Genomic DNA, 72,089 nt, shown 5'->3' on the forward strand with positions numbered 1-72,089 from the left:
CCAGAGTCATGAAAAACATGGCGTATCCACTCCAAAGTAAAGCAATCTTGACAAATTCCTAAAAGACACCGGAAAACACAAATGACCTATTTAATGGAACTTTCGTAAGTATTGTGCTTAAAGTCTAGCCATCCTGGGAAATATGTATGATGATATGTGTGCATGATGCTTTGTGGATATGAACATATTCTTTCAAAAACACGTACGCTAAATGACCGCGCTTCATTTTCCAGTTTTGTAGTGGCGTAATCCCTTAGGAATATTCCACTGAAAGTTTACACGGACTGTTCATACTTGTCGGCCTAAATGAAAGCTAGTATGAAATGAATCAATGTACATATTCATGTGCCATGATCCAATACACAAAATGAGAGACGAAGAGACAATGTGGTAATCTGATATCTGATTGCGCACACTGCAGTGTTCAATATGACACCGGCCATACCCACCCCCATCCCCACCCCCCAAAAAAAATTAGAGCTCTGATGTGTACGGAGGCCAGGTTGTAAAACTTTTCAGGAATATATTTTTTGAAAACCCACAAAATCACAATATGTTCACTCCAAGACTGAAAATGCCTTGCATGATCAGATTGTAGGTGATCATATTGCTTTGCTGACCGTTGCGCCTCCAAACCAGACTAAAAACAGAGACCGTCAAGACTGGATGTTGAAACATTTTAAACGAGAAATCGAGGAATTTGCAAGAATGAACATATAAAATTCGTCAGGCTAACAATAAGTATAGGAAGAAATAAAAGTCGCTTTCATCTGTCCAGATCCTCCTTTAAAGAGAACAAGATATTGAACTTAAAGAAGCAGCAGTGGAATAACAACTGAGACCGGAACTGGTTAATTCAACAAATGAAATTGTGTATAAATGTATCCAGACCTCGAGAATATTGGAGGTCTATAGCTAGGAGTTTCAAACAGCAACATAAATTACAAACGTGGAAAAGTGTCCAAGCTGTAATCTGTGTGTGTGTGTGTGTGTGTGTGTGTGTGTGTGTGTGTGTGTGTGATTTGGATTTTTAACGTAGCTTTAAAAAAATTGTCATATCACTACGATGTCTGCAGTGTGGTGGTTTATAGTGATGTCTAGCACTGAGGCATCATGCCACAGACATGTAGCATTATGTCCCACCTAGTTACATTATCTTGACACCAGGCCAACCAGTCATAACACTAACCTCTTAAAGTTGAGGGCTTAGCGAAGCAGCTGTTAGCACCATTTTTATAAGTCTCTGGTATGACTCGGCCAGGGTTCGAACTCGCGACCTCCCGCTCTAACCACTAGGCCACCGGAGCGGCGTGTAATAGCTGTAATAAAAGAGACGATGAAAAGATTCTGAATGGTATATATGTTGCCATAAAGCAGTGCCTGTTTACAAAAAGTAGAAGAGTTCGGGGAAAGCATGTCGGTCCTAACTATTGCATCAGTTTGCCAACAGAAAAGCAAAGGTTACTATTATTATGCAAGGTAATTCCTGTTATTGGCTGTTAATAATGTATTAGTAACCAGTTGTATGAGATGCACATAAAAATGATGATAGGAAAAAAAAGGCCTTGAAATTTTCCAATTGTAAATCTACATGTATGAATTTTGTTGGATTTGTCCTGAACTTTTTTTTTCTTCGTCAAATGTAGTCAAGGTGTATCAAACAGACTGAATTGAAATTATAACTGTGAATGTTACGGTATGATCATAATCATATAAAGAGGAGTGATTATTATTAATATTATAATTATTAGTAAACCAAGGTTGCCTCTGACATGGAGCTCACTTTAATATATTTTAAATATTGGCCATGGCTGTCTGTTTACAAAACATACAATAAACACCGCATTAAAAAAGTGATTTATAAGACAGAGACCATTCGGTCTCATGACATCAGCAGCGTCGACTGATGTAGGCCTATACTGCCTAAATATAAACATAAAATGGAGTCTTTTCAATGTTTGTTATCATGACTAAATTGATGCCCTTACATGGACAACGATAACTAAATAATAATAAAAAATTTCCAGGACAAACGAAACTCGGTCTAAGGATATAATAGCATTAACTGGAAAATAAAGAAACTGTATCTTCTAAGCGCTGATAATGACCGAGCTGATGCCTGTATATTGCAAATCTATGACTGCTCGCGATGGGACACCTTTATTACACCCACCTATCAAACGTCAAAAAGAGAGCCACGAATGAGTATTGGATTTAAAACAGTAATTATTTGCATGGAAGTGACAATATGCTTTTAAAAGGTTAAAAAGAGCACTGTAATATTGTTTCCAATCAGTTCAACCTGCTTCTCAAATAGAACTTGATCTTGAACACTTCTTGAACCATTGCCGTTACATCATTCGATCATAAAGTACAGTCTACTGTAGAGTTTACAGCATGAAAAGTTTATATGGCATCTAAAAGAAAAAGTGAATTACCATTTTATGTGAGAACTTGAACTGAATTATATCTTGTCTCTAGCAAATAATAATTTTACTACAAAAGCCATTACATCAGAAAACGTCATTTAGAAACTTTAGATAGGGGATCAGCATTTTGTTTTTGCATGAAGACATTACGTTGACTGGCATAATTATTCACCTTGTATTCAAAAATTCCATTGCTGAAAGAAAATTAAACGAAATCATTATAGTGTATGTCATGGTACAAATAAACAGTTATAGATTCATATACGAAAATTCTAAAATAATTGCATACACAAGACTGACAAAACTCATAAAATGGATTCCGGATAAATTAATACGAAATGTTTACTTACACAAAGCCGATAAAACCATTAAAATGGATTTTAACCACCTGTCTACAGAATCATAACTTTCAACAACCCAAACTGAGCATTCAGGTGTATACGCACACATCATGGAGGATTTGTAATGTGATAAAACTTTTGTACTTAGTGAATTTAATAGTATCCTAACAATTTTCTTAAATATTTTCATGATAAACGTGTATTGTGCACCTGATTGATCACTCACTGAGAACGACTGTTTTTCTTTTATAACTTTACTTATTTCTGACTTCGTTGTCATGCTGCCTGAAATACATTTAGAAATAAAATTATTATTTATTTTAGGAATCTGCTTTGTTACAGGACATTTGTTATGCTCATTCTGTCTGTGGTGATCTTAATTGTATCTAAATTTCTTGCGGATGTTTTATTTCCACTATTTTGATTTTGCTTGAAAAACTTGTGAACTTTCATCTTTTGAGATGAGATTTTGAAAAGACGCGATTATCTGATTTGCACAGGTGGGATGTTTGTTGGGATGTTTGTTTTTCCTTTTTGTAGCCACTATATGCTTTTCTTGCATCAACATAATCCATGTCGTGAGTTGTTCTGCAGAAATGCAAAAAAAAAAATAAATAGACAATTTGAGTAATTTAAGGGATGAAATTAAATTTAAAAATATGAAATTATTCCAACAATTATTTTATAGACCTTCTCATTGTTTATAATAAGTTGCATTTTTTTTTAAACACTATCCCATTCATATCTTTTTTTTTTATCCTAACTGTTGTTGTACGAAGGAAATAGAAAGTCAGGGAGATTGTAAATCACACATTTTAGTGCTACATAACATCGTCAGAGGTTCACGTTTTCTATATATAAAAAAACAGCCACCCCTTTACAACAAATATTACTCCCACACAAATACCAAAAAAGTTTTGGTTCACTCCACACAAAATAAAATTAAAAAGAAATGTCCAGTGCATTATATTACGAGTTTTTAAAGCACATGCAAAGAAAGCAATGTGGAAAAGGAAAAAGAAAAATAAGGAGATTTACTAGTCAACTGACAGTGTTAAAGAAATTACTTATCGGTCTCGTTGTAACACGAATTAATTTCAAAAGTATAAAACTACCTGGACACAAATAATACTGACTGGTTCTTTTCTCGGTTAACTAAACATATTTTACATATGTTTGTGCAAGTTCTGTATTTAACCATCCCGCAGTTGCCAAGATGGTGGTAAGGTGTAAAAATTTTTTTACTTCATGATAAATAGATAGATGCTATTTTGCGAAATGGCTACCAATATTTTATGACATTATTTCCAGACCTAATTCCTAGACAATCCCACATATACACTATTTACGACAGGTCAATATTGTAAAGTTTTCGAAGCAGCAAACAAGAAATTAGAAGAACAGTCTGGTCGTCGGTGCAAAACCTATTTTCGAGGTTAATCGAGACGTTGGTATCACTTAGTCTTCAAGACAACATAGCTGTCTACAGTTAAACAATGTATCTTTGTTGCAGATGTATACATTATAATTAAATTGTTAGTATGTGCATTTGTCATCTTTGCTTGTGTGCATCATTTCACTTTAGCTGTATTTGTTGTGTACATGGCAATGTAGCCCCCATTTTAATACGTAATTCATCTTCCGCGTTTTCTAGCGGTACGACAGGTTATGGGGAAACAATTCTGCAGCATATGGGATTATGCATATTAAGGTTTTTGTGATTGACCAGCATGATATAAAAGTTCACCTGAGTGTATGTTGATTTGATGATTTAAATTATGCCAACTACAAATAAATCTTATCTGATCCTATATTATGACTTCACAGCGCAGCAATTATGAGCAGTAAATGAGAACTATGAAGGGCAGTGAGGAATTAAGATCAATAATTAGAAAACCACATTTTCACATGCTTTACCATATTGTCAGATAATAATGCTTTGCAGCTTAAATCAGTTTATTAAAGAACATATTTTGTTAGTTGTGATAAATTTTGACAATTATATCTGTTCTTGACATTAAGTTTGTGTAACCCTATCATCCAGGGTCAGATATGAATGACAATTTATATGACCATATTATATAGTGAGCAAAATAAAAAAGCCCAAACATTGTTGGTCACTAGAAATATTCGATCATAATCCTGTTATATATATAATCATTTGTTGGAAGTAAGTAAGTATATTTTAAATATATTTCACATGAATAGTTTTAGTCCATGAGATTTTGTCAATAAAAGATTTTAAAATTAATCTTTGCGCAGAAAGTGATTCATGTGTACATGTTTGGGATATAGCTTACTGGCAATATGCATTTTTATGCAGATTTCTAGTTGGAATCCGGTGATAGCAGTGATTACATGACTAAAGGAAGAAATGATATTGGTATTAGCAGTACTAATTATGATGATTTAAAAAATAATCTTAATAGGTTCTTTAGACTATTTTTATTAATTAGGAAAAAAAAATAAAAAAATTTTAATAAGTAAACTTGACACTTATGGTTGCTCACTTAGGTGATATATTAAACTGACTCATGGGAGGTTGGAGAGAGAAGAGTTTGAAAATGTTAGATAAGCATATCTGATTAATGAAAACAAATTAAGAAAATATTACTGTTTATCTTGCACGCCTCTCACACATACATATACTACATACCCAGACACATTTTTAAAAAACAAATTTTATCAATTTATTTTTTTAAAGTGCAATTTGATTAGGTTACTGTTCCTGTAAGAATACAAGATGCACTTAACTTACTGACAACATTGGCTCATATCTTTGCTTATAATTTACCGACAACTAAAATAGATCTTAATCATTTTGCTAACATAGCACACCATAACAGCTACTATGGTGTTTTTGGTTATGTTCTAAATTACACTGAGACATTATTGTTTCAGCCTCTCCTCCCACCTTTCTCTCTCTTATAACAACAAAACTTTTGTTTTAGTATTTTTATTTTTATTGTAATTGAATTCTTTAGATGATGAGCAGAATGAGACAACAAATTTTATGTTTATTTTTTATGTTAGTACAGTTAGGTTGTTGAGTTTCATGTGTTCCTTAGACCTTGTTCAGGTATGATTCCTTTATTTTTCATACACAGTCAGTAACACAAAATGATAATTATTTTTTTTACGTATAATTTTTTGTTCTCTGAAGTTAATAATTATTTTTTCTTGTACAAAAAAGTTTACATAAAATCAGGTAGACTGATTTATATCTTAGAGGAATAAATTCTTCTGATATAAAAAGCCACTTCATTTAATAAAGAGATTGAATTTTTTCTTCAGAAAATAGGACTACAAATAAAAGCTAATCTTGAAAAGCTGACAAATCTTCATCCTAGTGGTGAGGACTTCCGGTGGTATGTACGTGTGAGTATTTCACTGCTATATATATAGTATTACAATGTGTTTTTGTTTTTCACACACACACACACTGAGATCAACAGTGTTTAGGGATGAAGGGTTCCGGACACTTTGCTGGTTAAGAATGAATATAGGTGAAGTGTTGACATTACAATTTGCTTTAAACTGAATTGCGAAACTAAAAATCATGGATCACTGATGATCTATGAGTACTGGTAGTCCATCTATATATCTGATTTTAGTGTAGTTTAAACCTAATTTATTTGAGAAACTTTGTCAAATACAATTAGAAACATATGATTTGGGGGATTCAGTAGAATGCATGATCTACATTATTTTATAAATAATCATAGAAGGCTCGAGTTAATATGGATTACATCCCTTTGTAGGATAAATTGGATCAATCAAAAAGCTATGCCGGTAATTGCTCACGTGTGTCCAACATTATACTGGAAAATCAAATATTAATGGACCAGTTATTTGATATCTTTTTTTTTAGGAACAAACAATATGCTTTGAATTAGTACAGTACACTATAGAGTATAGACCGTAAGTGTGCTATGCGGCCCGGTGAAGTTTTTACCGGTACGGTAAATTGTTTTCTTTTATTTTATGTTTGAGAAATAAGAAAAAACACGCAGAATGCAAAATAAATAATGACAAAACTTACAAATATAAACACAGTCATATTAGTTTATGACAATTTATTGACATAGTAATTTAACATGAATTTGTACTTCTATGTGACCTGTTTTCGATTATGCCGATTATAGAGCAATGTCAATAGCATACCGGATACTGCAATCCATATATAAGTCGATGCAATTTCAATGACACAATCCATATGTAAGTTGATTCGGCGTATAAGACGAAGACCGAACTTTCAAGTCAAAAAGTATCGACTTATACGCCGGAAAATACTTTGTATTCGAACTCGCCGATAAAGATAATAGTGGGGTATATCATTGAATAGATTAGTAATAAAATGTTAATTATATCCAAGTCCAAACAGAACAAACACTTAAAAAATAGTATATGTATATATATATATATATATACGAATCGATTTAATGGAGTCCGTGACTTTCAAACTTACGATAGAAAATGACAAGTTTGTATAAGTTACGTTCGTAACTACAGGTAATAAAATGAACTACAATATGGATGTGCTTTCAGTTATAATAAAACAAGCATGAACTGTTTATTCAGCTGTGTCAATTGATAACAAAATATAGCAGTTCAGAAGTAAAATCACAAGCATGTTAGCATCGGTAATGCAATTTCATGATTGCCGGTAATATGGAATATCATACAACGATACCATCAATATTCATGCAACCGGAAGTTACTAGTATAAAATACAAAGCCAAGTTATTGACCTGGCCTCGTCTTATACTCCGAATCGACTTATATATGGACGAAGGATGGAAAATTTACAAAATTGGTCAATTCGACTTATACTCCGCATCGACTTGTAGGCCGGAAAATACGGTACAAAATGTAAACCAAAACAATAAAATCATAAGCAGTTTATTTCAATCTCAAGAATGATTATTTAGAGTTCTCTGCAAGTACAATAGCATCTCCATTCACACAAAAGAAACTTACATGGATAAACAACTGGCATTACTAGGAACCTTATAGATGACTGTAAAATGACATCATTAAATGAAACAAAGAAGGAATTTTAAAAAAATACACCAAGCAGCATAAGTGCAGAAAATTTATTTCAAGTCAGTATGTTATGTAAACAGTTTTAACTGCTTTAAGAGTTGGCCCTAAGAAAAGATGAATTAATCTTGATACATATATGGTACCTAAGTAGCTTGAAACTCTAGATGTGAACTGTTATCAAGATGAATTTACACAAACTTTATATACTGATACTGAAAGATCACCTGTCAAATGTCCTTTTGTTGGGATTAGCATTATTCTCATCACAAGTTGATTTTCCCCCGAAGAAAAACATGTTTTATGAGTTGAAATACTTTTCTGCAGTCTTTTGAAGAGTCTCTGCTGATAATGTAGTGCCCCTATACAAATTAGATACTTAACTAGCAGTTACTACTGTATTATTATTATTATTATTATTGTAAGTATAAGTATATTGTGTGTTTAATTTTTGTCAATGATTGTAGATTGTAAGGGTTATTTTATAAATGACATTTTGCCAGCTGACTTTTATCCATGGTTGTAGACTAAACCTTTAGATAATATTTGCAAACTTGTTTGCTTTGATCTGAGTTTAGGATGTAGGCTTCCTCTTGGAAATACCTGGTCTAGCTGATGTTTGTCATGTCCTTTACTAAAATTTGTGTAAAAGACCTGACCGAATTTGCAAGTTAGGCTGCCCTGGAATTGAACTTTTGACCCTCATCCTCATCCTCAGATTGTGTCAGTGGTTTTTATATAAAGGTTGTGATTAATAGGACTAAATCATTAGTTGAGAACTATTGTGAATTCATTCAAGGATATTCAAGTAGCAAGATTTTAGTAGCACATTCAAGGCTATTGGCACATCAACACATTCAAGATTAGAATCCATATGGAACACCACTTTAAATGATTTGAAACACTATATACTATTGGACTTGTGATAGAACTTTTAGGATCCTTTGGAATTTGATTCACAACTTTGTATTCTAGGGAAATATATTATTTGTTATATTTTACTAAACTTGCTGGTTTTGCTGTATTCTGTTATTAAGTTTAAGACCATAAATTTGTAACTTTATGGAATACTGTTGATTTGACAATATTGTCCTCTTGAAAGCTTTAATTACTTTCATGATATATATTCATGTCATCACCAATTTAATATAAACACCATTACAAGATAGAATTTAGTTTATTTGCTGAAAAATCACATGTCCTTTCATACAACCTTTCCATTGTAGTCAAACTATGTTCTAAAGATGACATGTTATATAGACATATTATATAAATGTATTGACTGTATTTAACATAATGTCCATGCTTTTTAATAAGTGCACATGCTTCTTAGTCAAATCTTTCATTAAAAAATATCATTAATAACCAAGTCTTGATTCTGAAATGCCTTATGGGAGAGAATTGAATGTGAAAATCTGTCTTGAACATTAAAATATTCTTGGAACTTAACAACTGTATGTCCTCTGTCTTGTTACCATGTAATTTTGTGGCTATAAATACATCTTGAAAATGGATATTCGCGTTTTATTTGGCTCAGGCTTATTGGGCAAGAGAACGCATCTACAAAGTGAAAGTTCCCCAAAGAGGTAAAGGTATAATGATCAACTATTAGGAAGAGTTATATAATGACAAGCATTCATTTTATGAAATGTATTTGAATAAGAATCTGTAAGCACAGGGTATGTTTATTAAAATGAAGAATCTAGCCTTGAAATCTCCATGGTGATTTAGTATATTTATGTTCAGACAATAGAAACAAGGAATTGCACTGATTTTTGAAGTTTCCTCATTGAAATTTTGGCAGGAAACATGTTTATCACCTTGTAAAATTTTGCTTATGTTTGTAACTTTTATATTAGCGTAAAAGTTGATTACACGGCATGAAAATAAAAACTAAATGTTTTTACATCAAGCCCTGTCACTAATTAGTAAAAGTTAGGGATGATACTGTTAAAAATACTAATCCGAAGGAATTAAGTGGGAAAAATGTGTGTTTATGTGCATGCATGCTGTTGTTGTTATGGGGTTTAACGCCATTTTTCAGCACAAGATAGGCTATATATGGCAGCCAGTATTAATGGTGGAGGAAGAACCCGGGAAAACCCTGGAAAGAACCACTGACCCATGAGAAGTTACCGGCAAGCCCTCTCACATAACCACATTGACAGAGCCCGAGACTCAAATACACGTAGACAGAGGTGAGATGGCAGTGATCCGTGACAGAGAGCGCTTTAGACCACTCAGCCACTCAGGACCCCTTGTGCATGCATGCATGTGTGTATGTGTGTGCACATGCATATGTCTGCACATGTATATATGTGTGTAAAAATGATGCCAGTTGAAATCATAGTGAGATTACTATGCATTCACAGTGTTGTTGTAGGGTTTAACACCATTTTTTAGCACACGATAGGCTAGAAATGGTGGCCAGTATTAATAGTGGAGGAAGAACCTGGGAAAACCCCAGAAAGAACCACCGACCCATGAGAAGCTACTGGCAAGCTTTCTCACATACACAAATTGGCCAAATCCAAGACTCGAACCCACACAAACAGAGATGAGATGGCAGTGATCTGTAATGGAGAGCACTTTAGACTGCTCGGCCACTCAGGGCCCCCGAGCACATCTGTAAAGTTTATATTAGTATATCATACTTTTACTAGTCATGATCTTCCAACATCATATTTTTCAAAAACCATGTATCAGATATTTCAGTAAAGTTTCGAAATTTTATCTAGGCAGTCTGATAAATTGTACGTACTATTATATCTCCAAAACTCACTGTATTGAGATTACCAGTATAAATTTACTTCTCTTTCAGTTACGCTGTGCCAACTGTGGTGAAGAAACCAAGGAATTCCAATATTTGACCCTAACTGTGAGTAAAGAAATGTGCAATCATGATTGTCTATTTAAGGGGTTTGAAATACTGTGTGCGTTCTAACGATTTGTAAAGATAATGCTAATACTGTTAAACAGTGTCTTGAATGCACTTCCAAAAGTTGCGAGCTTGATTATTTACTGATCAGTCAGGTCAGCGTTAAGCATTACTGAATTCATACAGTCTTTTTGGTGTATTATTCTTGTTTAATGCTGCATTTGACATAACCCAAATATTTTAAAATTTTATATAGGAAGATAGTTCCAACATTTTTATATTTTTTCAGAATTGATGAGGTCAGACATAGTGGAGCAAAGTCAGGGGCCTGGGCTAATTTGGCTATGGTGGGATAAACAGAATCAAGATTAATGATACTATACTGTAATTATATCTAGATAAGTACAAGAATTTCTTAAATGATCAGAAAATTTTGCCAGAAAAAAAAGAAGACATTTTGATTGCCTAGTGTACCACAAAATGGCTGCAGTATTACATTTTCTTTTCCAGATGATGCTTTTGACTCATCTCGAGCCTTCACTCTTTTAGTGTTTTCTTTTATAATTTCCATCTTTTTCTTAAGTTAATTCTTTTAAAGCTATTTTGAAACTTCATAAGACCAAAATCACACTAAACCAAAATCCTCTTGAAACCCCCAAATTATCTGGTCCTAATTTTGTCTTGTAATTTTAATAAAATAATATTAAGTTAACCAAAAACCCTCTACTCTGAAAACCAAAACAAATTCATAATTATTAATACAGCATTGATAAAGTTGTATTGACAGTAATTACATTTTTCAGTTCAGAATTTAACCAAAGACTTACAAAGGATGACATTAAATGCATAAATCTAGACCCATAAGAGTCAAAACATTAACAAAGTGATATGTATGAATTCAACAAATTTCAATGAGTTTAATTTTTTTAAAGTTCCAACACTCCATAGTTTTATAAACTTTTGTATTACAGGCAAAGCAAATATACACAAGAACTTCCCAAAAATAGCATCAAGCCATATAACTTGTTTTCTTTTGCAAAGAGAAAACATATTTTGGTCCAATCATGCCTTTTTAATAGGAAATTAAAGTTTCATAAAACACAATAATTTTACATAGTAATATTGCTTTGTCTGTCTGTTTGTAAACATTTTGTTCCAGGGCATAATAATTATGAAACTGTTCTCTATGAAACTTAGTACACTTATTGGAGTAGTGGTGCTTCTTGATATCTCTATGAAACTTAGTACACTTATTGGAGTAGTGGTCCAGGTGTGCTTCTTCATATCTCTATGAAACTTAGTACACTTATTGGACTAGTGGTCCAGGTGCGCTTCTTGATATCTCTATGAAACTTAGTATACTTATTGGAGTAGTGGTCCAGGTGTGCTTCTTGATATCTCTATGAAACTTAGTACACTTATTGGAGTAGTGGTCCAGGTGGGCTTCTTCATATCTCTATGAAACTTAGTACACTTATTTAAGTAGTAGTCCAGGTGGGCTTCTTGATATCTCTATGAAACTTAGTACACTTATTGGAGTAGTGGTCCAGGTGTGCTTCTTGATATCTCTATGAAACTTAGTACACTTATTGGACTAGTGGTCCAGGTGCGCTTCTTGATATCTCTATGAAACTTAGTACACTTATTGGACTAATGGTCCAGGTGCGCTTCTTGATATCTCTATGAAACTCAGTACACTTATTGGACTAGTGGTCCAGGTGTGTTTCTTGCTGTTCACACTTCTTTTGTTCGATACTTTTTGTTTTCATCCATTTTTCTGTCCATCCATCTGTTTATCCATCCATTATCCATGCATTCTTTTCTGGAGCTTAACTCTGAAATCATTTAAGACAACTGTATGATATTTGGTGCACTTATTGAAACAGTATCAATATTGATAGTGCTGCATCATATGGTACTTTGTGTTAAAGTCTTTGCATGAGCAAGGGACTGGTTGAATATCTCATCTCTAAATGACATCTGTTGTTTACATTGTCCACATTTTTCAAATGACCAAATTGGTTTGTCCTATTGGTGTCTGAATTAGTGAAGTTTATATATTCAGGGTCTATATTGTTTGTTCTAATGATTACCCCTTCCAGCACATGATGTGATGTCACATCTTGGTCTGTGCATTTGAAGTTGGACTTGATTTGAAAGTGAGTATGTACAGTAAGAATAAATATGGTAGATTAGTACCAAAGCCTTTACTAACACCCCACCCACCCACCCACACAACCTCCATGGCTTGTATATAGACATTTTGACAGTTAAGAAGACATTTGTTTTTCTCATCGTCCGTCCTTACAATCAAGGTTACATTTGTTGTAATTAAGCTTTAATCTTATGCGTGCCACTTTGATATTTCGCAATTTGTAGATTCATTAGTGGTCCATATAATTAAGAACAGAAAAACACGTATTGCTAATCAAATCATAATATAGCTTTTGCTGAAAGCATCACATAGTTGTTTTATTTCAGAAGTTTTCTGTAGAGTGTGCTCAAAAAAGAATAAAGTTAATTGAATGTACAAACACAATGATAATTAAATGTTCTCTTGCAAAGTGCAAGCAGCAAGCTCTATCACCTCCTCCTTTTGTGTCACCTGTTTTAGCAGATAACATGCCTAATAGAATTTATATTGGGGTTGGCACAGTGACAAGGAAATTCCAGTCAAGGGGTTACATTATTTATCTTCTTTTAAGACTAACTAAGCAGATTACAAATGAGGTTTTATTGTCTTGTTGCAAACTCCTGTGTGAATTATTTGTCAGAGCCATTTATGTTTCAAACAGGATATCGACCACTCCGGTGGCCTAGTGGTTAGAGTGTCTGCCTTGGATGTGGGAGGTTGTGGATTTGATCCCCGGCCGAGTCATAGCAAAGACTTAACAAAAATGGCACTAACAGCTGCCTCACTTGGCACTCAGCATTGAAAGGTTAATGTTAGGACTGGTCAGCCTGGTGATTAAACTGCCACACTGCAGACATCGTAGCAATATGACTGAAAAATTGTTAAAGCTACGTTAAAAATCCAAATCACAAAAACACATTCAAACAGGATACCAATTTTTATAAAAAATATATTTGATTACTTCACATCATTGTGTGAGCCACATTAGTTCACTCAGCGAAGCACGCTATTTGTAATCGAGGTTTGATACTTGCCCAGGCCCGTTGAGGTTGGTTGTCTCTGGTAAAGGCGTTTCACTTCCATTTCTGTGGTATGATAATGTTAAAAATGTGTTAAAAGTGCCATTGAAGCAAATCAACTAACCCGAGACAACTGATGTCAGACAATCAGGCTAAGACAGAAAAAATAATCGTCCCAGATAAAAAGATTTTTTTCACATGGATTTGGAATTGGTTTATCCTCTGTGCAATAGAGGTAATGATAACGGGGATTATATTATGATTTAACGTGAATGGTAACAGAGATTATTTAAGATTTAATATGAATGGTAATTATAGGTTCCTGCATTTGTATGGGAAAATATGAACAAGTTTTTTGGATGGATATACTGCATGACCTTCGCAGTGCAGTATATCCATCTGACAAAATGAGTTCATATTTTTCCATACAAATATAGTAACCTTTTTATTATATGCACATTTTCTTATACTACCTAAGGCTTAATTATATTAACTAAATACACAGCCGCATATTCATCATTACACAACAACAACATTATTAATGCTCACATAACTCCGCCCAGATAAATTTGAACTTAGTTGTGTGCTAGACATCACTTTCAAAAGAAAATAGCATTTTGGTCTACTTAAAATTGAAATTTAGAGTCATATTATGAATGAATGCGCATTGCAACAACTTTTCTGTTTGGCTGGAATGAATAGATTTTGGTATTTTTGTTGATTCTACAAAGTGTTTTGATTATGGACTGAATTTATCTGTATCAATTGTACACGAAGTACATCTGATTTCAGCAGTGAGGAAGCAGAGTGTTGACATCTGCAAGTGTTTTTCTGTTCTGTCATTGAATGTTTGGAATCATAATGTGGGAAAAAATATGAAGTCTTTCAATTGTAATTATCAAAAAGGTGCTATGGAATTTAATGTTTATTTCATTTTGAGTGCAGTTGTTATGTTGTTGTTATAGGGTTTAACGCCATTTTTCAGCACAAGATAGGCTATACATGGCGGCCAGTATTAATGGTGGAGGAAGAACCGGGAAAACCCCGGAAAGAACCACCGACCCACAAGAAGCTACCGGCAAGCTTTCTCACATATCCACATTTGCCGAGCCCGAGACTCGAACCCATGCAGACAGAGGTGAGATGGCAGTGATCCGTGATGGACAGCGCTTTAGACCACTCGGCCACTCGGGGCCCCCTTGAGTGTAGTAATGAGGATGTAATTGTACTTGGAATGCAGTCAAAATTACAGTACAGTTTTGAAATGTGTATTCAAGCTTTAGAACCCATGACATGGCTCATGTAATTTGGATTCGCAGAACTAAGAAAGTATATTTTAAGGAAATTCAGTATGTAAAACTGTAAGAATATATTTTGCCATTCTTATTACCAGCCAAAGAATACTGTTTATGCCTTGTCACTTGCATGTTATTTGTAGGGGCCCAGCAATTCTATGACCTGTCTGGCATCTATTGCTAGCCGAAATCCAAAACATTGTATCAGAAAAGTTAACGTGGAATATTGCAAAGGAGCTGGTATGAGGCAATCCACGAAACTTCTGTTTTAGTTTATTCAGATACAAATTTAATCAACCAAAATGTAAAGCATCTACTACTTGAGTGTACATGATTTGTTTGCAAAGTAGTTCCTAATACACTATTGGGCACATATGTTATGCGCGTGAGTGCAATATGGTGTGCAATATCATAAAATATTGCACAATTCTGACAATGTAAAGTAAACAGAGACAAAAATGAGCATATAATAACAGGGATTATTTCAGATTTAATGTGAATGGTAACAGGGCTTGTGTTAAGATCTAATGTGAATAATAACAGGGGCTTAATTTAAGATCTAATGTGAATAGTAACAGGGGCTTAATTGAAGATCTAATGTGAATGGTAACATGGCTTATATTAAGATCTAATTTGAATGGTAACGGATTTTTAAGAGCTAGTGTGAATGGTAACATGGCTTATATTAAGATCTAATGTGAATGGTAAGTGGGGCTTAATTGAAGATCTAATGTGAATGGTAATTGGGGCTTAATTGAGATCTAATGTGAATGGTAACATGGCTTATATTAAGATTTAATGTGAATGATAACTGGGGCTTAATTGAAGATCTAATGTGAATGGTAACTGGGGCTTAATTGAAGATCTAATCTGAATGGTAACATGGCTTATATTAAGATCTAATTTGAATGATAACAGGGCTTATATTAGGATCTAATGTGAATGATAACTGGGGCTTATTTTAAGATCTAATGTGAATGATAACTGGGGCTTAATTGAGATCTAATGTGAATGGTAACATGGCTTATATTAAGATTTAATGTGAATGATAACTGGGACTTAATTGAAGATCTAATGTGAATGGTAACTGGGGCTTAATTGAAGATCTAATCTGAATGGTAACATAGCTTATATTAAGATCTAATTTGAATGATAACAGGGCTTATATTAAGATCTAATGTGAATGATAACTGGGGCTTATTTTAAGATCTAATGTGAATGGTAGCAGGGATTATTTAAGATCTAATGTGAATGATAACTGGGGCTTAATTGAAGATCTAATATGAATGGTAACATGGCTTATATTAAGATCTAATTTGAATGATAACAGGGCTTATATTAAGATCTAATGTGAATGATAACTGGGGCTTGTTTTAAGATCTAATGGGAATGGTAGCAGGGATTATTTAAGATCTAATGTGAATGGTAGCAGGGATTATTTAAGATCTGATGTGAATGGTAACAGGGATTATTTAAGATCTAATGCGAAAGATAACTGGGGCTTATTTTAAGATCTAATGTGAATAGTAACAGGGCTTAATTTAAGATCTAATGTGAATGGTGACTGGGGCTTAATTGAAGATCTAATGTGAATGGTAACATGGCTTATATTAAGATCTAATTTGAATGATAACAGGGCTTATATTAAGATCTAATGTGAATGATAACTGGGGCTTGTTTTAAGATCTAATGGGAATGGTAGCAGGGATTATTTAAGATCTAATGTGAATGGTAGCAGCGATTATTTAAGATCTGATGTGAATGGTAACAGGGATTATTTAAGATCTAATGCGAATGATAACTGGGGCTTATTTTAAGATCTAATGTGAATAGTAACAGGGCTTAATTTAAGATCTAATGTGAATGGTGACTGGGGCTTAATTGAAGATCTAATGTGAATGGTAACATGGCTTATATTAAGATCTAATGTGAATGGTAACATGGCTTATATTAAGATCTAATGTGAATGATAACTGGGGATTAATTGAAAATCTAATGTGAATGGTAACATGGCTTATATTAAGATGTAATGTGAATGGTAACATGGTTTGTTTTAAGATCTAATGTGAATGGTTACAGGGTTTATATTAAGATCTAATGTGAACAATAACTCGGGTTTAATTTAAGATCTAATGTGAATGGTAACTGGGGCTTATATTAAGATTGAATGTGAATAGTAACTGGGGCTTATATCAGTGTTTCCCTTTACTCACATTTGTACATCAGGGACGCACGCTGGAGAAAATTGTAGCACATTTTTGTTACCATGCATTTTTTTGACGCAAAGGATTTTCATAATATGATCATGATTTATTTAATACCCAATGCATTAGACGATGGATGGCATCGTATATACTTCGCGTATAGGCATTGACTGGTTCCCCGTTTTGTTTTTCCCCCTGCCTTGCGCTCCTCTATTTGTATAGCAAAGTGCAATGCAGGGAACATATAAAACAATGAACCAGACTAGCATAGGCAATGTTTTGACGGAGTAGCTTGCCCTAATCTCATGAGCTTCTCGCGATTTCCATCGAGCTCAGCAAGCTGTTCTAGATATTTGACATCAAGGCTCGTTGCACTAGAAAGTGATCTTCAGATTAAAACGTCATGCACTAAAAAGCATTAGCAAAGAAAGTGAAAGAAGCAAAACACAAAAGAATAACTGTGGATCTAACTTTAATGAAACATGGAGACAATTATTCCCTTGACTGGAATATTCATTATGATTACTGGTGTGACTTCTGATCACGTGATTGCAAAGACTGCGAAAGTGAATAATCCTTTCGTGACAGGATTTTAAAATTTTTAAAAATAGGCCCTCGTTCGCCATAAGATATCTGGAGAACACATTATAACCTAAGCCATTATTTCACAACAAAGAAATCAGTAAACTTGCAGAGACAAATGCGTTATTTGGATTACAAAGTCAGTGGGTCATTGCAAATTTTGTTGGTTTTTAACTTTTACCGCAATAAAAGAAAAATCTTAAAGTTCAAGTGTAACTTATTAGAAAGAAGATGAATCAGTATCCTCCTTGATATTTGGATAATGTGTTCTAGGACAAAGTACAATGAAACCTATGATAGTACACATTTGATGAAAGGCAGTAAATTAACTCCCATTTGGTTAAAAAGATTTTTATTTGGCTTTTTGTATTGGCTTATATGTAATGTGTTGGGCTATAATATTGTTGAGGAGACTGTTAAAAGTACGACTTTAAAAGAAAAATGACCTAATAAAATTATTCATTGAATGGACAATGCATTTGTTTGTTAACTGTGCATATTGGTGTATTTGTATGTTTAGAGAAAGAGAGAGAGAGAGTATGTTGTGCAAGTTGCAATATCCTATTTCAAGCTGGAAAAGTACGAGTCGTATGAAAATTTGTCAGTACATTTTTGACCCCCACATTTTTTTTTTGACCCCCAGTTTTGACACCTAGGGTTTTTTTGTACCCTCAATTTTACATCCCTGGGGGATACACTGGCTTATATTAAGATTGAATGTGAATGGTAACATGGTTTATTTTAAGATCTAATGTGAATGGTAACAGGGTTTATATTAAGATCTAATGTGAATGGTAACAGGTGTTTAATTGAAGATGTAATGTGAATGGTAACATGGCTTATATTAAGATCTAATGTGAATGGTAAGATGGCTTATTTTAAGATCTAACGTGAATGGTAACATGGCTTATATTAAGGTTTAATGTGAATGATAACTGGGGTTTAATTGAAGATGTAATGTGAATGTGTTTTTGAAAGTTACAATAAGCACAAAGTGTACTGGCCATCTGTTACTTATGCTGGGGTAGTTGTCGCCTAATTACACTGAAATTTGTAGAGTAACATCAAGGTTTTGCTGGTGAATTCAGGCCTGTGGTGTGGGTATTATTGACATGTGGAGATTGACTGAAATACACTAGTTAATCCATCAGCTGGCCAGATAGACCCCAATTTGGGTCAGTAATGTTAAATGGAATGAGCACCTGTTGAGTGAAACACTAGTACTGTCTGAAACACAGCAATATATGCCACTGAATTACACTATACAGGAATCTTTGTCAGCATGAGTTTAACATGGTCAAGCCACTTGCATGTACTATATATTACAGTTTTCATTAAAGATGTATGTATATGAAGAAGAAAGGAGGTTTATAATTGAAGAAGAGAAACAAAAGTGGTACCTTTGGTAAATTGTGTCATGTATTTATGGGGATCATGTATGTTGTTTTAGCATTTTATAATTTAAGTTTGACCTTCTATTTCAAGAATATTGTGAAGACTGGAATAGATTACTGTGGGTACATATTTTACAGTTTGAATTATTTAGTATTACAAATGAAAATATGTTGATGATCTATGTATATGAATGACTAGATGTAAAGAAAAAATCTTTTGGAGGTTTGATAAAAATAGAAACGAAAACTGATAAATGCTAATTTTTACTGATCTTTTTACAGGAGAGTTCACCATTAAAGGGAGGAAGAGGGCAGGCCAGTCTTGTCATCAAGTGTCATTTATGTAGCCGTGAAAATTCAATAGGTAGATAAAAATTGATGCATACATCTGCCAAAAATTCATTATAAGAGTATTTGTATGTTTATACAAATGTATACAGTTATTGTTACAGTGATTTTTCAGCTCTACTTCAAGTATACAACAAGAGCTTAGGACATGTTTGTATATGCAAATGTATACAGTTATTGTTACAGTGATTTTTCAGCTCTACTGAGGTATACAACAAGAGCTTAGGACATGTTTGTTATTACTAGTTTGTTATTACTACTCCGCCTCAACAGCTCATAGGATTGCCATGAAACTTTACACACACATTCAAACCAAGGTGTAGTTGGTCCTAAATGCAAATGGTACACCTTGGACATACAATATGGCCACTAAGACCGCCATCCTAAAAATCATATTGTCAATACTACACCTGAAAGTATGAATATGAGGTTTTTGCTAAAATACTTTTTATGGTCTTTTGTTAATCCTAAATTAAAATGGGGCTGATTTGACATTAGCATGATTGCTATTGCAAAACTTTTGTTATGTCTTCTTCATGGAATTGTTGTTTTGTTGTAGGATTTAATGCCATTTTTCAGTACAAGATACATGGCTGCTAGTATAAATTGTGCAGGAAGAACCCGGGAAAACCCCGGAAAGAATCACTGACCCACAAGAAGCTACTGTCAAATTTTGTAGACGTAAGAAAATTTGAGTACTGATTCTAATAATTCACCTCATGTATGGAAGGTTATGAATCAGCTGCTTGCAATCCTGAATCTTTCAGCAGATTCCAAGACAACTCAATCTTCTCCAAGCCTGCTAAATCTGAAACCAGTAATGTTCATCTTGCATGTCTAGTTCATGTCCAACAAAACTTTCAGGAAGGAATGTCTCTGAACAAATGAGTTAAAGAATTGCTTGAGCAGGATGGTTCACCACTTTGGAAGTCTATGAGTAGAACTTGAGAGTGTTTTCCCAGTAGAGTGAGAAGAGCACATCTCTCCCTTAAATCTCACTACCACAAATAACTTCCTACCATGCTGTTTGAGGAGAAATTAAGTTCCATCACCTTCAAGGAATACCTTTCCTTGAGATCAGATATATTTTGCCCTCTTAAAAGGGAGGATATAGGGTAGAATAAAGGCCTTCCCACCATTCTTGAGAAGTTTTACTTGTTTCGACAATAGGCTTTAATGACCTCTCTGGTGGCCTAGTGGTTATAGCATCTACCTCAGATACATAAGGTCATGGGTTTGAACCCCAGTCAATGCATACCAAAGACTTATAAAAATGGTACCAGCAGCTGCCTCATTTTACACGCAGCATTAAGAGGTTATTGTTATGACTGGTTGGCCTGGTGTCAGGATAATGTAACTGGGTTGGACATTATGCTACATGTCTGTGGCATGATGCCCCAGTGCTAGACATCACTATAAACTGTCTCACCGCAGACATTGCAGCTATATGTCTGAAAAAATGTTATAGCTATGTTAAAAATCCAAAACACACACACAAACCCAAAGGCTTTTACTCTTTGTCAGAAATGGAATCATCCATGCATTCTGCTGTAGTTGATTTAGGCTAATTTTGAGCTGCATTCCAGAGCCTTCATGACTCAACTCTTGTACAAAACCTGCTCCTTGTCGACTTTGTTTTAAAACAGGCAGAATCAGTGAAGAATCAGTGAAGATAAAGACCTTGCCTGTCAACTAAAACTATTGGCAGCTATGTCCTAATTGTTTGATTAGTCTCCATACAAGTGACAGAACCAGGTCGTCAAATCAGTAGATTTTTACAAAAATATCAGTAGATTGGCTTCTAAATCATTTGGAATTTTTTTTCAACATATATTTTGTACATTTTAAGGGAATTGAAAACAAAACAAGTACATTTTTTGCCATAATATATATTCTCTTTATATGATAAAACTGCAAGTGTTGAACAGCAAGTGTCAGATTCTGATGGCTGTGTTATGATAAAATTTATTAATATATGAGTCAGGGTATTGTGAGTTAAATAAAAAGGGCAGAGTTGTATATCTTACATTTCACTGCAAAGATGTTTAAAAATAAAATCCATAAACTGTTTCAGTTTTCTTCACTAGTTCACTATGATTCTGTTGAAATCATTTTTTGGTTGGTCTATCCTTTTTATCTCACCTTTGCCAAGGTTGGGCAGTGTTTAATTAGAGACCCAAAAGCCAAGAAGGACCATCTTTAATCTCATTTATACACCTCAATAAATATCATACCTTTGAGATCAAGCTCTCCAAGTTATAGCAATATGGTAATCGATTTACAGCTTGTTTTGGACCTGTCAGTTGTTTTGTGACAATTCTTAATCAGATTACTAGCATGAATCAATGCATCAGTCATTGCACAATTTGAACAGATTTAATCCCAATTAGACTTTGTTCTGATTGTTTTCTTTCACGTGTATATAACACAGAACAAAATGCAAGCAGTCAGTGTTAACTCAAATACAGTATGTACAGTGGATGATACTTAAAATGGTATATTTGTCCTACTGCCAGTAGAATCACATGTATGTCTCTAATGACAGCCCCAGCTTTCATCATCAGCAGGCATCCTTTATATCAAAGAGTCCAGAGTTTCTATACTTTCCAACTTTCTAGAAAGTGGTGGTGTGGGGTTTTATTTTGTCTGTTTCATATTTTGAGGTTTTGTAGCTGAAAGTGGAGTCATTGACATTGTCTAAGTCAGAATAATTTGATAGTGAATATAAAGTTTTAGCTAATAGGCAGATAGTTAAATGGATCTAATAGTCTCTTATTTTGCAGGAGTTTTAAATTTAAAGTAAATGCTGTGATTTTATTGTTTTAAAATGTGAAAATATAGCTGCAGTTCTGACCCATTACACAATGACAAAATAATGTCCAAACAAAGTTGCTAGTTTTGCATGCTAAGTTTTTGGGAATGACTCTGACTATCACTGTGCTTTCTATTTCTATTTTATGTAGAATAATTTACTTTTAGTCATTTTTTCATAGACCATCACCACACCCCAGGTGGGTGAGTGGTCTAAGGTGCTTTCCTTTACAGATCACAGGCATATTATGCCTGTATATGTGTGTTTGAATCACTCCAACTTGAGTATGTGAGAATACTTGCCATTAGCTTCCCTTGGGTCAATGGTTCAACCTGGGGCTTTCCTGGGGTTTTCCTCCACCAGATATACTGGTTGAAATGTATAGTCTATTCATGTGCTGAAAAATAGCATTAAACCTACAACAACAACATCATAGAGCATCTTCAAAATTTAGTACAAATATAATTTAATATGTTTATGCCATCAGTAGCATGTGTCATCATTTTTATGTGGAAAGGTTATCAAATTTTTGTGTTTTTATTTCACCAGACATAATCAAGGACTCTATGGTTCCCTACAATGCAGATGACTCCAACAAATTCAAAACAGTTGTGGTGTTTGATTGTCGAGGTGTTGAGCCAATTGATTTTTCACCCAGGGTGAGTTGTTTTTTTTGGGGGATACTTAGTTAATGTATCAGTGAACAAATGAATTGAAAAGTTGTCTTTCATTATCTATGCTTTGATTTATTTATAAAAAACATATTTGCACTGAAATTTAAGTTTAAACGGATTACCATTGCCCCACTCACAGATGAGACCCTTCTTGATTGAATGAGGCCACTCTTTGATATAAAAAAATTTATAATGTCCTGCACCAAAGTGAAGTGTTCCTACATAATAACACTCTTCATAAGAACCATACAGATTACATGTTTTATATTGAGGGAGTATTACACTTAGGGATTTTCCAACAAGGTTGCCATAACATTGCAAACAGACAAACAAATAGAGTATTTAATAACTGAATTGGATCCATGCCCATGCTCCAGTTACAAGAGGGGCAGAAGTTTACAAATGGGCTTTATGGTGATGGTTCACTGTATAGTAGAACCTCACTTATCTGAATCTCATTTATCCCAAATTTCTGATTCATCCTAACTATTCCCCAAACAGTTTTCATAATATGCAGGTACCAGTCATAAACCCAGTTACCAACAATGAAATGTGTGATTGTTTGTAAACCTGGTCATAAGGCTAAATGAACTTACGGTCGTGTGTCTGGAGTGCATCATCCAGTCAGCAGTAAGTTATATTTTCAACTTCTTCTCAAATCCCTCTGAACAGATTTCAGCCAAACTTGGCAGGAAGCATTCTGGCTTTTAGATATCACTGGACAACAAATTTTTACAAAAGTCATGTTACTGAAATAAAATTAGTCAATTCTTATCAATTTTTATGTGCTGAACACGAATATGACAGTCAAATTGCAAAATTGGCTCTAGTCTTTTTGTAATCTGCAAGAAATGAATGTTTACATAACGAAATGCATTCCAATAGTAAAAGGTCAACTGTAATAGCCTACCTATAAAAAATCAAGTCATTGACTACATCTTAGATTTCTTCGCCTGTCTCTTGTACAGCTGTTCGGGAGCATCTCTGAGGAGTGTCCAGCAGTAGTCAGCCAGCATTGTAGTGGACTATTTTCCCTGGTATCTTTGTTCCATTGTTGCGATATCTTGATGAAAACGTTCGCCGTGTTCTTCACTAACAATACCACAGTTGCTAGGAAAGAAATCCAAATGGGAATGAAGGAAGTGAATCTTTAGAGACATATTGCAGCCAAGTTTCTTATACTTCATCAACATGTCTTCTACTAGTTCCTTATAGTTTTCTGCCCTAACATTTCCGAGGAAGTTTGTAGAAACTAGGCGAAAAGCATTCCATGCTTGTTTCGCGTCACCTTCCAGCAAGTTGTTGAACCGGTCATCTTTGAAAAGCTCTCGAATCTGAGGACCCACAAAAACTCCCTCTTTAATCTTTGCTTCGCTGAGTCGAGGGAATTTTTCATGCAGGTATCGGAATGCTGGCAAAGTCCGGTCAATGGCTTTCACGAAGTTCTTCATCAAACCTAGTTTGATGTGAAGGGGTGGTAGCAAGATTTTCTGAGCCTCAACCAGAGCTGGGTGTTGGATATTCTTCTCTCCAATGGCTACATTCTGCCTGTGAGTCCATTCCTTCCTCATGTAGTGCATTTCCCTTGCTCGGCTATCCCACTCGCATAAGAAACACATGTATTTTGTATATCCTTGCTGCAGTCCCATTAAAAATGCAACTACCTTCAAATCACCACAGAGGTGCCAGCTGTACTTGTTATACTCAATGGAATTCAGTAGCTGCCTTAAGTTATCGTATGTCTCTTTCATGTGGACAGCATACGCTACTGGAATAGATGGAAGAATGTTTCCATTGTGCAAAAGCACAGCCTTGAGACTCAGTTTCGAAGAGTCCACAAATAGTCTCCATTCTTGTGGGTCATGAGTGATTTTTAAAGCATTCATGAGGCCCTCAATATCGGAACAGAATATCAGATTACTTTCCTTTCTGAAGAAAGGCTCCAATTGCTGGTGGCGCTTTCGATATGCAGTAATTGTGACATCTTCTTCTAGAAGATTCCATTGTTGGAGTCTTGATCCTAGCAATTCTGCCTTGTTCTTTGATAAGTCCAAATCACGAATCAGGTCATTTAGTTCTTCCTGTGTTATTCTGTGTGGGGTTGATGATGCACCACAGTGAAAATCTGGATCACTGCATGCTGATGGACCAGGAGAAGAACAGGTCGACTCACCTTTGTCTTCGTCAGATGAATCAAGAGAATATTCTGCTGGAGGTTCTGGAATAGGAAGTCCCTCACCATGTGGAACTGGTCTCAATGCAGACGGAATGTTTGGGTAGACTATTCTCGACTTCTTTCGCTTCGTTATTCCGCCGGAAAGAGGAGGAACCAAGCAGAAGTAACAGTCATTTAGGTGGTTGCTTGGCTCTCTCCACACCATTGGGACTGCAAACGGCATTGATGACCTTTTGCAATTCAACCACTGTGAAAGCTGTGTTGTACATGTAGCACAGCATATATGCGGAGCCCAAGGCTTGTCTTGGTCACCAACCTTGCATCCGAAGTAAAGATGATATGCCTTCTTCACTTGAGAATTGATACTTTTCTTCTGGTTGGCAAATGTCACTTCCCCACAAATATAGCAAAAATTGTCCGCGGTATTAACACACTTTCGAGGCATTACTGTTCTTTATTGTACGTAAATGGATAAAATAATAAGTTTTATGTAACAGTAGCTTGAACTGTCTCGCACAACGTCTAAAATATTTTAAATGCTGAACCTATCTGATTGGGCTTTATATAGTACACTGCTTACGTCAGCTTCAGCAGCCGCCTGGCATTAGTATAATAGGCCTACACATGTATAGTACACTGCTGACGTCAACTTACTTCAGCAGCCGCATGGCATTAGTATTGCATTGCATCAGAAAATGATGCAATCAGCTGTGGATGATGTGAGCATGATGGTATTATGCAATGTTACATCATTATTCCGGATGTTGCTGCAGTCCTACTGGAGAAATTTACACAGTGAAACATAGAAAATGAGGTATATGAATATCTTCAAAACGAGAGCCAATACAAATTTTTCACGGTTATATTCGTGTTCGGCACACCAAAATACTACAGATTAGGGCCTTTTCAAGTCAGTAATGATTTCACTGTTGACCAGTGTATTCAGACTTGTAGAAATAGTCCCATAAAATATGGCTGGGCTGCCATTACTTAAAATAGACTTTAAACAACTTCTCAAAAATCTGTGAATGGAATTTTACCAAAATTGACAGAAAGCAATTTTGCATAATAGTCTTTCAGATTTGTACAATAATTGTGTATGGATTTTTGTTGTCCTTTTTGAGAGCCAAAGTTGGCCCCATTCGCAATCCAACTTGTTATGGTGTTATTGCCCTTTGTATACCATCAATATTAAATCTCTCTACATTAGATCTTTGTAACAAGTATAGCTTGGAAACCATTCAACATATTTTTATGCAGTTTGGTATGTATATTGTCACATGACCTGTGATACACCTTTAATGAGTTTTATCTCATCAAATATATTTTGTACAGAGTTATGTCCCTTGAAATTAACTCTATATCTTCACATGGGATATTGCTTCTAACCCACACATCTCCAGAATCATTCCACATATTCTTCGGCAGTGTAGTTCAGACATTGTCTCACAGACTTGCATTTGACTTTCTTTTTAATCTGATTGGAAGAGTTATGGCCCCTTAATTGCTTGTTTTCCTGACTTTGGATTCTTCAAGCTCACTTCACCAAAATTTGATGGTTTTCAACCAGATTTGGCATTTGACTTTAGGTGGATCAGATCTAGGGTAAGGGCTTGATATACAGGATTCCACTACATTATTTACAGGAATTATGTCCCATGATTCCCCATCCTCCTTACTTTGGTTTCTGCATGCTAACTGTACTAAACTTTATTGCATTTCAGTCTAATGTGGCAAATACCTTTATATTGACTTACAACTTGCCATAACAACATTTACAGGAGTTGTAGCTCATGATTTTCCATCCTCCTGCCTTTGGTTTTATTACAAATCTATGGTCTTAAACTAAGTAACAGAAAAGAGTGAAAACCAACAAGTTTGATAAAATTCAAAAAATAATTTATTTCTCTAGAATACAAAGTTAAAATTTAAAAAGAAATTACAGTAATGAGAAATAAACCCCAGATAGTCCAAAAAGTTCTATCATCAGTCTGAATGTGTTGATGTGTCTGTAGTGACCTGTCTTGAGGTGATGTGCCAAACAGTCTCTTTGAATCACAGTAATAAAATCCAAGATGTTCTTGTTTGAAATCACTATAATTCCAAATTAATGTTCCAGTCCAAGAATACTGTGGATGAGCACTTTGTATTTCCAGTGAATAATAATTTGAATAAATAATTCCACCCAATGAAATACTGAATACAACAATAAGACTGATTCTCTCTCAGATGTTAAATGAAGAATGAGTGACTTTTCAGGTAAACAAGATTACAAATCCCTCTACTTGACCAATATTGCAATTACCATTTTCTGAAAATACTCTGTCACTTATTGGAATTTTCCATTCTAGAATATTCTAAGTTGTGAACAAGACAAAGTCTGTTACTAAAATTATAATAAAGAATGTGGTAAACATAGGTAGACCAAGTTATTCCATGTGGGCATTCCACTGCCCTAGACTCATATTAAAATAAACATGTTGATATGAATAATAATCTGAATACTTATTCCACAATTATAGAAAAGTTATTAGCCATGTATTCTGTTGTCCACAAAGCTAATTTTACTGCTAAGGCACAACATGAACTTGATTTTGGACAAGGTCAGGTTGAAAATACAATTATACATAACTTACAATCATGTAGAAAATAACTAACAAATATAAATTAAATATGCACAAGAATTTCCATAGCAGAACTTTACTAAACTTTGTTACATTTTAACCAGATTTGTCATGCAGCTTTGTATTGATGAGTCTTTTAATTTTTCTGATTTTTAATTTTTCACGTCATTTACAGGAGTCATGTCCCCTTATTGCCCATCCTTCTTACTGTGGTTTTTGCAGCATGACATTGCTAAACTTTGTTGGATTTGACCAAACCTATAATGTAGCTTTATGTTAATGAGTTTACTTTCAAATCTTCTACATTATCATTTCAAAATGTTACGGTCTCTGATTTCCCATCCTCCTAACTTTGCCATCCACACATAAATTTACCTGCAAATAGTATATTTTAGCTAAAGGTATCATGCATGTTTATAATGATGATACTTGGAAGGAGTTGGCTTTCCAGCATTCCACTTCATCATTTAGAAGAGTTATGGCCTCTTAATTCCTATTTTTCTCACAACTTTGGTTTTCCAGCAAAATTCTTTTTGTTCGAGGCCCTGATGAGCAAATTGTAGAGGATGAGGCCCCCTGTAATGCATGCATTAATACTAACTCATGTTATCTTCAAGTTTAGCTTGAAAATAAATAATTTAAAAAATAAAGATATTTTGTAATAAATTGTGTAATTCAGAAATAACATTGTAGGTATCTGTATGCAATATGTAAATATTTGCTTTTTATTAATATTGGACAGTGTAAAATGAATACATTTTAGAATTAAACTCTTATTTGAAGGTTGGATTTGCAGCAGAGGGAGAAGAAACTGGGACCCCATTTCCTGAAATATCTTTGACAGAAGGGGTAGGTAGTATAACCTGAGGCAGTAAACCAGGGTATCATATTTACTGTATATCTTGAAACTAGATAAAGTAAACGAATTTTGCTTATGTCTCATAACATATGGTTAAACTTTTTGTTACCTGGATCATGTGTCCCAGAGCTTATGGGCACAAAACAAATTCTGTTGAATTTGCTGCTTACCTGCCCCACATACTGCAATAAAAGAGGTAAATAAAGTAGGTAAATTGAATGCCTATTGAATAATACTCTGAAAGAAATTCACCATGTACTGTTCTCATTTATTTTTACTTTTTGTTCTGCACACACAATTTATTTAAAAAAGAAATGTATCCATTATCCAAAATCCACATTGTTCTTTGGTGTATTGTTCACATCTATAGCTTGTATCACTGATGTTGAATAAAAACATTAACACATGATTCACTGATGTGGAGATATATAGCCGAATCATGTTTGGTCGTTCTCAAGAGTTTCATTGTGTTTTCAAACTGAAAATTGGATCCAACAAAATTACCAATGACAGAGAGAGAAAGAGAGAAATTGCTTTAAGGGACCAGAAATTCATGCATGACATGGTGCATTGCACAAAATAGCCAGGAGTGTATTATATCCAGGTTAACACTATAACAATATTTCACAAATAAAAATCATTATTAAATACATTTACTGTGTCTGCAAATGACTCTTTTTGCTTGCATGGGTTACGAATGTATTCTTAAAGACAATGCTTTATATGCTATTTTACCCTGCAGACATCAATACCTTTTTGTATCAATTATGATGACAAGCTGGCAAAGAGTAGAAGCTTGGGTGGTGAATAAACACACCTAGTAGAGAGAAATAGACCAATTGTTTTAATTTGAACCATCAAATGCAATGGTTATTTTATTTACAAAGCAGGCTGCATGTGGATTTTCTTAATTATGCCAGATTTAATGTACAAAGCAGGCTGCATGTGGATTTTCTTATTATGCCAGATTTAATGTACAAAGCAGGCTGCATGTGGATTTTCTTATTATGCCAGATTTAATGTACAAAGCAGGCTGACCAAGGGAAACCAAACTTATTTGCTTGTTACCTTTATTTCAGGGAATTTTGCAAATAAATTTAAACAGAAGAAAATTGGTGTTCTGTAAATGATACTTTGAACATACATTCTGTGAAATCTATTAACGTATATGCCGCAGCTGGATTAGTTTCATTGTAAGGTGTGGTCACAGATTGTTAACGGAATACCATACCACTTGGTGCTCAGCAAGTATCATATTCACAGCTTGATCGAATCATTGGGAAAACAAAGCAATTGCTGCCATTACCAGTTAGGTCATTGCGCTAAGAGATAACTTAGAAAATATTACTTGTGAAGTAGACCTGACTTACAAAAAAGAAAAATATAAATCAGATCAGAATTTATATTGCATCCAACACAGGGCACAGCATAACACAAAATAGAATATAAATATGAGTTGTTGAGACTTGCACAAAAATGGAAGCAATATGCTTACTAGTAAACACCAGAGGGTAAACAAAAAATATGTATTGGTGCTCTCTATGTCTAATATTTAATAACATAAATTACTAAAAATTCAAACAAATGTAGCTATTAGTATCATGTATTGAATACTATAATAAAACAAATGCAGTGCATACCATAGTATATGTGCATTTCTTGATTGGAATGGTGGCATGAACACATGCAAATGTTTGAATTTAAAGTAGTTTGTATGTATGCAGACATCTAGAGTTTCCAATTTTGCACCTAGATTTATACAGTTTTGTGCTTCTGAAGTTTACAGTTAAGAAGAAAGGTATAAAAAATTGGACCAGTTCTTTTTTAAAATTATTTTTAATAAAACTTAAGTTTGAGTGCAAGTTTTGAATCATTTCATTTTGAATAATTTAAGTGATATCTTTAATAATCATTTTATCAGCTAGTTATGAATATCATGATTGAAAGGGTGTCGCAAAACTTAGGATTAAAAAACAAAGATGTTTTCCAGAACATGCAACGCATGATGGAGATATTTTTTATGAAAAAGAATGATTGTGCTGACATTCCGTGCATCTGTAAGCAAAAAAGTTTAACCAGGTCAGCAGTAATGAAGTTGATTAATTAAGTCATTCATTGCCAACATCTGCCAGAAATCTTAAAGAAAATGCCAACAGCATTTACAGATAATTTGCAACCCCTACATTGTAACTGTTAACAACTTTTACAAGAAAGAACTCAAATTATAATTTTATGAGTGATATTCAATACAGGTGATTGACCAGTGTATGAACTGGAAGATCAGGTCTTGATTGACCCTTAATTCCATTCATGCAAATTGGCTTACTGCTCTTCGGAGAGATATGATTGAAGTGGGTTTTGGAGACAGATGAACTAATCTTCTGATTGTTTATCTTGCAGTTTGTTGATAGGCGCAAAACTGTATTTATAACTGGGAATAATGCGTGATTTGGGAAATAAAAACAGAAACAAACAGTGAATAAATATGCCTTATTTCTATACATCAGTTGTAGTCATTGCAATTTAACACAAATTTTCATGTTCCTGACATTTTGCATTCAAATACAATTGCAATCAATCAGTTTGAATGTTCCTTGCCATTCATACACTTATCCTAAAGTATATTTCACATTACACATAGTATACATAGCCATGGTACTAAAGCAAAGAAAGAAATAGGTTGTGCCTTTCCATTTTATTTCCATTGTTTTGAGAAAGTTTCACATGCTGCATTCATTGATGTTGTTGTTGTTGTTGTGGGGTTTAACGCCATTTTTCAGCACGATAGGCTATACATGGCGGCCAGTATTAATGGTGGAGGAAGAACCCGGAAAACCCCGGAAAGAACCACCGACCCACGAGAAGCTACTGGCAAGCTTTCTCACATGCCCACATTGGCTGATGCATTCATTGAAATGATCATTATGGTTTAATAAATCATTTGATAATGGAAAAGATTTTAAAAGGTTGGGAAGGTTTATTAGAATAGATTAAAGACATACAGTTAAGCCTGTCTGCATCCCAGATGAAATCTTTTAATTGTATGTAATCAAAACATGTTTACAAACGAACCTTAAAATGTCTTAATCTGTAATGGATTATACTTCTTTTACAATGTTAATTGTAATATCTGTTTTTATATTAATAGTGCTTCAGTGTACTTTATACGATCAATTTGTAGCATGTTTTAGAATTTGTCGTTTTATAGCTGTTATCTCCAAATTCAGAAACCTTTATTGCAAAATAATGACAATGCTTCTTCTCTTGTTCTGAAGTATTGCAGACATTTGTATTGCTAAAATTTAGGGCACTGTGACCTAATAAAACAAGATTCTGGAAAGTAGTTGTGCCACCCTCGGTCCTAAAGGTATTTCAGGCACTAAAGTTTATCAAATGATATCTCCCCTTCCAATAATACAATTATGTTTTGAATTAAATTAGGTCACCATATTGTTACAAAGTCAAAATGCATAAAATGAAGATGATTTATTTTACATTCTAATTTACAGATATAGATCAAGTTTTCAATAAATGAGGCCTTGTTATCTACTGTATCAAGTTCATAGTATGGACATTGGAGAATCATTCTGGAATAAAAACCAAACTAGTCCCCAATAGTCTATTAGAAATCATTCTGGAATAAAACCAAAGTAGTCCACAACAGACTTTTGGAAAATCATTCTTGAATGAAACCAAAGTAGTGCACAACAGTCTATTGGAAAATCATTATTGAATGAAACCAAAGTACATGTAGTCCACAGTAGCAATCTATTTGAAAAATCATTCTGGAACAGAACCAAAGTAGTCCACAAAAAAAATCGGAAAATCATTCTAGAATATAAACAAAGTAGTACACAAGAGTCTGTTAGAAAATTGTTCTAGAACAGAACCAAAGTAGTTCACAACAGTCCATTGGAAAATAATTATAGAATAGAACCAAAGTACATATAATCCTCAGTAGCAGTCTTTTGGAAAATCTTTCTAGAAACGAACCAAAGTAGTCCACAACAGTCTATCGGAAACTCGTTGTAGAATAGAACCAAAGTAGTCCACAGTAGCATCCTACATATTTTCATACTGTAGAATTTATAAATGTGAACATTTTCACTTTTCACATGTGAAAACATTTTCCTTTTTTGCAGGACTGGTGTGATTATGATGAAAAAGCTAATGAATCTGTAGGAGTGTATGAACTGCAGCATCAGTTTGTTTCTGTTAAAAAATAAATCTCAGACCATTCAGTCTTGTATAGTCATGTCTGATAAACCATTGTGCAAATCTTTGGTCATGTTTCCCCTTTCTGTGTATTCAGGGATGGCCCTGGCTTTTAAAAAGCTGTTGCCCAAAAAATCGCCAACCTCAATATTTTGTCGCCAATTTTCAAGTGTCGCCAGAACAAGTAGTGTACATTTTTCCAAGTGTTAATTTAGTCTATTAATGTAACAGGCAATGAAAATGACAAAAGATGGGTTAGTTAATACTTTAATTACAACAAGCATTAACAAAATGTTACAAATAGTTACATGAAGATCCATCGCGATTTTAGGGCTGCCCACTTATTGAATGCAGTTTCAACGTCTAATTTTTCACATCTGTACATGCTGATTCTCATTAAATTCTCGAGAGATAAGATGCTGAGTTTATCTCTGATGTCAGTTTTTATGAGGTTCATCTTACTGAATCCACGTTCACAGTCTACAGTGCTGACAGGTGACACAAGTAGTCTCTCAGCAGCCCCCCCCCCCCATGGCTAGCTTCACAAAACTTGTAGTGAATTGCTTCCTAAATCCCAAGAATGATCACTGAATGCTGTATAAATTTTCTCGACAAGCAAAATAGGATCTCCATTCCCACGAATGAAACTTACACGAGTCAACACCTGGCAATATTGGACCGTATATATAAGCATAAATTCACACCCAATTTAAGGATTCTTTCTCTCCTGTATTTTGGGAAATAAATAATTATTATTAATTATGCAAAACTGTTTTGTTTTTTTTGCTGTTTCTTGTTGTGGAGTTTAAGTCTCTGCAGCCGTAACACGGATTGATGGCAAAAGGAAAAGATCAATGAGTAAAATGCTGTACTGGCGACAGATATAATTGTGAAATTTTTTCCATTTGCTTTGTATTTATACACAGTAGTCGGTACTTCAAAGGTTATCATTTTTCTATGAAGGTTCAGCAAAACTATTGTATTGGTATATGTAAAAAAGACAACAGAAGGATTAGCCATTCAGTTAATTGTATCTGTTCTATTCACGTCGGCCAGTTGTAGGTATAGTTCAGTAGCATGATTGACTGTATCACAGCATACATTACTCAGCCCAGATGTCAGCATAAGCAGATTATGATGTAACAATGCACTGTAAAGATGGGGTTGTCAATACGAACAAAGGATCATTTGTGTAACAGATTGATTCCAATGCATTGCTTAGTCAAGTTTGTGGCTTCCTTTCGTTCTCCCTTTTAATTTATCCAGTCCAAATCCATGATTGTATGTACAAATTAAATAACCAAAAAGTCTGTCGGCCAAAAAATCACCAGATGGGATATTTTTGTCGCCAATAAGGAAAAAAAATCGCAATTTGCGACATTGGCGAAGCCCAGGACGATCCCTGGTATTAGTTTTTCCTTTCCTGTAGTGCAAAGTCCAGATTTGGTATCACAATATTGATGGTGTTGGTGGCATTTAAAGATTTGTGGGCTAAACTTTGTTTAAAATGATTTTGTTTGTTTTTGTCAGTTTAATGCCATTTTTCAGCACATGGCAGGCTATATGTGGCAGCCACTGTATTTGATGGAGGAAGAACCTGGGAAAACCAAGGGAGGAACCACTGACCCATGGGAAGCTGCTGGCAAGCTTTCTTGCATACCCACATTGGCTGAGCTGAGACTGGAACATATATTGACAGAAGTGAGGTGTCAGTGATCTCTAAAGAGAAGATTACTTGGCCACCCAGGGCTCCTTAAAAACATATATATGGATGGATGATACATCATAACACAAGTTGCAGGCAAAAGATTTGGTGTGCATAACCCTTTAATTATTAATTCATGCTTTGCTTTGCATTTTTAATGCCATTATTTGCTTTCAAAACATTTACTTGTGGTCTTGAAGGCAATCAGTTGTTTTAAATAATAAAAATAAGAATAATAATAATAAGGACTTTGTATAGCACCTATTCTTTAGAAGCTCTATGCGCTTTACAACATTGGACAAGACTTGTAACATAAAAAAACGTATATAATGATATGATTACAAAAAACAAACACCATGAAATTAAAAAACATAAACAACATGCTGAAAATATTTAAGGTAGGGAACATTACCAGGTCTTTAAGTTTGTTCTTTCAGTCGAAATAGGTGAGTTTTGAGAGCTCTCTTGAATGGGATCACTGTGTCTTTGTGTCTAAGTTCATTAGGCAATTCATTCCACGTTGCTGGGCCCTGGTATGAAAAAGAGCATTGTCCATATGACTTTGTTTTCATAGTGGGAATAATGAGTATATGATTGTCAGAAGAGAAGCATAAGTGTCTTGCTGGTGTGTATAGTTGGGTGAGGTCAGATAGGTATGTTGGACTGGAGTCCATTATTGAAATGTAGCACAGAGAACAAATTTTGTGTTTGATTCTGGATCAAATGGATAGCCAGTGTAGGGTGCAGAGCAGCAGGGAGGTGTGCTCTGAACTTGGTACTCTGAGGAGGATCCAAGCAGCTGTGTTTTGAAGTTAAGAAAGGGTCATGGTGAAAGCTGATGGATGAGTTTAGTATTTTGAGAGTCAGTTCAGCACCATGACTGGTATATAATAAAATGGTCCTTTTCTAATCTTAGTGTGGGATGCAAAAAAAGATACTAACTTATTAAAATATTATGTGTTTTGTAATGCTTTTATGATAAAATTTACAAAAATCAGTTACACATAAAAACTCAATCCTCAGTGATGGACAAAGGTCAAGCATGCATTATAAATTAAATATAGATAGCATGAGTAACAGATTTAGTTGTGGTTTAATTATCAGTGTATTTGTTACTTCAAAATGTATATATAATCAACACCTTTCTTAACTTTTTCTGTCATCAATGGACTCACAAACTAAAATGGGGCATATGTTAATTTTATTACTTCACATGGTCCTGGAATTTCTTAAGAAAATGTGCAACAGCTCAGCATTCCAGAACAATGCATATTCTGTGGTTTTGTTCCATCATAACCACAAAAAATTCTAAATGGCCACAGCAGGCAGTATTGTGTTATTCCACGTGCATTTACAACTTTTAAATACAAACGCATACAAGCAATAAATTACAATCATATACAGGGGCCCCGAGTGGCCGAGTGGTCTAAAGTGCTCACCGTTACGGATCACTGCCATCTCACCTCTGTCTGCGTGGGTTCGAGTCCAAGGCTCGGCTAGCGTGGGTACGTGGGAAACCCTGCCAGTAGCTTCTCGTGGGTCAGTGGTTCTTCCCTGGGTTTTCCAGGGTTCTTCCTCCACCAGTTATACTGGCCGCCATGTATAGCCTATCTTGTGCTGAAAAATGGCGTTAAACCCTAGAACAACAACAAACTTTACTATTACACAAGCAAGGGCAATCAGTGCTCATAGACATGCCATTAATCCTTAAATGCACACGCGCACACACACACTTTTTTGTATACGGGTATAGGATTTTTAGGGAAAGATGTGCACAAACAACCACATACAGAACACACACTTTTTTGTGCATAAATGATGAGTATTTCTTTTCTAGAGATCAGTTGCCTTTGAAAAGGGATGTTTTTTCTTCAGGGCACATAGACCCTCATCTCTTTAACAACACAGGGTGTTGTGGGGAAACACGTCCATAGAACTGTCACAGGGATAAGCTAAATAAAATTGGTTATTCATAATTTGAGGGTTCTGTTTCCCGAGGAGTCATTCGAGGTCAAAAGAGTTTTCAGATGTCCCAAAATGGGGCAGTTGCTATTGTCTTGGTGGTGACTGGCGTTGGCCGCAAGGCTCTTATTGTTGGTGGCCGTAGAATATTTGAGGAAGGGATTTGGTAGAAGATAATGATGCAACTCAGAGTAAAATTGTCTACACTTATTTTGACTCCTTATTGCAAACTCATATTGGCGATGTCTGCTCCGATTACACCACAAAGATTTAGTAGAAAAACATGATTTGCATTTTAGGCACATATTCTCCGCATGTTGTAAATCTAGAAGATAATAACTCTGAGAAGGACCGGTCGATGCTACTGTGTTGAATGGCATGATAGTTACTTCTTTTTGTAGTTGATGAATTGTGAAGTGTCGATCCAAGAATCAAAGCTCGGGGCATCTCCTTTCCAACACGCTTTCACTGTTTGCCTATTTTACCAGTTCTTCGATACCTAGATGTTTTTTTAGTCACTCTTTGTAACTCGGGCAAGTAAAACATTTCTTTTAACATTACGCCGTTCATGTTTTTCAATTCATAGACGGGAGAAAGACGTCCGCGCACTCGTCCAGTGACATGAAACAGTTTGATGGTTCAGTTCTGTAAATAACCTTTGTCGAAGATGAGTATGGTTTTTTGAATGTGCACACAATCTCAAGTCGTTAACAGTCCACAGTTCTTGGCAACAGAAGGGAACGTTGTCGGGAGTGATTTCTTCGGGGGTGCATCCGATGCTCTGATGGCTAGAATGATTAAGTTTTCACCAAACGTGGTAAGACGTTGATGTACTTGAGTTTTTGTTGATGCGTAAAATATTTCAATATGAGTTCTTTTAAAGTGCTTTGAAAACTTTCCAAGATGCTAGCTTTGATTTCGGGATTCATAGTGGTGAAAAATGGATGTACCTTTTCTTCAGTTCTTGTTTCAGAAAGTCATTGCCTTTTTTTACCATCGGTGATGGTGACGAGTTTTGTTTGAGCACCGGCTTTATGGCTCACGCTAACTCGGGGCTCGTTTTGCAAGTTAAAGGCACTACCCAGGCAAAGTTGGAAAATACCCGAATGACACAAAACAATTATTTGTAACTGCAATTGTACGTGGCCGAATGAGACACATTGGCTAAATCAGCATGCCATTGTTGATGGATGCCCTCACTTTGGTTTGACTTATGAAAATTATTAACGAATGAGTTTGCTTAACGTGTACGTCGCTTGTTCTTGTAACCATCGTCGCACCTGGGGTAAACGAACACTTTTCAGTTGGGTTTTGGCAGCATGATACAATTTTTGAACTCCTCCATAACCAGCAGGATGGGCATGATTGATTGTAGTAAATTCTGGCTAAAAAGTTCTCCACGTTGTTCTCTTCAGTAAGTCAACCACTATTCATAGATATTAGTCTTGGATTCGTGGGGTTTGGAAATTTTGAAATTTGCTTGGCATGTCTGTTGTACCACAGGAGTAGGACCCGAGGGTGGTGGTGGTGGCAAAGAGGTCACTTATTCTTGCTTTCTTTTTCTATCTGGTTTCTCTTTTTGATTTCTGCTAAGATTGGGTCGGTATCATTTTTGTAAGGCCCAAGCTTTGAGTTCTTGGTGGGGAGTGGTGGAACGATTAACAAAGACCCTGCAATCTTACTAGGGATGGGAGCCGAGTGCGTTTGAAAGATTTCTCGTGTATCCTGTTCTTCTGACATCTGTGTGTTTGCATCTCTCTTGATCGCTGTTTGGGGATTTGTTTTTCATCATAACCTTGATATGGATTAGGGTGGGTTTAGCTGTGTCGTTTAAAGCTTTCTGGTGAGATTTGGGAGCGTGGCAAGACTTGATCGTAAAGTTTTCATTTTTCCCTTTCTGACAAAGTTAGTGCGATCTATCAACGCTTGCAATTCTTGTTGAAACTGTGACATCTTAATGAGAGTAGGACTGGGAGGTACAAGATAGGTCTGTTGTTCTTGTCAATGATGGAATTCCATCCATTATATGTAAGGCACTAAAGTTAGTTTTCGTCCTTCCATGAGATTCCAAAATACACGTATGAGGTCTTTCTTTTTTCCTTATTTATTGGTGCTTGCTAATACTTGTTCAATAAGTTCTCCAAACAAAGGACCAGCCACTCCTTTAACCATGGGTTCTATTCCAATGCGTTACACCAACATGTTTATTTTGACTAATGGGTAATTTCTATTTAATCATCTGGCGAAGAACATTCCGATATTTTCCTAAGCGTTCTTTCTGGTGCTTGGACAAAGGTACCGTTCCTTTCAAGACATTCAAACAACATTCCCACACGGTGAAGATAATTTCTTTCTGGGCCGTCTGAATGAGTTGCTTTTGCATGCGTGCGTGGGCTTTCGTTGGTACTAACAACACAACCCAATGTTTGGCTAAACGAGGAGGGAGTCCCTTTTTCTCTTTCTGGCAGGAGAGTGGTGGGGTGCACATCTGGAGGGTGACATCATTTTCCTTTCAGGAGCACAAAGCACTGAAGCGAATCGCCCAGCCTAAGTATTTTTTTTTATACTGGAATGCGTCTCCACTGGTTGTCGGTACGTCGTATCATCTTCGTGATGGGTATCAAATATTGACGGGTTTTCAGTGGACTAAAGCGTTACGGTTCTTGTTCGCTAAATTCCAGTAAACCTTGTAACATTCCCGTTCTCTGTTGGACATCGGTTTTGGGGTAGGGCACTTTTAGTGGCCGCTACTGCGACTAAAGAAGAAGAGGTATTTGCCACTAGAGAAGTTCCTTTAGAAACTTGTTTCCATTTTTTTCCCCATCAAATTGAGAAAGATGCATGTGACATTGGGTCTGGCAGGCATCACGAGCGACAACGAAGTCGAAGAAGCTTGTGGGCATGGTCAATGAGGGACGTGGTTTGGGGTGTAAGGTTGCGTCAGGGAAGCAGTACATTTCTTTATGGCAAAAATATTTATACCGTCATGATCCATTTCAGAAGGTCTTGGACTTTTTAGATGAGTACAATTGATATAAAGAATTTGAGTTTTTATTTGAAACATTTGTCTATTATCTTTGGTTCGCATTATTGCCATTTTTCATATGCCTAAATTACTTGGTACACTATAGTTAGGATTGTGATGGTGTACTGTTAAACACTAAAATGCAGATACAGCCCTAGAAATGGAATTACCTACAACAGTGAAAAGAACAAAACGAAATAAAATAAACCCACCTTAATATTATCCCACACCTGCTCAGCTCGACAAGAATGTCCCTTTTTCAAACTGATTACCCGAGTTGCCCCCCCGCTACTAGAATTTAAAATGTCTTTCCAAATTCAAACAGTGAATTGAATATTGCGGCACCTAGCTATTTAGAAAGCTACTAATTGTAGTTGCAAAGATGCGAATCATTGGGAGCTTCTTTTTTTCTCCCTCCAGGCTCATAGATTGACAGACCTGGTCCCTATGTTGAAGCAACCAGCGGTCTTAATCCTATTCTATCATAAACACAGATTCGTAGGAAATATTGAAGTTGTTTACGAACAGGCCTTGCACAAGGCCATCGAGATGCGGTTGTGGTATCACGTGGAATTTTATAACTTCATGCCTTGAAGTTTAAACCAGTTTGCCATCGTTTGATTCTACATCAATTACATTTTAGAAACAAAGAAGCTTTTTATTGACTTCATTTTGTTTTGCTTAGAACTTTGTGACGGTTTGATGTTTTCATTCATTTTAATTCTTGTATGGAACAGTTCACTAAAGGTAAACATCCAGCTATACTTAATTTAATGTGAACCTTTGAAGTAAGACTTTAAATATTAACACTGGAGAATTTTTAAAATGCTATTGTTTTTAAATAACTAGCACATTGGGCAATAATAAACAGAGATTTCTTTGAATTTATTTAATTCATTTTTATTGATAGATATTTATATCAGTACATTTGTTTTAAGAAACGTTTTTCACAGTAGCCAGATCGTGTTTGTCTGCTAGAACACCTCATGCTTGATTGCTTCCGCCGAAGACGTACTGCATGTCTGTTCAGAATACTTCTTGAGCCTTCGACGGTCTTGGAATTTTTCCAATGTCTGATGAAGGCAAACCCGTGAAATTCAAGTTTTATTGATATGACTCAGAGTAAGGTAATGAAAGATGTGTTCTACTGAAAGAGCAGTAACGCTTCGTAAATCGTTCATTAGAGAGACATGGGGCCCCGAGTGGCCGAGTGGTCTAAAGCGTTCACCGTTACGGATCACTGCCATCTCACCTCTGTCTGCGTCGGTTCGAGTCTCGAGTATGTGAGAAAGCTTGCCAGTAGCTTCTCGTGGGTCGGTGGTTCTTTCCGGGGTTTTCCCGGGTTCTTCCTCACCATTAATACTGGCCGCCATGTATAGCCTATCGTGTGCTAAAAAATGGCGTTAAACCCTACAACAACAACAATCATTCATAATTACCGAACATGAATTTAGAATAGAAGGGAGGGTGCATTATATGGGCCATTTTTAGCCAGGAAAAGGTCATTTTGTTTCAACAGCCATACAAATATACCAATCTGACCTAATTTTGTAGGAAAAGGTATGAACTTAAACAAAAAAAAGCTTCTGACATTACGGTTTGCACTATTAAAGATAACCTTTAAAATGGCCAGCATCAGCAAATAAGACCTAATGTAAATCACAAATTATAGTGAATTCGGTACCAAAATAAAATTCATTAAAATGTTCTTGATTCAAGTGAAATTATTGTTGAAAAATTTAAATCCTCATGAAAACATGTCTCATTTTATCCATGCATGCTTAATCCCAATGAAAAACATGACTGTAAAATACCAGAAGTATTGCATGAAGTAGTTACCAGCAAAACACTACAGCAGAGTAGTGAAGCTTGAACTTCACAGATTTTTAGACAAAACTACTAAATCAAGGTGGTGTCAATAAAGTTTGCTGGTACATACAAATGTTTGTCAGGAAAATAATCTTTACATTGCTAATTTAATCCAGCACTCTCAAAACCACTGATAATTAGGTCCAATCTTTCACATCTTTTCGAAAGAGTCACAATTATCCATTTAGCATAAATTGGCTTCATTTATAAAGTCTCATGCAAAGTTGAGTGGTTGAAGTTCATTTGTGCATGAGGCAGCTGAAACAAACTAGTGATAACATTCTGTTTCAATTAAGATAGCATCTTCACACTTTGATGGGCTCAGAACACATCAAATGATGACATTGCATGCTAACTGCATTGAGCATGGGGCAGCTGGTCAGGTGCTTCATTCCCATGTGGAAAGATATCATCCAAACTGACAGGGATCTAAGCTGAATTTAACTACTCTTAAGGAACGGTGTTAATGCTGAAAATAACTGATGGTACAACTTTACAGACAGTGTGTTTGATTTAGATTTTAACGTAGCTTTAACAATTTTCCAGTCATATCGCTAAGATGTCTGCAGTGTGACAGTTTTAAAGTGATGTCTAGCACTAGGGCATCATGCTGCAGACATGTAGCATGATGTCCCACCCAGTCGCATTATCCTGACACCAAGCCAACCAGTCCTAACACTAACCTCTTAATGCTGTGTACCAAGCGAGACAGCTGTTAGTACCATTTTTAGAAGTCTTTGGTATGACTCGGCCATGGTTCAATCCCACAACCATCCACATCTGTGGCGGACGCTCTAACCACTAGGCCACCAGAGCTGTAACTTTACGGACATTGTTTTTAACTCAAAGATCATATGCATGTACTTTAATAACTGATTAACTTGGTGCTATTGGCTGCATTGGCTCCCTTTGATGTTGAAGATAAGTGTGTGTGTGTGTGTGTGTGTGTGTGTGTGTGTGATTTGGATTTTCAACGTAGCTTTAACGATATTTCAGTCATATCACTAAGATGTCTGCAGTGTGGCAGTTTATAATGATGTCTAACCTCTTAATGCTGAGCACCTAGCAAGGCAGCTGTTAGTACCATTTTTATAAGTCTTTGCATGACTCAGCCAGGGGTTCGAACCCACGACCTCTCTCATCTGAGGCAGATGCCCTAACCACTAGGCCACCGGAGCGGTCGAATATAAGTGACTGATCTTGACAGGTGTTTGATTTGTGCTCATACAAGTGGAGGTAGTATTGTTTTCAGCTTTGAAGTGACCTCCATTTGTTATTGGTATTGTTCTGTTATTTCATATTCTTTATTTTTCTTTATTTGGTGTATCTGTAAAGGTTAATTAATGAAATTAAATACATACAAATATGTGAACTTTGACATGCAGAACCAACAATTTACCATATATATTACCATATATATAAGCCCGTTCGCGTATAAGAAAACCCGACTCTAAAGTGAATAGGTATAAACATTAAAATAGTGCTTGATCGATGTATAAGCCAACCCACAACTCTGACATTATGCGGTAAATTCTAAATGCATTTATTTAGGCAAACTTATCTTAACAAAAATTATGAAAAAGAAATGGTATAAACTTGTTTGAAAAGTAATTTATTTAATTTTCTATTTTCTTATTGTTTCTGCCCAATTTTGATTTGCGTATAACTTGATCAAACAATGACAAGAATTGAGAGGGGCCCCGAATGGCTGAGTGGTCTAAAGCGCTCTCCATTACGGATCACTGCCATCTCACCTCTGTCTGCGGCGGTTAGAGTCTCTGATTCAGCCAATGTGGGTATGTGAGAAAGCTTGCCAGTAGCTTCTCGTGGGTCGGTGGTTCTTTCCAGGGTTTTTCCGGGTTCTTCCTCCACTATTAATACTGACCGCCATGTATAGCCTATCTTGTGCTGAAAAATGGCGTTAAACCCTACAACAACAACAACAACAATTAGACAATTAGAGACACAAATCTTGCATCTGACACAGTAATACTTTTTTTTTTGGTTACAGACAGAACAACATTTATTCCCCGCATTTTGTAGAAATCAGGATATATTTAACTGAGCATGTTCATTATTTCGTCTCTCTATCTGTCCTTTCCTCCGTCCTACTTTATTTTGCATAGATTATCATTGGATTCCAACCATATTTATTGGATTGCTTACTGTTGGATGAGGCTAATTATCAGCATTGTGGGTCCATGTTTAGCGGAGTTATAGTCCTTGATTAACGAAACGAACTCTTTCACTTTCGTTTCTGCGCAATAACACAATTTTTAACAAAACCACCGTCGCTGAAGCTCGTCAAAGTGATCACGTTGGTGTCATTGTGCATGTCCGTACCTCCCACGTCCCTGTTATTCAGTACATTCTTCCTTAGTCCATGCACACTCTAGATTAATTTCAAGGTTGAAGTTAATTATGTGCTAAGTTTTGCAAATACTGTTGGCCACAGGGTCATGTTGCTTGGTATGTGGTATATCTTGATCGCACAAAACCAGTTTAGTATGCAGTTCGATATTGACGAGACCTCAGCCGAGTTCAGTTGTTAGCATTTTGGTTCCTGTTATATGTAACTCCATACTTATATAATTTAAGCGGAATTTGATTTTCGGCTTCCTTAGATGTCGTTTAGTTGAGTTACGGTCATTGAATGTTGAGCTCAGATTTTTATGCAGCCTGATTTTGATGAAACCTCTACTGTGCTGAATCGTGAGTGCCCTGACATTAGTTGTCTCCCTTTGCAAATGCACCTTAGGTGGCAGGGTACAGTTTCACAAATTGGCCCCTGGCAAATTTCTTAACTTAGGGCTATCGTGTGACTTTTTCAGATATTATTGTTTACTATTTATATATATGGATATATTTGTGAACTAGGTGTTTCAGGCTTGTGTTCTTTAAATTGATGTTAGGCATGTACACCTTCTATAGTTGTATGTTGATAGTGAAATACCAATAGTCGGCTAGGAAGAAGAGCTAGCCTCCCATAGCAGTAGACACGTGGGTTGACGGCAAGTAGAATATCTCAAAAAACAGCTTGGATGACAACTACTCTGAATTGCATCAAGCTATTTAGAAGACAATGTTTTTCAAAATTTTCATCCAGGGAAAAGGCTGTTTGCACTGTGAGCACCACATGCTGTCAAAAATGTGAAAAAATGCATGTATAAAATAGGGGTTGGGGTGCATAAACTTCATCTGCTGTGAACTGCTATTGACGTCTCTGGTCAAGTGAATAATATTCTTATGCTTTGTTTTAATATGTGTATCTAAAAATATGGACCTTTTTGACCTCACTTGTGTATTTGATTTTTTATGATGTTTGATACTAGGTCGCTGATTGCGGCAATAAATTTGTACATAAAAACTGGCTCCTGTCCCCTTAATGCATTACCTATCTCATCATTATCACCTAGCCATTTCCTCTACAATACTACACTCCATACTTCCAACGAAAAGAGAGGGACATCAATTCCGGAAATTCGCTAATTTCAATTTTAGCTTAATATCAGTATCGGATTTAGCGGGGTTGGAAGGATATCTAATGGACGGTTTACGGCTCCTGTCAAAGTCAAAAGAAGCACGTTACAACGGGCAGGCTAGAAATGCGCTATTATTTACATAAAGCTTACAACACGAATATTTTAAAACTATTATCACAGTTTTACAAAAGAGCAGTGACGCACGTGACTGAATATAGGTATCCAGTGGTTTATAAAGATTATGATAATGTTACGTATATCTGATTTAATTCATATTTATTTTAATTTAATTGCTTGTCAATTTTAATTATTTTATTCTATTAAATGCTATTATAATGTAAATTTATTCACTGGAGATGATATTTTTCCAGAAAATTGGTTGACCTGAATCATTCTGTTCATAAACACCAGGTGTTGGTCTGGATGCTGACCTTGATTCAAAATTAGCAAACCAACTTTTATTTTAATTTTAAAATGATTGGTTGTTGTCAAGGTCTTGATGGGGCTTTGGGTTTAAGATTTAAACTTCTTTTTAATTTTTTTATTTTTTAGAGAAAATTATTGGTCTAATTAAGGCCATATGCTGTGTACGTGATATAAACATGATCACGTGACCCCCTTCTGATTTCGCAACTTGGGGGAATTTCGAAACTGCGTCTTTTAATACAATATAACCTTTGTTTTAGAGAGAGATCTCTCAATTTAGGGCTTTTTAGACTGATGTCAAGTTATTTTGTTGTAGCCAGATCTTGAGCTATAATTTTCTTCAGATCAGTTGGATTTCAAAAGGATTAATTCTTTATTCTCTGGAAATATTTTCAGGAGTGCGCACTCAGAAATTTTGGAAAGACATTGCTTACAAGTTTAATTTGGATTTCCAACACTGGAATTCCATTATTTGTATTTCTAGATAACTGTAGATAAGCACAGTACTGACTACAGCATACGTCATCATCATCCATCTTGGATTTTCCATCAGGATTCGAACTTGAAATTATTAGAACATTTATTACTAGGACCTTTGCAAAATAATTCGTGGATTAGTCTTAGATTATTTTTGGAGTTATTTCTTGAAACCGTAAATTCTTCTTTTTTAATTTTTACAGAATTTTTTCCAGGAAAAAAAATTATTTGTTAAATTTCGAAAAGCTTGTTGTTTTCACTCTCTTTCTGTGTTACTGTTTATTCGAGCCTAAACCCGTAACATAGAAATTGGGTAGCTCGTCTGAAATATTTTGTATTTTGGCTAAAATATTTCAGGAAACATTGTTTTTTGAAATTTGAATTCCCCTAGTTTTTGAAATCTTTAGTGAGATCGACAAGCTTTTTCTAAAATGTCGTCAAAAGTAGAAATCTTTCTTTCAAATCCTACCCAGGAACAATTAGATCTTTTCAAGAATGATGATTTGATTCAACTTGCCAGAAAATACGATCTCTTTGAAGTAAAGGCTTCCTTAACGAAACAGGAAACAAGAAATATTTTGGTTCAATATTTAGTAGAAAAGAATGTTTTGGATAAAAGTGCTTTGGTTTCATCAGTAAGTATTTATCAGACTCTGACAAAAAATGAAGGAATTATAATTTAAATACAAGATGGAATTAGAGTTGAGGAAGCTGGAGCTTCAGAAAGATAAAGAATAAAAACAAATGCAAATGCATTTGCAGTTGGAAAAAGAAAAAGAACAAATGAAATTGGAGAAAGAGAAAGAACAAATGAAATTGGAGAAAGAGAAAGAACAAATGAAATTGGAGAAAGGAAAAGAACAAATGCAATTACAAGAAAAACGAGCAGTTGCAATATGAGAAAGAAGAGAGAGAGAGAGAGAGAGAGAGAGAGAGAGAGAGAGGAAAGAGAAAAAAGAAATGAAATTACAAAAGGAACAAATGCAAATGAAATTAGATAAGGAAGAACGACAGAAAGACGGAATATCAGTTTAGAATAAAAAGAAATGGAACTGTCAAGTGAAAAGCACATTCATACTTCAAATCCAAATTTAAGTTTTGATCTTGCAAAGAATATTAGGTTAGTGCCCCCTTTCAGAGAAAAAGAAGTAGACAAATATTTTCCATATTTTGAAAAAGTTGCTGAAAATTTGAAGTGGCCAAGGAAGCATTGGACTCAATTATTACAATGTGTACTCACTGGTAAAGCTAGTGATATTTACCGTTCACTGTTAGTTCAACAAAGTGGTGACTATGATAGGGTCAAAGAATGCATCTTAAGGGGTTATGAGTTAGTCCCTGAAGCTTATCGGCATTTATTCAGAAACTATAAAAAAGAAGCTGGACAAACTCGTATTGAATTTGCAAGAGAAAAAGAGCAGCTATTTGATAGATCGTGAACATTGAACAAGATTATGAAAATCTTAAACAACTTATATTACTTGAAGAGTTCAAAAACTGTGTACATAGTGACATTAAGTCTTATCTTGACGAGCATAAGATTGAAACCTTGGAAAATGCTGCTCGTGCTGCTGATGAGTATTCATTAATTCATAAAGTTCCTTTTGTAAATAAGACTTCTAGTCAACAGTCTTCTGGCAGAAAAGTATTTCAGCCTAATTCAAGCCCTTCAAACTGGCACAACTTCTAAAAATCAAACTTCAGAGAAGCTTGATTCAAGATCGTTGTCTCTTCCTACGTGTACCTATTGCAAGAAAAAAGGACACGTTGTTTCTGATTGCTACAGATTGAAAAATAGGCATCAGAAACAAGACAGACCTATTCCAAATGCTCTTATTTCTAAAAGGTCAAGGTTACGGTTATGTATTGAAAGAAATGCATGTGTTGGGTCTAACAAACTCCAGTCTGATTTAATTACGGAGAATTATGAACCATTCGTAACGAAGGGTTCTATATTACTCTTGAGTGATTCGGCCAATCCTATTCCTATTAAAATTTTAAGGGACACAGGAGCTTCTCAGAGTCTCTTATTGTCGGGTACTTTGCCTTTTTCTGAGAAGTCTTCTTCTAATGAGAGTGTTATTATTCAGGGAGTAGAATGCGGTTTTGTTGATGTAATTCTCCATTGTGTAAATTTGTCATCAGACTTAGTTTCAGGACCCGTGACAGTCGGAATGGTCTCTGTTTTACCCGTTGAGGGCATTCGTTTATTACTAGGCAACGACCTAGCTGGAGACAAGGTTGTGGTTAATCTACTTGTAACTGACAAGCCTTGCTTGGATCAGAAAGTCGATCCAATTGAAATAGAATTCCCTGATGTATTTACAGCTTGTGCAGTTACCAGAGCTGTATAAAGAAAGCTCTTGAGAATTATGTTGATAACGAAAGTATTCCTTTAGCTGACACATGTATTGGCCAGGTTTTTGATGAGGTCATTTTCACTCCTTGTTTCGATCAATCAGAGGGTAATGGTTACAGTGATCCACTTTTAACAACTCATTCTCTTTATTCTAATCAGGGTGAAAAACGACAATCACTTGTCGTCAAGGAGGAAAAAAGATACTGAGATCTCCTGTTTGTTTCAGAAGGACATTAGTGAAACTGAAGCTACTGAAGTTCCTGACTGTTATTTCATTAAAAATGGAAATCTTGTGAGACAATGGAGACCTCCCGAGGTACCTGCCGATGACGAATGGTCAGTGAACTATCAAATTGTAGTTCCAAAACCTTACAGACAGGAAATACTAAGTCTGGCCCATGAAACTCCATTGGCTGGTCATTTAGGGATCATTAAAACTTATCACAAGGTCTTAACTCACTTTTATTGGCCAAAAATCAAGAGTGATGTTGGTAAATACTGTTGATCTTGTCATACCTGGCAAATGGTAGAAAAACCAAATCAGAAAATTCACAAGGCTCATCTACAGTCTATTCTTGCCTTTGACGAACCATTCAGTAGAATTATCGTAGATTGTGTTGGTCCCTTACCTAAAACCAAGTTAGGTAACCAATACCTGTTGACCATTATATGTGCGTCAACAAGGAGGCAATACCCTTGAGGAATATAAAATCTAAAATAATAGTAAAAGCTGTGATAAAGTCTTTTACTCAATTTGGCCTTTCTAACTCTATCCAGTTGGGACAATGTTCAAATTTCAGGTCTGAACTTTCCAGCCTATTGTGCTTGAATTTGGCATTCAGCAATTCAGGTCAGAGGTGTATTTATGGTTTGACAGACCTAAAATGGAGAGAACTTTTGAGTTTTGTAATAATGGAGTTCTGTCTCTCTCTCTCTCGCTCATTTATCAGATTTTTCTTCAGATTAGATATTACGGCCCTTACAAACCTAAGAAGAAAATGAATGAGTTAAATTATAATATTAGTGCTCCTGGGATCTAAATAAATTATAGGAGTATCAGTATATTGAAAGAGATAACCAGATTAAACATGCAATTAATTTAGTTGTACCTGTCCCACTCAGTGAAGATTTAAGTGAAGAAATATCATCAGATTCTACTGATATTGGAGTGACAAATCTTTGGAATTCAGAAATTATGAAAGATCTGGAGCAGAAACTTTCACACTTGCAAGAGCAAGAAAGAAATGAATCTTAAACAGTTATTATTTGAATATTAGCACTTTTTTCCAGATGTTCCTAGTGTGACAAACAAACTTTTCTATGACTTTGAAATTGTAAATTCCAAACCTGCCAAACAACACCCGTACAGGATGAACCCTCTAAAATGGGAATACTTGAAAAAGGAAATTCAATATTTGCTGGAGAATGATTTTACAGAGCTCAGTAAAAGTGACTCGAGTTTACCATGCATACTTGTTCCAAAACCAGATAAAACTTTCCGTATGTGTGCTGATTATAGGAAGGTGAATAGTGTGACAAAAACAGATTCATTCCCATTACCAAGAATCAATGACTATTGATAAGATTGGGAATGCCAGTTATGTCACCAAATTTGACCTGATGAAGGAATTTTGGCAGATTCCACTAACGGTAAGAGCAAAGGAAATTTCGACATTCGTGACTCCAGATGGACTTTACCAATATAAGGTAATGCCGTTTCGGATGAAAGGGTCGCCAAGTACATTTCAACCCTCACATAGAGGATAAAAACTTTTTTTTCGTTTTTTATTTTCCCTCGAAAAACGCGTTCTTCTACGTTTTTTATTTTTTTGCGTTTTTTATATTTGGTACTTCCATTTTTTTTATCATCGGCCATACAGGCGGTCCTCTGTCATACTCTAGATAACAAATATCGATCAATAATGAATCTATGATGCTAGCCTACGATACTTTACGTAAACATGCTACAACATAGTGCTGATATCTGGTAGTGTAGGCCAGGCGTGTATACATTGGAAGATGACGCTGTGTGTAACCTTTTGCAGTCCCTTTATTGGAACGTTTCGCATGCTATAAAGTCCATTTTTTTAAAGTTTTTTTGAGTATTTTCTAGTCATCACATTAGGATAAATATCTTTCACAAAATAGCAATTATAGACTGAAATTGACTGTAAGCTATGCCTAAACAATTTTCATACACTTTATAAGTCTAGTTGACTACGAAAACATCTTTTAGAAACTTTTAAGTCGATATTCCACATAATAGTCGTAGTGTTTCGTGGGAAAATCGATTTTCCCACTGCGACAACTCGGTGCGTAGGCCGAGCTGCCTGGGCTACAGAAAGATACTGGCTCGTGCTGAAGCCTTACATACACAACTGACGGACCAGTAGCGGTTAAGATTGTCTGATAGTTAATTACGAAATTAAAATAAATACCTCTTGTGTATAGCCGTTAAAATGCCGAAAGAAAAACGTGAAGAATGGAAACATGTTTTAGTACTAGATGAAAAAGATAACGTCACTTTGAGCAAAGTTAGTTGCATTTACTGTAATAAAGAATTTCACGGTGGTGTTGTACGTATAAGAGGTCACCTACTTGAAGATCCAAAGTGTGGCATCAGGAAATGTTCAAATGTTCCATGTGAAGTGCAGCAGGTCTTACAGAAGCAGCAGTCAGTGAGACTAGAAGCGGGAGCGAAAAAACGGAAACTCGACGCACTGGATAAAGCCACAAAAGCCGCTAGTAGTGAGGCGAGTGAGAAGCAGATGTCTTTACCCTCTATGTTCGCGAGTGCTACGAAAAAGGATGCAGACAAAGCTGTCGCTCGTTTGTTTTATACCAGCGGCGTACCTTTCGCTATTGCTGACAGTACTTATTTTAATGCTGCAATAGCTGCCGTGGCAAAATTTGGTCTTCACTATAAAGCACCAAGCAGAATCAAAATTTCAACTGAAATGCTAGCTGAATAAGTACATCAAGTGGAACAATCTATGGCCTCTTTTAAGGAAGAGGCCGTCAAGCACGGAGTTACGCTTATGTCTGATGGTTGGACAAATGTGCAGAACAAGGCCATTGCTAACTTTCTTGCAGCTACTGGTGACGGCTGTATTTTTCTCAATGCTTTGGATACTTCCGGCGAAATCAAAGATGGATCGTTTATTGCTGGTGAGATATCAAAGTGCATTGTATCGTATGGCATGGAAAGTTTTGTACAAGTTATTACGGACAATGCATCAAATTGTGTTGCAGCTCGTACGATGTTACAGCAGCAATATTCTAATATAGTTTTCTCGCCATGCACGACTCACTGTCTGGATCTTTTACTTGAAGACATAGGGAAGCTGCCATGGATAGATAGTGTAATTACTGATTCTAAAGATATGGTTAAATTCATCACGAATCACCAGTATTCCCAGGCATGTTTTTCGCAGTCATTCTCATCTAGAGCTTCTAAAGCCCGCCGAAACGAGATTTGCTACTCACTTTATTATGCTGCAACGCTTGAGTACAGTTAAGGATGCTCTGCAGGAAACTGTGATAAGTCGTGAGTACAAAAAATGGCTAAATGATACAGTTTATAAAGAGAAATGCGAGGCAGTCACAAGCATGATTTTGAATGGAACGTTTTGGAGCTCGATGGAAACAATAACTAAAGTGTGTGAGCCGATTGTTGGGCTACTGCGACTGGCTGACGGAGAAGTACCTTGTACAGGAAAAGTATATTGGAAAATGTTCCAAATCGATCAGTCTGTGGAAGCTGCTGATTTACCACCAGCACGAAAAAAAAAAAAAAAAAAAAAAAACAAATTCGCCAGTTCCTTATGGACAGATGGAAAATGTTGCATACAGATCTACATGCAGCCGGTTTTGTGCTCGATCCTGAGTATTCTCATTTTTTGCAACATCAAAACGAAGAAGTCGTCTCAGGCTTTCACGCGATGATAGAAAGAATATACCGTGACGACGTTCAGTCGCAGGTGAAAGCCGTGCAACAGCACGCCGTGTATCGTGCAGGACAAAGATTATTTGCTTCACCGATGGCGGTTGCAGCTGCTAAAGAAATGCCAGCATACAGGTGGTGGATGTCATTCGGAGCTCACGTTCCGGAGCTGCAACAAGTTGCGGTTAGGGTCTTAGCACAGGTGACGTCCGCCTCCGCCTGCGAGAGAAACTGGTCAACATTTGACTTCCTTCACACGAAAAAGCGAAACCGTATGCAGTACAAGAGTGTGCGAGATTTAGTGTTTTTGCATGCAAATCTTCGCCTTGAGGAAAAGCTGGACAATATAAATTATATGGAGGAAACCAGAGTGGTCAGATCAGTCAGATGGTGATAACGACATTGAGTGAAAAAAAATTCAATGTTATCTGGACTACGGTTTAAAACTTTTGACATTTTTATATATTTGTATCACTGAAACTTTAAAACTGGTATGTAGCATGTAAATAAGTAAAATATTGATTTTTGTGTTGCCTAAAAGCTACTGGAACTTTTTTTTTCGTTTTTTATTTATTGAGAAAAAAATAAGTTTTTTTTACCTTTTTTATTTTAATTTTAACGTTTTTAACATCTATGACGCCTGATGATTACCTCTGGTCTAGACAATTGTGATGCTTATATTGATGATGTCATCATCTACAACGACACTTGGAAAGAACATTTAGCAACAATTCTGAAATTCTTTGAAAGACTCAGAGATAAATGCATGTTTGACAATTAATTTATCTAAAAGCGAGTTCTGCCGTGCTGGTGTATATTTTCTAGGACATATTGTGGGACATGGACAAATTAAGCCTGTAGATGCTACGGTCAAGGCTATCTCTGAATTTCCCGTGCCTGTTAATAAAAAGCAACTGATGCGATTTTTGGGTATGACCGGATACTATCGAAAATTTTGTTACAATTTTTCTAACATTGCTGAACACCTGACAGATTTATTGAGTAAGAGTAGTAAATGGGGTCACCCTAGCGACAATGGGAATTAGCATTACAGAGACCCCTGGGTCACTCTAGCGACAATGGAAATTTAACATGGAGAAAAATCGTGGGACAATCTGGCGACAAGGGAAAATTAACATGGAGAAAAATCGTGGGACAATCTGGCGACAAAGGGAATTGAACATGGAGAAAAAGTCTTGGGTCACTCTAGCCTCAAGGGAAATTGAACATGGGATTTTTTTTTTTTATAAAATTTTTTTAAAAAAGGGGTAGGCAATTGAAAGGCTATCTCTTTTCGAGAAATATGGCTAGCCCTGGAAAGGGCCTTTGGGTTTATGTTAATATTAATATTAACATAGATGGCATCTGTCACATCTTCTTCTTCTTCTTCTTAAACTCCTTCTAACTGCCGGTCCATACACAAGTACCCTCTTGAGACATCCTTGTCTTTCTATGTAAACTCTCCTCATCCATTGACTAGTATCTGTCCTATCAACAACAGTCCACTTGGACCTGACATACATGAGCATGTCCGTCCTAAACATCATGGAAAACACAAGGGTGGATGACTCAACTGTGGTCCACATCTTGAAGCGACGAGAATAGGTGAATCAATGCAGTGAACTGCGCTTATTTATAGGTACAGGAAGGATTGAAACGGATTGAATTCATTCACCAATCCGAACACGCGTTACAAAATTCAGTCAGCTCGCATCCAATCCGAAGAGAGCAGTCTGTGACGTCACGTGGTCTATATAGATTCGTTAGCGCTTGTGTGCAGTCAATCTATGCGACAGTGATTCAACATGAAGGAAACTCAGAAAACGATCCATTGGGGTGCACCAGCAGGGGAGACTGCCCAAGGGAACCCGGACTTACTTTCAGAAGAGGTACATTGGGATTTTGTGGATTTTCTTACCTCGCAAGAATTTGTTCCGGAACCTTCGTTACCTTCTTCATTACCGCAAGTGGAGAATTTTAGACAGAGACAGAAAGAAGAATTGGAGAAATTTATGCAACGACAAAAGGAAGCGGAACAAGCTTTTCTCCTACAGCAACAGCAACAGCAACAAGAAGAGGTAAGAAAAAAACAACAGCAACAACAGCAAGAAGAAGTAGCAGCAAAGAAACAAGAGGGTGAAAATCAAACGGCTACGGTACTGTTGGACATTTTAGCGGAGTTAAGAAGTCTGAAACAAATGTATCAGACTTCTTTATCACGACCGAAGAGAATACGACCTTCCCGAGCTAAACACGCCAACCCTGTGACTAAGCCTATCGTACCACCCTTAGTGATTTCAACCCAATCATCAGAAGTAGGCCTCGGCCGTGGCAAAGGCTTAAGGCAGTTAAAGTTGATTGGTTAAACTCACCCCTACACCAAAATAAAAAGGCCCTTTTCAGGGCCACCCACATTTCTCGAAAAGAAATACAATTTCAATTTGCCAATAACTCAAAAATAAACCCCACCCATTTTACCCTTATAGTACGTGTCTGTGTATGAGTGCGTGAGTGTAGCTTCTTATTTTAAAATCAAAACTCAAAGACACTTACCTTATATCATTCATGTATTCTTTTCTCCATTTTTTACAATCCAATTCACAATTCACAACGCAACACTTTAATAAAAAGTTCATTGACTTCTTCTTTCTCCTTATTTAGTCTCTCTGTTTTTTGAATTTCTTCACCGTCTTTTCCTCTTCTTTCTCCTCATTTTCTTCCCTTCTTCTTTTCTTCTCCTGTTTCTTTGCCTCTTGTAAATAGAATTGTCTTCTTTCTTCCTCTTCTTCCTCTGAAGAATCCCTCTCTTCTTTCGAAGAATCCCTCTCTTCTTCTGAAGAATCCTTCTTTTCTTCTGACTCCTCTTGTTTCTTTTTTGGGCAATCTGGAGACCAGTGTCCTTTTTCTTTACAATAATAACAGGTATCTTGACTTCTGTCTTTTTTAGCCCGTTTTTTTTTCTTTTTTGACGGTCTGGACACTCTGAAGACCAATGCCCTTTCTTCTGACAGATATAGCAAGTATCTTGACTTTTATCTCGAAAGGAAGGAGAGTAGTCCGTCGGCTGGTCTGAAGAGAATTTTCTAATGACCCCTCGCAAAGCTCTGACGAAACGTTCCATCTGGGTAGTCTCTTCCATCGTTCTCCTCGGTTTGAGAGTGAAATGAATAGTGAAAGGACAAGACACACCCTTTTTATATACGCTGGTTTGCCATGACTATAAATTAGTCTATGGTGTTTGAACTTGAGTCATTTGACGTTTTGCACTCAAGATGAAACGATCCTATTCATTCGAGAAGAAAGAAGAAGAAGAAAGTAAGAGGCAGAAACGTGATCTATCGCCTCGTACCAGGGCTGAAATCTTGGCACAAATTCATGCCAGTGATTTTGAAGAGGACATGAGTGAACCAGAACCCGAACCCTCTAAACCAAGTTCACCACCCTTAGTCAACCCTGAAAAGTACTATTCCATTCGAGAGACGGAAAAGCGCTCCTCTAGAAAATTTAGAACCACGGCTTACACCTACACGGTGAAGTTTAAAGATTTCAAGGCCGACGTACCCTTAGAGAAAGCAGAAGGGTTTATCACCGAGATGTGGGATTCTTTGCTCACCGCACTCAAGCGACAATGTCAACCCAAAGAAGACGATCGCTTGACACTATCCATAGATCACGACGGTTTGAAATCCCCTGTTTGGATCGAGTTTAGCAGACCCGCAGAACTAACCCCTTCCAAAATCATGGACAAGATTCAACACGTACAACAATCTAATGACCAGTTTGACATCACCGATGGTAAAGCCACACTGAAAATGGCCCACGTCTCTCTTCCTCAAGGGACAGGACGCAAAAAGATGTTATTGGTGGACGACCTTCGCAACACCAAAACAAGTCTCGTCCGAATTCACAACCCTCAAGACCAGATGTGTTTAGCCCGTGCCATCGTGGTGGGACGAACCTATGCCAACAAAAACGACACGGTAGAATGGAAAAGAACCTGGAAAACTATTCAACGATCCGATCGAGCCAAACAACGAAATGAAGCAGAACTCCTGTTACAACAAGCCGGACTGTCCAAAGACACACCCTGTGGCATTCCTGAGATGCAAAAATTGCAAGATGCCCTAGCTCCACGCTACACCTTGAAAGTGCACCCTCAAGAAATGCGTGGGTCTCTGTTGTTTCGAGGCCAAGATTTTAAGGACGGAAAATACATTCATGTCTATCATCACGATGAACATTTCGATACCATTACCAGTATCACCGGATTCCTGAGATATGTTTATTATTGTGAGAAATGTGACTATGGTTATAACAATCGAGAACAACACAAACATTGTGGATGGAAATGCCCAGGATGTTTAGCCTCTCCACCCTGTCTGAGCGAAGAACCAGTGCCTTGTTCAACTTGTCTGCGCACGTTTGTCAGTCCTACCTGTTACCAACAACATTTGAAAACACAAGGTTCACAGAAGAAATGTGCTTGTCAACTGCTGAGAATGTGCCCTACCTGTGGACAAGGCATACGTACCAATAGTACCAAGGCACACGTATGTCGAGGAAAGAAAAAATGTCACATTTGTCACCACATCGTGGACTTGGAACACGAATGCTACGTGCAAAAATACCAACCCTCACCAGAGAAAGAGGACGGTCACAAGAAGAAAGGCAATTTCATCTTTTTCGATTTCGAATGCATGCAAGAGACTGGCATTCACATTCCTAATTTCTGCGTGGCTCATCGAGCGTGCGAGAAGTGCATTCAAGAACCTATCTTCAGTCATTGCCCTCACTGCAGCAAGATTCCTGGAGGGCGTGAAAAAATCTTTCGGGGACCGAACACGTTAGCTGATTTTGCCAAATGGGTCTTAGACCCCATCGACAAGACGTGGAGCCAAGAGGACATCGAACGTTACGGAGATTGTCATCGTCATGCCACGGTGATGGCTCACAATTTCTCCGGATACGATGGACAGTTTCTTTTGAGATACTATACGGAACAAGGCACCGAGCGTCCTAAAGTGACTTTGAACGGAGCCAAAATCATTTTCATGCAAGTGGGACAAGTACAGTTTAAAGATTCGATGAGCTATTTGGCCATGCCTTTGAGCCGAATGCCTAAAACGTTTGGAATGACAGAAATGGCTAAAGGGTACTTTCCACACTTTTTCAATACGGAAGCCAATCAACACGCCGTTCTACCCCATTTACCTGAGGCTCACTATTACGACCCCGACAACATGCGTACCGAACAACGAGAAGCTTTCTACGCTTGGTACCAGGCTCACGCCTCCAACCCTTTCGACTTTCAGGAAGAAATGCTAAAGTATTGTCGTTCCGACGTGGACATTTTACGACGTTGCTGTGGAAAATTTCGAGAACTGTTCATGGAACACGGAGGGGTCGATCCTTTGAAAGAAGCTTGCACCATTGCCAAAGCGTGTTCCTTAGTGTACTGCCAACGATTCATGCCTGAAAACACCGTGGCTGTCATCAGTCCTCAAATGACCCACTTTGTCAAACGTCAATACTCGGTCAAAGCCCTACGCTGGTTACATTACTTGTGCGACAAGGAAGACAAATGGATTCAGCATGCCCGCAACGGAGGAGGCGAAAAGACCATCGGAACGTATTCGGTCGATGGCTGGGACTTAGAAAACCCCAAGATCGTGTACGAGTTTAACGGTTGCTTATTTCACGGATGTCCCGTCTGTTACCCTGACCGTGACACTAAAAATCAGTTTTTACAACGGACCATGGAAGACTTGTACCAGGACACTTGTCAGCGGCGCCTAAAGTTAGAACAGCAAGGATACCAAGTGGTGGAAATGTGGGAACACGAGTACGATCACCGTATGAAAACCGATCCCGAGTTTAAACGCCTCGTGGAAAGTTACCAGTTCATGGACCCGTTGAACCCGAGGGATAGTTTGTACGGAGGAAGGACCAATGCCACCTGTTTGCTGTACCAAGCCGACGAAGAGAAAGGAGAAGAAATCAAATACTTGGACGTGTGTTCGCTGTATCCCTACGTGTGCAAATATTGTCGCTTTCCCGTAGGGCACCCGTAATTGCTGACGGAACACATCGACCTGGTCAACATTCGACAATACGAAGGCTTGATCAAGTGCAAAGTTTTGCCTCCCACGAACCTATACCATCCCGTCTTACCTCACCATTGTCAAGGCAAACTGATGTTTCCCTTGTGCCGTACTTGTGCCGAAACGTGCAACCAGGACCAACCTTGCCATCACAGCCAGGAAGAACGTGCCTTGACGGGAACCTGGGTCAGCGTGGAATTGTTCAAAGCTCTGGACATGGGATACCAACTGTTAGAAGTGTACGAAATTTGCCACTTTCCCAAGACACAACAGTACCACAAGGGTGACCCTACTCAGAAAGGCATTTTCGCCGACTACGTGGATGCCTTTTTGAAACTGAAACAAGAAGCCAGCGGCTATCCTTCCTGGTGTCACACCCCCGAAGACCAAATACAATTCAAAGAGAAATACTACGAACAAGAAGGCATCTCTTTAGACCACATCGAAAAAAGCGAAGGCAGGCGATCGTTTGCCAAAGTGATGTTAAATTGCTTGTGGGGTAAAATGGCACAACGACCGTGTTTACCCAAGACGGAATATTTGACAGAACCTTCCCGCTACTTCCAGATGATTCACGACAAAACCAAATACATGAAACACGTGGACGTCGTTCGAGAGGATTTGATCTTGGTCAATTACGAAGAAGATCTGGACTTTGTACAAGACGACCCTTTTGGAAATGTCATCATTGCGGCTTACGTGACAGCTCATGCTCGCTTAAAATTGTACGAAGCTTTAGAACTGTTAGAAGAACGCGTCCTGTACTTTGACACGGACAGTTGCATTTACATCCATCAGCCGAGTCAACATCACCCTGACATCGAAGGAGACCGTTTAGGAGCCTGGACAGACGAGCATCCCGACGACAAGATTCTAAGTTTCGTCAGTGGCGGCCCCAAAAATTACGGCTACGAATACCGGGACAAACAAGGAGAAGTGCACACGACGTGCAAAGTGAAAGGACTGACTCTGAATCATCGTACCAGTCGAGTGGTCAACTTTGGGGTATTGAAAGAAGCCTTGCAATCGGGAGAGGATGGAAACTTTAAAGTGACCACCTATTAACCGAACAAGATTGTACGTTTACCCACTCACCACATCGTCAGTCGACCCTTGGAAAAAGTCTATCAAATTGTATACCAGAAGCGAGTGCGACTTCCCAATCACTTTACGTTGCCGTACGGTCACGTCGGTATTGGTCTGTATATGAAAAGGAATCCTAGGCAAGATCGATAGTTCACTGTTGATTGAAGTAACTTACCATGTCGTTGACGAAGAAGAAACCAGATTGGTTAGGAGTCAAATGTTGGATATCACCGAGACCAGGGTTTTGAGGCTTGGACACAAGAGGTGGCCCAGTATGCACGAGAGTTATTCAAGGAAAAAAGTTACTTTTCAACCCGTGTTAGTGACGGTGCCAGAAGAACCCGTCACCCAGGACGGGACTGTCGTGGAAAGGCCTGAAAGACCCTTTCGGGAGGACACTTGTGTGGCCTTACCCCCTACTATAGAACTGGTTAGAACTTTACCCAAAACGTGGTTGTTGTACAGACACTTGTGTTTATTCCACGTTCATGGTTATCATGTGCCTTTTATTCTTGTACTTAAGCCTTTGGCTTTTATGTATTTTTGTCTTTCGTATTCATGTTTGAAAAAAAACCATTTAATAAACGTGTTCTGAAAAAGTATATAAACTCTTGTCTTGTTTGTTTTTTCGTGTCACAAGTGACATTTCTCACACCATGGCTACCTCTGCTGTCTCTGCTCCCTCTTCCTCTACTGTCAAAGTCATCGACGAACACTTAGATCGTGCCAGTTGGGAGGCTTTGTATCTTCGCCATCCCTTTAACATGCTCATTGCTGGACCTAGCGGTTCAGGCAAAACCGAATTCGTCAAACGTTTGATCGAACATAAACATCATTTGGTCGATCGGCCCCCTCAACGGATCGTGTGGTGTTACAAAGAGTGGCAATCGGCGTACAACCTCTTGCGAGAAAGTCAAGGCGATTCCATCGTGTTTGTGGAAGGCATTCCTAAAGAAGACGACGGCATCGTCTCTGACTCCCGTGAAACCCATTTGGTCATTTTCGACGACATGTTAGGAGAAGACGAAGAAGAAATTAAACTGGTTCACGCGCAAAGGGCATCACCGTAATGCCAGTGTCGTTTACATCACCCAAAATTTGTTTCAACAAAGTAAAGCCCATCGCACCATCAGTCTCAATGCGCATTACGTGGTCTTGTTTAAAAGCCCTCGAGATAAATCGCAAGTGCAAGTCTTAGCCAAACAGTTAGGAACGCCTTGGCTGACTCAGGCGTACGACGATGCCACTCAAACGCCACACGCCTATTTACTCGTCGATTTGAAACCTACGACTCCCGAGGATTTGCGATTTCGTACCCACTTGTTTCACCACTGGTGCCAAGACGGAGGGCCTGTCCTGTACACGTCTCCGTCCTCGACTTCATTTCACTCCCCATAAAAAAATCTATAAAAACCTCAGACCCTTTTTGGTCTGTCTCACTCTCAGTGCGAACATGACGTCCCTTCAGTCGCATCTTCCCGTCAAATTGATTCGTTCCTTGTATGGCATCAGTCGAGAAAAAGATCCACAAACACGAGCTCGTGTCTTAGAAGCTAGTCTCAAAGAAGTCTTACGATGGTTCACGGTGACGGCACGTCAATTACTCCAAGGAATCATTCAGATTCCTCATCAAACCAAACGCTTTTTCGATCGAAACAAAGTCGCTTTGGTCCAACTGGGCGATCCCCGCATCGACACTCAAACCAAAAAACAAATCATTTTGAAACCTGGAGGGAGCGGTACTCTAGGAGGGGTCATCATTCGCTCACTCTTAAGATGGGATCCTAATGCCCCCAAAGTTATACCCAAGACAAAAGTCCAACGAAGCCCCAAGAAGAAAAAGACCAGGTCCCCACGGAGAACTTCTCCAGTGGCAGGACCCTCCTCTGACCAGACACCACCACCACCCCGGAAAAAGAAAAGAAGCCCCCAGAAAAAGAAACAGAGAAGAAGTCCCCAGAAAAAGAAAAGTCCACAGAAAACTAGTCGCAAGAGAGGCACTTCGGCCAGGACGCAACCTTACACTCGCAAACCACGATCTGCCACGGCAGTGACTGCGTCTCCGGCATCCTCACGTTTGTCCACTTCTCCGTTGATGACACCAGGAACTGAAGAGTATTTGGAGACGTTGATCACACCAAGAACTTCTCCGTTGATGACCCCCAAAAGAACTTCCCCAGTGGCAGGACCCTCCAATTTAGTGGCAGTGGCTGCTTCTCACAAAGTACCTTCTCCCAAAATCAAAGTTCAAGAAAGATCGGGTATGTTACAAAGTTTACTGGATTTGTCCAAGCAAGAACTGGCTCGATTTAGTCCGTTACGTACCCCTGCACGACGTGTCATGCCTGTCCTCAAACTGATACGACGTAAAGACAATCAGTGGCGACGCGTTCCAGTATAAAAAAGACCTGTGACCAGGTCGGGTATCAGTGTTTTTTTTGGTGCTCCTGAAGACTCAAAGATGTCACCCTCCAGAAAACCCCAAGGAAAGAAAAGGAATGGACTGCCACCACGTTTAGCCAAACATGGGGAGATGTTATCTGTCCTGTCCAAAGCTTCTCCACCCCCTACGAAAAAAACTCATTCAAACAGCCTCCAAAGTGGTCATCGATACCGTGTGCGAATGTTGTTTGAACGTTTTGAAAGGCACGATCCCTTTGTCCAAACACCAGAAACAATGCTTAGGCAAACATCGTCACGTTCTTCGCCAAATGGTTCAAAAGAAAATTCCCATTCGTCAAAAAAGAAGATGTTGGTCCAACGTGGAGGTATTTTACCTCTCTTGTTAGGCCCCATACTGAAAGGAGTCTTGGGAACCATGTTGGGAGGACTGGTGGGAGCAAGATAAAAAGGCCCTCGGAAGTCCCAAGATCTCAGAATCGACCCCTGACAACCCCATGGAAGGACGAAAACTAGCTTTAGTGCCTTACAAACGATGGATGGAATACCATCGGTGGCAAGAACAACGCACCCCGCATTTACCTCCCAATCCCATTTTGAGCGAGATGTCCCAGTTACAACACGAATTGAAGTCCTTGATGGATCGCCAAGATTTGTCCGAAACAGAAAAATCGCAAAAGTACGGTCAACTCTTGCAACGACTGCAACTCTTTCACCAGAAAGCTTTAGACGAAACAGCTTTACCCACTCTGAAAGATTTTAAGACCTTGATGAAAAGTCCAGCACCATCACCAGTACCAGTACCAGCACCACCACTATCCGTGACCAAGACAGAAAAAGGAGAAGAAGAAGGGTTTCAAACTCCACCAGAAAAAGTACGCAAGTTAACAACACCACCTACCTCCAGAATTGGATGGATTAAAAAGATGATGGCCACCCCTTCTTCATCACAAGAGAAAAAGAAAGTGAAGACAGAAGTAAAACAAGAACCGATATCCCCCGCTCAGACATCCTCCTCCTCCTCCTCCTCCTCTTCAACACCTATTGCCGGTCGCACACGCAAAGTATTGCAATCCAAGAAAGTACCCCAAGAGAAAAAGAGTAGCATCCTCCAAGAGTGGGTCTCTTATTAACACACAAACACAAAAAAATGGAAAAAGTCTTAGCCAGCATTTACTACGATCCCTCCCATCCTGCAGGTTACGCAGGAGTTCAAAAATTGTATCGTGCTGCCAAAACTCGACTGAAAACTCTCCGTTTATCTCAAGTGCAACGATGGTTACAAGAACAAGCTACCTACACTTTACACAAACCCATTCGACGCAAGTTTGCCAGAATTCGCACGCGAGTGGATGGCATCGATCATCAATGGCAAGCCGATTTAGCCGATGTCTCTCATTTGGCCAGCTACAATCGTGGCTACAAATATTTGTTTTGTGTCATCGATGTCTTTTCCAAGTTTGCCTGGGTCGTGCCCTTGACTTCCAAATCGAGCAGCGAGTTAGTGCGAGCCCTGCAACGGGTGTTGAAACAAAGCGGTCGTCACCCTCTTCGATGGCAAACGGACAAAGGCACCGAATTTCTGAACCAAGCTTTCCAAAAAGAATTAAAGAAACGTGACATTCATTTTTTTACCACCGATAATCCCGAAACCAAACCCAGCATCGTGGAACGTTTTCAACGCACTTTGAAAGAACGCATGTGGAAATATTTTACGCATTACCACACTCTGAAGTACATCGACATCTTACCACACCTGGTGCAAGCGTACAACCAATCTTACCATCGAAGCATCGGACGTGCCCCGCAAGACGTGACTCCCGAGAACGAAGTGCTGGTGTTTGAGCGTCTGTTTGGTACGTCCCCGACGTGGGCTGTCCCCGAGAAAAGTGGAATGTTGGCCGTAGGAGATTGGGTGCGCATTGGCAAAACCAAACGCACTTTCGACAAAGGTTACTTACCTAACTGGACGACCGAATTGTTTCGCGTCACTGGACGAGTGCATGGCCGTCATCCTGCCGTCTATAAATTGGAAGACATGAACGGAGAAGTGCTCAAAGGAACGTTTTATTTGCCCGAGTTACAACGTGTCACCAAAAGAGAAGACGACGTGTACGACATCGAAAGCATTCTCGAACGCAGAACCCGTAAAGTGGGCAAACGACGTGTCAAAGAAGTCAAAGTACGTTGGAAAGAATATCCACCCAGTTTTGATTCTTGGATCGACGCTTCGCAAGTCATCGACTATAAAAAGAAGTGACCATCATGCCTTTTCACACAGACGCAGCTACGTTGACCACTCCTCCTTCACCCAGTTCTTCTGTGCAAGATTTACAAAAACAACCCTTGTGGGTGTGGTGTGGGGAACGTGTGCCTAAAACGCAAATCGTCTTTTTCTGCCAAATCTTCGTGGTGTATTGTGTCATCGGGGCAGCCATCGCCAATTTGAGTTTGCAACAAGGAGACAAACAATTGTGGACCATTTTATTGAGCAGTTGCATCGGTTACCTGCTTCCTAATCCCTCCCTGAAATTCATCTCGAACGGGAACCACGGGAACCTTGTGTCCAGTGCCAGTGCCAGTCACCACTCCAACCACAACCAGAACCCCATTTTGGGCGGAGACACGCCTCTGACGTCCACTAACCCCTCGGACAGCCACAGAACTCTGGAATTATGAGTCACCAAAACCAATTTTACTTAACCTTACCCAGTGACAGTTCCATGGAGGTGTTTCCCAAGAACACGTTGTGCTGTTACACGGCCAAATTACCTCAAGCCATCCCCTTAGATCACGAAGCCCATTGGGAAGTGGCTTTAGTAGAAATGATTCACCCGACCCAAGTCCTCAATGTCCTTCCCAATCAAAATTTTTTTGATGTGGAAGTTCATGACGAACAATTGCAACAGTGGATGGATAGCAATGTCAAATATGGCAAGAAAACCCGTACACAAAAGTACACCACCTATCACTTGTTCATTTCCCCAGGCTATTATTTTAGTGGTCAACATTTGGTCAGCACCATAGCCTCCAGGTTTAATGCCGTGTTTCTGAAAGCTTTGGAACATGTTAACAAAAGTGTCACCATGGAGTACCACAAAACAGCTCGTCGCTTCTTGATGAAATTTGAACGGAGTAAAATCCTGTCCATTTTATTTTGTCCTGAATTGTATGACATGTTGGGCGGAGACATGAACCTGAGAATGAGCATGATGAAGAAAAGCGAATTAACCATCGTTTACGACAACGAGTCTTTTAGCAAGTTATTTCGTGCCCCGGTAGAACTGAACCAAGGACTGAATTTGATGTTTGTGTACTCCGATGTGGTGGAGTATAACGTGGTGGGACACACCTCCGTACCGTTACTGCGTGTCATTCCTTTCAAAGTGGATTCTGCCACGAACACTGACGAGGAAGGTGGAAACACTTACCACGTCCACCGCGAATTTGTACATCCTCACTATTTGCCTGTCAGTAAGTCGTATTTGGACACGGTCAACATTACTATAAAAGGAGATTTGGGACAAAATATTCCATTCACCAAAGGAAAAGTCACGGTGAAACTCCATTTTCGAAAACGGTTTTCTCACGATTCGTAAGTCATGTATCCAGTGTACCGAGGGGTTGCTCGACAGCGAGGACACGGTTTAGGAGATATGTTAAAATCGGCCTTTCGTTCGGTGGCCCCGGTGTTGAAACCGATGGTGACACGCGGATTGCACGCCTTGAAAGATGCGGCACTGACGCAAGGCAAAGAATTTCTCCAAAATGTCATCATCGACAAACAAAACCCTAAAGAAGCCTTCATGAGGGCAGACAAAAATGTCTTGCTGCAAACGGGCAAGGACATTTTGGGTCACCGAGAAACACCTATAAATGCCCTGCACGCTACCGAGTCAGGCATTCAGCAAGGACAAGGCAGAAAGAGACGACGAAGAAAACACCCTTTCACCAGACCTCAAGCGAGAAAGGCCAAGAAAAGAAGAACCGTTCGAGACTTAGACCTTTTCGATTATTGAGAAAAGAGACAAAAAAATGATGCACCGAGAATCTTGCGCTTGTTCCAAGACGGAACTGGATCTGTTTGCCATGCCCCCCACGATGATGACGATGCAAGAATCCCAGTGGGTGGAATTTCACCCCGTCTCCTCATTGACCGATTCCGCTCCCATCGAGTTTGAAATCAAAGGACAGCCCGAAGATTACATCGATCTGAATAGCAGTTACTTGTACCTGAAAGTCAAAATTCTAGATAAGACTGGAGGTGCTATAGACGATGAAGCAGTAGCTCCCGTCAACAATTTCATGCATTCCTTGTTCAGTGGAGTGGACTTGTACTTGAATAACAAACTGGTCAGTAGCAGCATGGATACTTACCCTTATCGTGCCTACCTGGAAAATCTCTTGACGTACGGAATAGATGCCAAGAACACTCATCTCAATGCCTGTGTGGTATGGGAAGCTGACGAACCTACCAAGTTTGAAATATTGGAAACTGATGAAAAGAAAGACAACAATGATGGATTTCTAGAACGAAGAAAGAGAATCACGGGAGTCGACACAAGTTTAGAACTGATGGATCGTTTGCATTTGGACATGTGGTTGCAAGAAAAGTATTTGCTGAACGGGGTGGATGTCCGCCTGAAACTGAATCTTAGCAGTACCGCTTTCCATTTATTGGCTGATAGTGACGGTTACAAAACCAAAATCCAAGAAGCCAGACTCTACGTACGCCGTGTGGAAGTGTTACCTAAAGTGGGAAACGACATCAGTCAGACGTTGAGCAGAACGACCGCCAAGTATCCCATACGACGCGTGGAAGTGAAAACTTTCACCATTCCCAAGGGACAGCGATCCATGATCGAAGATCATCTGTTCCAAGGACAGTTACCCAAACGTTTGATCGTTGGTATCGTCGAAAATACAGCCTTCAACGGAGCTGCCGAAAAAAATCCTTTCTACTTTCAACACTTTGGCGTGTCCAAAATCGAAGTCAGTCGCGATGGCAAAACCTTGTGTACCCGACCTTTCGAACCTGACTTTACCAAGAAGAATTACTTGAGATCGTACTTGTCCCTGTACGAAGCCACCGGACAGTTAGGAACCAAAAGCAGTCACGGTATTACGTACGAGGATTATGCAGGAGGCTACGCTTTGTGGGCTTTTGATTTCACTCCAGACCAAGGCAGCGACGAGGGACATTTCCACCCTATAAAATCCGACCAGATTCGTGTGGAAATTCAGTTTAAAGACCGAGACCCTGCTGAAACGGTGAACGTCATCCTGTATGCAGAATTCGATAATACCATAGAAATCAACAGTTTGAGAGAAGTCATCCTAGATTACTAGAAACCATGGAAGACTGTTGTCCCTCTTTACCTAGTGGAGAAACTTTTAGTGTTGGATTATTGTTAAAAAATGTTAGAGTTGTTGTTGTTTAGTGTTAAGTGATTTTTGAATAAAAAATGTTGTGTTTTGAAAAAATTGTTTGATGTTATATTGTTGTATTATTGTTAAAAATGTTAGAGTTGTTGTTTAGTGTTAAGTGATTTTTGAATAAAAAATGTTGTGTTTTGAAAAAAATGCCTTTGTCTTTTGTTTAGCTATAAGAATGTTGGATTCATGCTCTTTCATTTCTTACTATCCCTCTCATGACACTCACTAAACGTTGCGACTCAAAAACCGTGTGGGGGATGTTTTCCTTCACGTCCGCGCTTTGACTTTAAGAACCGGGTTGTTTCCAGTCTAACCATCCATTGTCGACTCATCCTCCTAAGAAGATGTGCTCCAAACTAGCTAAACTCAACGAAGCCTACGTGAATTTGCATAGGGTCAGACACAGTCTGATACCGAAGCCAGAAGAAATAGAGAATGTGAGAATGTTAAAAATCACTGAAGACCTGATAGAAGAGCTCTTCAGAGAAGAAATGAACAGGGAAAAAGAAGAATGGACAGAGAAGTACAGACTTCAGAGACAACAGCAACAACAACAACAAGAGCAGCAGCAGCAACCTGAAGCTGACAGAGGCTTTGTCGATTGTCGTATCGACACCAAAGAGTTCTTCTTCTCTTTCCGAAGAAGCAGACCTATCGCCAGAAAGTCTATCCTCAGAGGACATCGCATTCTTAGAAACTAAAAAGAATGCCATAGCAAACAAAAAAAACCCAGCCCTTTTCAGGGCTACCAATACTCTAGAAAAGAAATAACAATCGATTTGCCAATGTGTGTAGGTAGAGTAGTGTGAAAATAAACACTAACTCTTTTTTAAAAAAATGTGAGGGTATGTGTTTGTATGTTTGTGTTTGTAAGTGGTTAAGTAAGTTGGTATGGATAGTAGATTAAAATGATGTCTTTTTTGGTGTTTGAGGTGTATATTTGGAGTTAGATTGGATTGCTTTGCATATGTGGATAGTCTATTGAAGTGATTTATAAAAAATTCTAAAATAGTGATGGGTAGCATAAAAAAGTGAGTGAGTGTTTCTTTTAGGTCGGCGCGTTGTTTTATGGTCATGATCTAGGTAAGATCAATTTTATGTTTTTAGGGGATGTTTTCGTTCACGTCCGCGCTTTCACTATAAATTGAAACTCGTTCGGCAGTCCAACTACCCTTGTTGATTGATCAACACCAAAAATGAACACGAGACTGGAGAAACTGTTGGAACTTCATGTGCATCTGGAATATGCCAGGCGCATATTAAATGAACTGGCCGCGGAAGCCATTGTGGAGGAGGGAAGGATAAGAGAGGAGGAGGAAAGAAGAAACAAAGAAGAGGAGGAGAGAAGATATAAAGAAGAGGAAAGAAGATACAAAGAGGAGGAGAGAAGATACAAAGAAGAGGAGGAGGAGGAAAAGGAGAGAAGAAGAAGAAATTTCAGAATCCCAGAGAGCGAAAATTGGGATTCTGAAGCGACATATCCTGCCTCTGCTCTCTCCCCCAAAAGGTAAAAAGTAATTGGGGGATAAGATGTGTATGCGGCGCCAGGCCTGGAAGGTGCCACAATTAACCAGGTGTCCATGAAGTTCCAAACTAAAAAACAGCCCTTTTGAGGGCTACCCAATACTCTAGAAAAGAAATAACCATCAATTTGCCAATGTGTAGGTAGAGTAGTGTGAATATAAACACTAACTCTTTTTTAAGATAGTGTAAGGGTATGTGTTTGTGTGTTGGTGCTTGTAAGAGCTAAGGTATGTTTGTGTGAATAGTAGATTATGGGTTTCTTTATTGTTTCTTAGCGTAGGTGAAGAGTATAGTTAGGGTTCTGTAAGCGCTCACGTACGATTGTGTGGATAGTAGATGATGGATTTTGTTTATTGTTTCTTAGCGTATGTGAAGAGTATAGTTAGGGTTCTGTAAGCGCTCACGTACGATTGTGTGGATATTAGATTATGGATTTTGTTTATTGTTTCTTAGCGTATGTGGAGAGTATAGTTAGGGTTTTGTAAGCGCTCACGTACGATTGTGTGGATAGTAGATTATGGATTTTGTTAATTGTTTCTTAGCGTATGTGGAGAGTATAGTTAGGGTTTTGTAAGCGCTCACGTACGATTGTGTGGATATTAGATTATGGATTTTGTTTATTGTTTCTTAGCGTATGTGGAGAGTATAGTTAGGGTTTTGTAAGCGCTCACGTAAGATTGTGTGGATAGTAGATTATGGATTTTGTTAATTGTTTCTTAGCGTATGTGGAGAGTATAGTTAGGGTTTTGTAAGCGCTCACGTACGATTGTGTGGATAGTAGATTATGGATTTTGTTTATTGTTTCTTAGCGTATGTGGAGAGTATAGTTTGGGTTTTATTATATGAAATGAAAAAGTAGGGGGGATGTTTTTCCTTCACGTCCGCGCGTTGTTTGGTCATGATCTAGGTAAGATCAATTTTATGTTTTTAGGGGGATGTTTTCCTTCACGTCCGCGCTTTTCGTATAAGAACCCACAGTATTCGTCGTTCAAACCATTCTACAAAGAATAATCTAGACAAGGTGACGCAAGTGACTGATTTATTTAATCAATTGAGGCATATCTATTTCTGGATAATAGATGCAGAATATGCTATAGAAAGGATACAAAAGGAATGGGAGTATGAAGATAAAGAACACTTGGTAACCAGTCAAGTCGAACGTATAAAGGCCGCCAGACATATAATAGAAGGAATGATAGAAGATGAAGTCAACAAATCAAGAGGATTTATTGACCCACCTTATGTAAGAGTGGGGAGTTTGAAGGAAGCACTGGATTATGTCATCCAAGTCCGGTGCTTCCTAGAACATATAGTGTATTGGACGGAGTTGTCATATATGAAGAGGGGACTGAACAGGTTGAAAAAAGGAGAAGAAATAATGAAACAAGTGATGACCCAAGAAGTAGAAAACATAAAGGAAAGGTGGACTAAAGAAAGAAAGGAAGAACAGAATAAGAAGAAGAAATTAGAATTCGGCCAACTGAATAACAACTGGATGAAAATACAGGCCAAGTTCCGAGCCATGGGTCACCCGGACTGGATACCAGAAACAGAAAAGAAAAAGAAGAAAGGAATGATGGACAAAATAAGAGGATGGTGGAAAAAGTTAAGAAGTTAAAAGAAGAAGAAGAAGAAAAAAACCCAAAGGCCCTTTTCAGGGCCAGCCATATTTCTCGAAAAGAGATAGCCTTTCAATTGCCTACCCCTTTTTTAAAAACATTTTTAAAAAATAAAAAAAACCCCATGTTCAATTTCCCTTGAGGCTAGAGTGACCCAAGACTTTTTCTCCATGTTCAATTCCCTTTGTCGCCAGATTGTCCCACGATTTTTCTCCATGTTAAATTTCCATTGTCGCTAGAGTGACCCAGGGGTCTCTGTAATGCTAATTCCCATTGTCGCTAGGGTGACCCCATTTACTACTAGTAAGAAAAACAAGTTCATTTGGACTGAAAAATGTCAGGAGGCTTTTGACAAGTTGAATGCCATACTTAAAAGCGCGCTAGTTCTTACAGCTCCAAATTTCAGCCAATCTTTTAAACTGTCGATGCAAGTGATGTTGGGGTTGGAGCAGTTTTGATTCAAGAAAATGAAAGTGGTACTGATCGTCCATTGTGCTATTTTTCCAAGAAATTAAATAAGCACCAAAGGAATTATTCAACAATCGAGAAGGACTGTTTGGCTTTGATATTGGCATTACAACATTTTGAGGTTTACCTTAGTTCAGCTCCTTCCAAGATTGCTGTATTTAGTGACCACAACCCTCTTACTTTCATCGGCAAGATGAAAAATCAAAATCAAAAGACTACTAAGGTAGAGTTTGTTGTTACAGGAATATAATCTTGACATCAAGCACATCAAGCGAACAGATAATTTAGTAGGAGATGCACTTTCCCGTGTATAGAAGTGTATTATTTCATATACACTGTTTGTAATTCATAAGAGTACTTCTTATGTTTTTCTTAAAACTCTTGTATTAATCTATGGTAAAAAGAAAGATTTATCATATACATCGTTCTTTTTTATGGAGGGAGATGTTACGTATATCTGATTTGATTCATATTTATTTTAATTTAATTGTTTGTCAGTTTTAAATTTTGTATTCTATTATATGCTATTATAATGTAAATTTATTCACTGGAAATATTTTTCCAGAAAATTGGTTGACCTGAATCATTCTTTTCATAAACACCAGGTGTTGGCCTGGATGCTGACCTTGATTCAAAATTAGTAAACAACTTTCTATTTTTATTTTAAAATGATTGGTTGTTGTCAAGGTCATAATAGGGCTTTGGGTTTAAGATGTAAACAACTTTTTTATTTTGTATTTCTTAGAGACAGTTATTGGTCTAATCAAGGCCATATTCTGTGTACGTGATATAAACATGATCACGTGACCACCCCACCCCCTTCTGATTTCGTAAATTGGTTGAATTTCGAAACTGCGTCTTATAATACAATATAATCTTTGTTTTAGAGAGAGATCTCTCAGTTTGGGGCTTTTTAGACTGATGTCAATATATTTTGTTGTAGCCAGATCTTGAGCTATAATTTTCTTCAGATCAGTTGGATTTCAAAAGGATTAATTCTTTATTCTCTGGAAATATTTTGAGGAGTACGCACACATAGATTTTGGAAAGACATTGCTTACAAGTTTAATTTGGATTTCCAACACTGGAGTGCCATTATTTGTACTTCTACAAGGAACTGTAGATAAGCACAGTACTGACTACAGCATAAGTCATAATCATCCATCTTGGATTTCCCATC

At 37.5% G+C, this 72,089-nt stretch overlaps 1 protein-coding gene across 2 annotated transcripts; it reads left to right on the forward strand.

Annotated features, from left to right (window-relative positions):
* The first annotated feature begins 3,904 nt into the window (after nucleotides 1–3,904).
* LOC149806718 (CXXC motif containing zinc binding protein-like) lies at nucleotides 3,905–33,095 on the forward strand. Of its 2 annotated transcripts, none has more exons than XM_089956892.1 (7): nucleotides 3,905–3,992; nucleotides 6,065–6,148; nucleotides 10,635–10,691; nucleotides 19,602–19,683; nucleotides 23,029–23,138; nucleotides 28,737–28,802; nucleotides 32,955–33,095. In XM_089956892.1, the coding sequence occupies exons 1-7, from the start codon at nucleotides 3,987–3,989 to the stop codon at nucleotides 33,036–33,038; spliced, it is 489 nt and encodes a 162-aa protein (XP_089813018.1). In that variant the 5' UTR covers nucleotides 3,905–3,986; the 3' UTR covers nucleotides 33,039–33,095. The 2 variants fall into 2 exon arrangements, with proteins under 2 accessions (XP_089813018.1, XP_089813014.1); XM_089956888.1 differs by lacking the exon at nucleotides 3,905–3,992 and adding an exon at nucleotides 4,455–4,523.
* The last annotated feature ends 38,994 nt before the right edge of the window (nucleotides 33,096–72,089 follow it).

The sequence above is a fragment of the Sinohyriopsis cumingii genome, chromosome 1 (assembly GCF_028554795.1).
Source record: "Sinohyriopsis cumingii isolate HCF-2022 chromosome 1, ASM2855479v2, whole genome shotgun sequence".
In the NCBI taxonomy this organism is placed as follows: domain Eukaryota; kingdom Metazoa; phylum Mollusca; class Bivalvia; order Unionida; family Unionidae; genus Sinohyriopsis; species Sinohyriopsis cumingii.

Excerpts from the sequence above, each read along its gene's own strand:
- LOC149806718 (XM_089956888.1), top strand. The coding sequence starts at position 4,470 with ATGCATATTAAGGTTTTTGTGATTGACCAGCATGATATAAAAGTTCAC. Across the intron at positions 6,149-10,634 it reads ACTTCCGGTGGTATGTACGT|TTACGCTGTGCCAACTGTGG; the intron begins GTGAGTATTTCA and ends CTTCTCTTTCAG. Across the intron at positions 28,803-32,954 it reads AAATATCTTTGACAGAAGGG|GACTGGTGTGATTATGATGA; the intron begins GTAGGTAGTATA and ends CCTTTTTTGCAG.